The sequence below is a fragment of the Rattus rattus genome, chromosome 2, assembly GCF_011064425.1.
Source record: "Rattus rattus isolate New Zealand chromosome 2, Rrattus_CSIRO_v1, whole genome shotgun sequence".
In the NCBI taxonomy this organism is placed as follows: domain Eukaryota; kingdom Metazoa; phylum Chordata; class Mammalia; order Rodentia; family Muridae; genus Rattus; species Rattus rattus.
In genome coordinates, this window is record NC_046155.1 from 103,724,462 (window position 1) to 103,795,938 (window position 71,477).

The 71,477-nt window shown below is 37.8% G+C and overlaps 4 protein-coding genes and 1 pseudogene across 4 annotated transcripts; 2 read left to right on the plus strand and 3 right to left on the minus strand.

Annotated features, from left to right (window-relative positions):
• Window positions 1-12,740: 12,740 nt before the first annotated feature.
• LOC116894117 (olfactory receptor 52N4-like) lies at window positions 12,741-13,706 on the minus strand. Its single transcript, XM_032895835.1, has one exon. The coding sequence runs from the start codon at window positions 13,704-13,706 to the stop codon at window positions 12,741-12,743; it is 966 nt and encodes a 321-aa protein (XP_032751726.1).
• A 15,854-nt stretch (window positions 13,707-29,560) lies between these two features.
• On the minus strand, window positions 29,561-30,520 carry LOC116894118 (putative olfactory receptor 56B2). Its single transcript, XM_032895836.1, has one exon. It carries the CDS (start codon window positions 30,518-30,520, stop codon window positions 29,561-29,563), a length of 960 nt encoding a protein of 319 aa, XP_032751727.1.
• A 3,689-nt stretch (window positions 30,521-34,209) lies between these two features.
• On the plus strand, window positions 34,210-34,361 carry LOC116894825 (annotated as a pseudogene).
• A 9,455-nt stretch (window positions 34,362-43,816) lies between these two features.
• On the plus strand, window positions 43,817-44,725 carry LOC116894119 (olfactory receptor 52N4-like). Its single transcript, XM_032895837.1, has one exon. The coding sequence runs from the start codon at window positions 43,817-43,819 to the stop codon at window positions 44,723-44,725; it is 909 nt and encodes a 302-aa protein (XP_032751728.1).
• Window positions 44,726-55,335: 10,610 nt separating this feature from the next.
• Window positions 55,336-56,301, minus strand: LOC116894120 (olfactory receptor 52N1). Its single transcript, XM_032895838.1, has one exon. It carries the CDS (start codon window positions 56,299-56,301, stop codon window positions 55,336-55,338), a length of 966 nt encoding a protein of 321 aa, XP_032751729.1.
• Window positions 56,302-71,477: the final 15,176 nt, after the last annotated feature.

A 71,477-nucleotide genomic window follows, 5' to 3' on the forward strand; every position in this document is an offset into this window, starting at 1 on the left:
CATATCAAAACAATCATCCACTATGATCAAGTAGGTTTTATCCCAAGGCATGCAGGGATGCATCAGTTGAAAACCATCAACGTGATCCATTATATAAACAAACTGAAAGAACAAAACCATATGATCATTTCATTAGATGCTGAGAAAGCCTTTGACAAAATTCAACACCCCTTCATGATAAAAGTCCTGGAAAGAGTAGGAATTCAAGGCCCATACCTAAACATAGTAAAAGCCATATACAGCAAACCAGTTGCTAACATTAAACTAAATGGACTGAAACTTGAAGCAATCCCACTTAAATCAGGGACTAGACAAGGCTGCCCACTCTCTCCCTACTTATTCAATATAGTTCTTGAAGTTCTAGCCAGAGCAATCAGATCACAAAAGGAGGTCAAAGGGATACAGATTGGAAAAGAGGAAGTCAAAATATCACTATTTGCAGATGATATGATAGTATATTTAAGTGATCCCAAAAGTTCCACCAGAGAACTACTAAAGCTGATAAAAAAACTTCAGCAAAGTGGCTGGGTATAAAATTAACTCAAATAAATTAGTAGCCTTCCTCTACACAAAAGAGAAACAAGCCGAGAAAGAAATTAGGGAAACGACACCCTTCATAATAGACCCAAATAATATAAAATACCTCGGTGTGACTTTAACCAAGCAAGTAAAAGATCTGTACAATAAGAATTTCAAGACTCTGAAGAAAGAAATTGAAGAAGACCTCAGAAGATGGAAAGATCTCCCATGCTCATGGATTGGCAGGACTGATATAGTAAAAATGGCCATTTTACCAAAAGAGATCTACAGATTCAATGCAATCCCCATCAAAATACCAATCCGTTTCTTCAAAGAGTTAGACAGAACAATTTGCAAATTCATCTGGAATAACAAAAAACCCAGGATAGCTAAAACTATCCTCAACAATAAAAGGACTTCAGGGGGAATCACTATCCCTGAACTCAAGCAGTATTACAGAGCAATATTGATAAATACTGTATGGTATTGGTACAGAGACTGACAGATAGACCAATGGAACAGAATTGAAGACCCAGAAATGAACCCACACAGCTATGGGCACTTGATTTTTGACAAAGGAGCCAAAACCATCAAATGGAAAAAGATAGCATTTTCAGCAAATGGTGCTGGATCAACTGGAGGGCAACATGTAGAAGAATGCAGATCGATCCATGCTTATCACCCTGTACAAAGCTTAAGTCCAAGTGGATCAAGGACCTCCACATCAAACCAGATACACTCAAACTAACAGAAGAAAAACTAGGGCAGCATCTGGAACACATGGGCACTGGAATAAATTTCCTGAACAAAACACCAATGGCTTATGCTCTAAGATCAAGAATCGACAAATGGGATCTCATAAAACTGCAAAGCTTCTGTAAGGCAAAGGACACTGTGGTTAGGACAAACGGCAACCAACAGATTGGGAAAAGATCTTTACCAGTCCTACAACAGATAGAGGCCTTATATCCAAAATATACAAAGAACTCAAGAAGTTAGACCGCATGGAGACAAATAACTCTATTAAAAAATGGGGTTCAGAGCTAAACAAAGAATTCACAGCTGAGGAATGCCTAATGACTGAGAAACACCTAAAGAAATGTTCAACATCTTTAGTCATAAGGGAAATGCAAATCAAAACAACCCTGAGATTTCACCTCACACCTGTGAGAATGAGGAGAATCAAAAACTCAGGTGACAGCAAATGCTGGCGAGGATGTGGAGAAACACTCCTCCATTGTTGGTGGGATTGCAGAATGGTACAAACATTCTGGAAATCATTCTGAAGGTTCCTCAGAAAATTGGACATTGAACTGCCTGAGTATCCAGCTATACCTCTCTTGGGCATATACCCAAGAGATGCCCTAACATATATAAAAGACACGTGCTCCACTATTTTCATAGCAGCCTTATTTATAATAGCCAGAAGCTAGAAAGAACCCAGATGCCCTTCAACAGAGGAATGGATACAGAAAACGTGGTACATCTACACAATGGAATATCACTCAGCTATCAAAAACAATGACCTTATGAAATTCGTAAGCAAATGGTTGGAACTGGAAAATATCATCCTGAGTGAGGTAACCCAATCACAGAAAAACACACATGGCATGCACTCATTGAAAAGTGGCTATTAGCCCAAATGCTTGAATTACCCTAGATGCCTAGAACACATGAAACTCAAGACGGATGGTCAAAATATGAATGCTTCACTCCTTCTTTAAAAGGGAAACAAGAATACCCTTGGCAGGGAATAGAGAGGCAAAGATTAAATCAGAGACAGAAGGAACACCCATTCAGAGCCTGCCCCACATGTCGCCCATACATATACAGCCACCCAATTTGACAGGATGGATGAAGCAAAGAAGTGCAGGCAGACAGGAGCCGGATGTATATCTCTCCTGAGAGACACAGCCAGAATACCGCAAATACAGAGGCGAATGCCAGCACCAAACCACTGAACCGAGAACAGGACCCTCATTGAAGGAATCAGAGAAAGAACTGGAAAGCTTGAAGTGGCTGGAGACCCCATATGAACAACAATGCCAAGCAACCAGAGCTTCCAGGGACTAAGGCACTACCTAAAGACCATACATGGACTGACCCTGGACTCTGACCTCGTAGGTAGCATTGAATATCCTAGTAAGATCACCAGTGTAAGGGGAAGCCCTGGGTCCTGCTAAGACTGAACCCCCAGTGAACGTGATTGTTGGGGGAGGGCCACAATGGGGGGAGGATGGGGAGGGGAACACCCATAAAGAAGGGGAGGGGGAGGGGTTAGGGAGATGTTTGCCCGGAAACTGGGAAAGGGAATAACTCTCGAAATGTAAATAAGAAATACTCAAGTTAATAAAAAAAAATTGTAATGGCGTTGATAGCACACCCTCACAAAAGGAGGAAGACTCCGTTTGCTTACTCTCAACTCCCAGCCTCACCCTGCTGGCTCACGGATTTCTAAGGCTGAATCTGAACCATATTTACAGGATTGGTATTTCTAATTAATGTTTATATTTAGGTAAATAAAGCTTGTGAGGGGCTGGAGAGATGGCTTTGTGGTTAAGAGCACTAAGTACTGTTCGTATGTACTGTTCCTTTATAGGCCATTTAAGAACTCAAACTGGATTGCCTGAACCCTCCAGTAAGTGCAATGCCACAATAAATTTATTAACAGGCAGATTATAGGCCTTACATAGGAACAATTAGACAAACAATCTCATTTTTATATCATTAAAACAGTAATGCTGGAGACAATAATTTGGTGTACAAGTCAAATTATAAATACAAGTGCTCAGTGTCCTCAATTTCTTCCTGTATTACATAATGGTGTCAATTCTTGAGGACTTATCTTAATAAATAATACCTTAACAATATCTTAATAAGTAAAAAGGGGGAGTTATATCCCTTTAGGCTATACAATTATTTAATAATACTCTTTTTATTTCAATTTTAAAATTTGGATGCCAAGGAACACTCTGAGTGTTTATGGCACCCTACAACTAGGCATACTTCTGCCTAGGTGAAATAGAATGATCCACATATTGGCATGATCCTGTTCAGGTATTTTTATGGGGAAGAGGGCATGTTTGTGTTTTTCCCACAGGATGCTGCAGGAGTGTGCCAGCTGCCAGAGTGGCTGGTGAGACTTGCTGATCCTGGGAGCATGAAGATTCAGCTCTTGTGGCTCAGGTCCCTGGAATAATTCCTGTGCCCTTGGAGGAAGATGGAGGACTCCCCCTCATCTTTTGTACAATTGGGAATTCTCACTAAGAGCCCTCCACAGCTTCAAAGCTAACCAGCCTCTGGTTCCTAACAGCTGAAGCTTCCAGACTCATAGGCGAACAAGACGAGTTGCCCACCATATATTGAGAAAGGCTCAACTTCCACAATCTCCTAAAGTAAAGCCATCTGGCCCCTACCCTTTCGTCACTGGGCTCTTGGGAGGAATGGTAAGATGACCCAAGGTAGCCATCTCAATGATGGGCAACTTCCTCTAGCCCCTGACCAACCTAAGACATAGGGCCTTGAGGACGACAAGGTGACCTTACGATGGGTAAGGCTGGGGTTTGAGAGGTCGATTCTAAGACAGAGATGGCTACACCACTTTCGGTCATTTGCTCCTCTGCCCAGTTTCTCCCCGGAAATCTTAATGGTCTTCTATAAAAGAAAAAAGGGGGAGATGTAGGGAGTCATTCTGAGCTATACAGTCACAAAGGATGTGGGGAGTGGGTATGGCGACAGTCCCAAGATGGCGCCCAAGACTGCAGTTAAGTCTCATGACTAGCACCTGACTTCCTCACACACCTGAAACTAGCCACGTCCATTGTGAGAGCTGCGAAGGCGCACCATGACGATAGATCAAGCCATGTGACGTGGACCTCTGAACGGAGGTTATGCAGACTGGACGGTTGAGGCGGAGTTGAGGGAGGTTATAAGGGAGTGCGCTCGGGGGCTGGAGAGAGATTTGTTGCTGCTTGCATGTTAAAAGGTTCCTGAATAAACTGCTTTGAGAAGAAAGTCGTGGTGTCTCTCCTTTCCTGCTGGTCGGGGTTGGAAGCAACATGTTTTGATTTGCATTTCCCTGATGACTAAAGATGTTGAACATTTCTTTAGTTACTTCTCAGCCTTTTGATATTCCTCAGCTGAGAATTCTTTGTTTACCCCATTTTTTAATAGTGTTATTTGATTCCCTGGAGTTAACTTCTTGAGTTTTTTGCATCTTTGAAAAAGGAGCTAAAACCATCCAGTGGAAAAAAGATAGCATTTTTAACAAATGGTGCTGGTTCAACTAGATGTCACCATGTACAAGAATGGAAATTGATCCATTCTTATCACCCTGTACAAAGCTCAAGTCCAAGTGAATCAAGGACCTCCACATAAAACCAGATACACTCAAACTAATAGAAGAAAAAGTGGGGAAGATCCTTGAACACATGGGCTCTGGAGAAAATTTCCTGAGCAGAGCAACAACGGCTTATGCTCTAAGATCAAGACTCAACAGAGGGAATCTCATAAAATTGCAAAGCTTCTGTATGGCAAAGGACACTATCATTAGGACAAAATGGCAACCAATAGATTGGAATGAGATCTTTTCCTATCCTACGTCCAATAGAGGGCTAATATCCAATATATCATTCTCTTAAGAAGCTTTTACTGGAGTCTGGTATGACTGTCATCTGAGAATCTCTACCAGCAACTGACAGGCAAATAGAGATACTTGTAGCCAAGGTATTGCGGTCTGGAAACAATGTGGAACAGTTAGAGGAAGGACTAAAGGAACTGAAGGCAACCCCATAGGAAGAACAATAAGTTAACTAACCTGGACCCCTCAGAGCTCCCAGAGACTAAGCCAAAAATCAAAGAGCATACATGGATTGGTTCATGGCCCCAGGCACATATTGGCAGAGGATTGGCTTGTATGGCCTTATTGGAAGAGGATGCCCTTAAAATTGTGGAAACTTGATGCCCCAGGGAAGAGGGAGGCTGGTAGGAGTGAGGTGGGTGTGGGTGGGAGTGTAGAGGAGCACCTTCTCAAAGTCTAGGGAGGGAGATGAGGTGAACAACTCAGGGAGGTGAGACCAGGAAGGGGGCACCTTTTGGAATGTAAATAAATAAAATAATAAAAATATTAAAAAAGAAAAGCAATTACTTTATCAAATTTACAAAATACTTTACAAATAGTTATTAATTATAGCTTCCTACCCCTTACCTCCCTCATTTTTCTCTTCTCTCCCACTGTCCACTTGATCCCCTTGCTCGATCTAGTCTTCAATTTAGACATTCTAGGGAGAAATGTTCTCCCCTAGTCCCTTATAAACACCTAGTCTCTGTGGTTCTATGGATTTTAGGTTGGTTTTCATTGACTTACATAATATTCATAGGTGAGTATATACCATATTTGTCTTTTTTTTTAATACGGTTTACCACACTCAGGATGAATTTTTTCTAGTTCAATACACTTCCGTGAATGTCACAATTCCTCTTTTTCTTTTCTAATGGCTAAGTAGTGCTCTATTGTGTGACTGAATCACATTTTTAAAATCCATTTCAGGTGAAGGACATCTGTTTTTTTCCAATTTCCAGCTATTGTAAGTAGAGCAGCAAAAAACATGGTTGAACAAGGACCTATGTGGTTGGACTAAGTGTCCTTTAGGTTTTGCCCCAGAGTGGTATAGTTGAATCTTGAGGTAGATTGATTCCTATATTCCTTTAAAACCACCAAACTAATTTCTGCAGTGGATGTCCAAGTCTGTTTAGCCATCAGCAGTGAATAAGTGTTCCCTTTCCTCCATATCATTGCCAGCATAAGCTGTCACATGTATTTTTGATCTTTGCCATTCTGATAGGTGTAAGTTGAAATCTCAAAGTACTTTTGATGTGCGTTACTCCAATGACTAGGGGCGTTGAATATTTCTTTAAGTGCTTTAGCAGTTACTTGAGTTTCCTATATTGAGAATTTTCTGTTTAGAATTTTAGGTAATTTTTAAAATCATTATTGTTCTTTAATCTTTTTATAGTCCCATGTTATTCCCCTGTATGCAATTTTTTTTTAATTGAGTCATTTGTTTCTTGATATTTAGCTTTTAATACATTATATATTTCACATGTTAGTCCTGTATTGGAAGTTTACTTAGTTAAAAAAAATCCACTCTGTAGGCTGCTGCTTTGTCCAAATGACCCTTTGCCTTTGCCATGCAGGTTTTCCTTTTCATGAGGCCCAATTTATTAATGGATGATCTTAGTGCCTGTGTTAATGATGCTTGGTTCAGAACATCTTCTTCTGTGCTAGTGGACCTGTCTCTGGACCTTCTTTTCCTCGGTTCTTCTCCATTTCCATCCCTGCATTTCTTTTAGACAGGAAGAATTATGGGTCAGAGTTTTGACTGTGGGATAGCAATCCCATCCCACACTTGATGCCCTGTCTTTCTCCTAGAAGTGGGCTCTACAAGTTCCCTCTCCCTACTCCAGGATCTTTCATCTAGGGTCCCCCCCATCTTGAGTCTTGAGAGTCTCTCACTTCCTGGTCTCTGGTACATTCTGGAGTGTCTTCGCCACCTCCTTCCTCCTGAAGTCATCTCTATCCCTTCTTCATTCTTGCCCTAAGGACTTCAGTCCTTTTTCTCCACTCAATACCAGATCATGTGCCTCTGCCCCACCTCCCCCCTCATTCCCTTTCTCTCCCTTTCCCTCATCCCTCTCCCCTTGTGGTTGCTTTCTTCTTCCTCCCAAGTGAAACTGAGGCATCCTCACTTTGACCTTTCAGCTTCTTGACCTTTTTGAATTCTCTAGACTGTTTCTTGCGTACTCTGTACTTTTTTTTGGCTAATGTCCATTTATTAGTGAGAACATACCACATATGTCCTTTGGGGTCTGAGTTCCCTCACTGAGGACAGTATTTTCTAGTTCCACCCATTTGCATGCAAAACTCAAGATGTACTTGTTCTTAATAGCTGAGTAGTATTCCATTATGTATGACATTTTCTATATCCATCTCTTTGTCATGGCACATCTGGGTTGTTCCCAGCTTCTGGCTATCACAGATAAGGCCACTATAAGCAAAATAGAACATGTGCACCTGTGGCATTGTGGGGCAACATTTGGGTATATTCCCAAGAGTGGTATTTCTGGGTCTTTAGGTAGGTCTATTTCCAATTTTCTAAGGAACTTCCAAAGTGATTTCCAGAGTGGTTGTACAAGTTTGCAGTCCCACCAGCAATGGTATTTCTCTTTCTCCACATCCTTGCCAACCTGTATTGTATCCTGAGGTTTTGATCTTAGCCATTCTGACTGGTGTAAGGTAGAATCTCAGGGTCACTTTAATTTGCATTTCTCTGATCAATAAGAACTTTGAACATATGTTAGGTGCTTCTCAGCCATTTGAGTTTCCTCTGTTGTGAATTCTCGGTTTAGTTCTGTACCCCATGCTTTACTTGGTTTGGTTTTCTTTTGTTGTTGTTGTTTGTTTTGTTTTGTTTTTTGTGGTTAGCTTTTTGAGTTCTTTAAATATTTTGAATATTAGCCCTTATCAGATGTAGGGCTAGTAAAGACTTATTCCCAATCTGTAGTTTGCTAATTTGTGTTAATAAGGTCCTATTTATTAATTTTTAATCTTAGAGCCTGAGCCATTGGAGTTCTGTTTAGGAAATTGCCCCCTGTACCAATGAGTTCAAGGCTCTTTCCCAATTTCTCTTCTATTAGTTTCAGCGTATCTAGTTTTATGTTGAGGTCCTTGATCCTCTTGGATTTGAGCTTTTTGCATGGTGACAAATATGGGTCTATTTTCATTTTTCTATATGCAGATAGCCAGTTAGACCAGCACCATTATTAAAGATGCTTTCTTCTTTCCATTGTATAATTTTAGCTTCTTTGTCAAATATCAACTCTGCATAAGTGTGTGGTTTTATTTCTGAGTCTTCAACTTTATTCCATGAATCAACCTGTCTTTCTCTGTACCAATACTATGTATTATTTATCACTATTGCTCTATAGCAGAGTTGAGGTCAGGGATGGTGATTTCTGAGCTGTTCTTATATTATTAAGAGTTGTTTTCACTATTCTGGTTTTTTGACCTTTCCAGATGAATTTGAGAATTGTTCTTTCTATGATTTGAAGAACTGTGTTGGGATTTTGATGGGGATTGCATTGAATCTATAGATTGCCTTTGGTAGGATGGCCATTTTTACTATGTTAATTCTGCCAATCCATGAGCATAGGAGATCTCTTCATGTTCTGAGATCTTTGATTTCTTTCTAGAGTCTTAAAGTTATTATCATACAGAACTTTCACTTGTTTGGTTAGGGTTCGCCCAAGATATTTGATATTATTTGTGGCTATTGTGATGAGAGTTGTTTCCCTAATTTATTTCTCAGTCTGTATATCATTTGTATAAAGGAAGGCTACTGATATATTTGAGCTAATTTTATATCCACCTACAGCAATAGAGTCTTACCATCAAGTTCAATAGTAACAATGAACAAGGACAATAGCCTGCTTTGTTATTTTTCATAGTGTAATTGCAATATCTTATGTAATTGTTTCTGATTAGACTCACTATCATTTGGTTGTTTTGTTTCCATTTGATTCTGTAAGATTACCTCCTTATTTCTTTCTTTCCTTCCTTCCTTCCTTCTTTTCTTTTGTATTAGCATAAGAACTGATATAGCCCAGAATGATTTCAATTTCATTATTTAGCTAAGAATGACCTTAAACTCCTGTTCTTCCTCCCCTTTGTCTCCAAATGACTGTGATGACAGGTGTGCTCCTGCATGTCTGTCTGTATTTCACCTCTTAAGGAAAAGGTCTTAGGTCTTCCCACTGATGTTGTAACAGAGCCTTGGGATGCACTCTTTCTTGTCTTGCTTTTATTAATATATCATATTTATTTTAATATACAACAGGTAGAATACAGAGAACTTTCTATGTATTCAGAGACTGGATTCCCACTACCATCTTAACAATATTTTTTTAACCTGGCCAAAGCAACGGAGTAAATGACAGTAATGTATAGAGGAGGCTTCCTTATACATTAATGGCAAAATTTAACCCTCTATTTTATGTGAATATGGCAATAACTATTTAAACATATAATTTACTTTCCTCATTTTGTGATCAAATACCCAATAACAGCAACTTAATGAGAGCAGAGTTGTTTGCCTTAAAGTTTGAGGGCATAGATTCAATCTACAATGGCAGGGAAGGCATGGGCAGGCTGATGAGGCAATAGCCATATTTCATCTAAAGTTGGAAATCAGAGAAATTTGACAGCTTGTTTTGTTGTTTTTATTTATTCTGAAGTCCATGAAATAGAATGATGTCACCCATATTCATGATAGCTATTCTCAATCTAGAACCTCACTCATAGACAAGCCCAAAAGATTTGTCTGTCAGAAGATTCTAAGTCTTGTCATTTTGAAAAACTTGGGCATCACACTCATACAATATCTTTGCTTTGTAGGTTTAATTATTGTAGTTTCCAAGTTTATTTTATGACTTATTTCTTTATACCCTAGTTTTTATTAGATACTCCAAGTATCAGATGATTTGTTGTTTTTTTATAGTTAAGATTGTACTTTGATGATGACTATATGACCATTAGGCTTTAGAAATCTAGAAACTCCTTTGATAAATGAATGTCATAAATGGTGTGTTTTGATTGAGTTCTTCCATAAGGACCTTCCTTCACTGAAGACTCTCACTCTTTTTCCCTTTTTCAGATTAATTTTTACAGATCTTATTTAAAAAGCTTATATACCCATGCACCTAGGATATACACACATATAACTACTAGAAAAAAAGATTAAATTATTTCATGAATACTTGTGCAGTGTGTCCTAAAGTGTCACAGTTATTTCAAAATGAATCTCATTACTCGTTTCTTAATGTCCTTGACTAGCAGGACTCTATGTGGTGGCTGTACAGAAAACATAAATAGTAAAATTAGAGAAAGCACAGGGGTCCATGACCAACAAATTTCAAAAGCTCCTCAGCTTGTGCTGTGATTCTGTACCCATCTCCACTATCCATGCTGATATTTTGTCTGATTTAAGTTTACATAGGTCTTATCCACGCTGTCACAATTCACGTGAGTTCTTACGTTTATCTGTTCTATAGCATCTCTAACACAGTATTCTTGAAGTTATGCACCATTTCTCCCAATCTTTCTGCACAATTACCCATAAGACTTGAGACTTGTAAGTGAAACATATGCATGTATAGGTACTTTCCAAATATTGGAAATTAGGCTGAGCACTTCACAGTTTTGTCTTTCCTGTGTAGTGACCAGTTAAACACATACTGCAGTTGCCATCAACTGCAAGAAACTTCTTTGATAAGGGTTGAGCGATATGATGATCTATGGATGTAGCAATTAGACTAGGCTAGCTGGACAATAAGTCACAGGGATCTTCTTGCTTCCAGCCTCTGGAATCTGGGATTAAACGTTAATGCCACTACGACTAATAGCTATTTTACATTAGTTATAAGAATCATAGGGTTCTTATGACTGCATGACAAGCACTTTCCCAAACAAGCCATATCCTAACCACAGTTTTAACTACTTTTACTCTTTTAAGAAATTCATATATTACACTCTATTTACATCATTTCCATTCCTCCCCAAACCCTCTCATGCCTCATCCAATTTCAAGTTCACAAACTCTTCTTAAATAATTGCTTCATATAAATGCATATGTGTACATACATGCATACATACATACATACATACATACATACATACATTTATTTACCAAGTCCACTTATTGGTGCGGACTATGACTACTTGGTAGTGGATAACCTATTAGGGGGATATGAAACTTATTCTCCTCTCTCTGAGCCCATCGGTTAATATTAGATCTTCATCTGGAACATGGTCTTATGAAATTTCTCCCATTCACACTGGAATGTCATTGTCATGTCACTGTACTGTCATTATGAAGATCTTGTTTTAGGCAACAATACTGTTAAGGTTTCATAGGTTTGGCTTCCTTGTTGTATTTACAAAACACTATTTAGCAGCAGGTATCCTGGTCATCTGGTTCTTATAATCTTCCCACCCAACTTTCTATGATATTTCCTGAGCCTTATGTGCATAACTTTGAATTTAGTTGCATCACAGGGGTTGGAAACCCCATAGTCACATATCCAGTGCTTTTTGACCAGTTTTGGATCACCAAATAGTCTGTAGTACCTATTTTAAAGATGATGTCATCTCATTGTTATTAAATGTGATACAGTACAAAAGGTTTAAAAATGGATAAATGAAATGTAATGACTATAGTTCATCATATGATCTCTCAAATTATGATTTGAAAGAATGAATGTGTTTCCTTGCCTCCAGGACAAGGAAAAATGGGAATAAAAAAATTAGTTTACTCTGCATTCCTTACAAATAAGCTCAGCTAACAAAAAATTAAATATACAAATACTGTTTCTTTGAACTGTTTTTATTAATTTAATAGAATATTTAATATTAGAGAAATATTCAATTCTATTATACTCACAATTAAAGTTAAAAATAAAGTTTAATAGTTTCTGATATATTTTTCCTATGGAAAATATATGGATTTCCTTAAATGTGTTTCAGAGAAATAGCTCTAGTTCTGAACTGCTTGATCTTTAAGACTGTCATGAAGGAAATGGGACAGTGAGTTGTTCTGCTGTGAAATAATTATAACAGTGGCTTGGACAGAGAAGCTTCGCTAGACTAATAAGATTCTATTGAGCTCTCTAGTTAGTAACATGACTTTGTGAGAAACATCTCTTTCCTTTCAGGAAGAAAGAAGTATTTGAAAAGCAAGTACTTTATAATATATAATATACATAATATATATAATATATAATATATTTTTATGTGCCTATATACAAGATCTATACACACATTTACAATTGTATACATATAAACATGTATAACTTTATCAAAAGCAATAACTGACATATATCTTAAAAATTACAGTTGAAATATCAAATCAAGACGTATAATCCTCCAGTTTTACTCATTTTTCTTTGGCTTCTATCAGTGGAACCTGGTCTTTCCAGTAGATTATTATTCAAAAGAGAAGGGAGAGTCATGTGAGCTTGGTGAGCATTCCAAGACTTTTGAAGAATACATGTAACATGGTCTGGATTTTAGTGCCATGGTAAGATAGTACATCTACAAGGATTTTACCAACTTCCTCCTAAGAAAGCAATTAAATGTAATTATACTCTGTTACCCTGCCAAAGCTCATTTACATACTGTGAGCTTTGAAATCCTTCAACCCTGAAAGAATCCTTATGACGCAGTCTCGTATTTGCTTGGTTTTCACTCCATAGACAATAGGATTCATAGTGGGAGGTAAAAGCAGATAAATATTAGCCACAATGATGTGACAAGATGGAGGGATGGTGTGTCCCCCAAAGCGGTGAGAAAAAAAGGAAAAGAAGGCTGGGCTATAGGAGAAAACAATGGCACAGATGTGGGCAGTGCAGGTGCTGAAGGCTTTCTGCCTAGCATCTGCTGAGGATAAGCTGACCACTGTCCTCAGGATCATGGTGTAGGAGACCGTGATGCACAGAATGTCAATGCCCCCAATCAAGAGAGCAACCATCAGGCCATAAATGGCATTCACCTTGACATTGCCACAGGACAACTTGGCTACAGACATGTGGTCACAGTAGGTATGGTTTATTATATTGCCTCGGCAGTAGGGTAGGTGCTTGATAACAAATATAATTGGAATAATTAGCAGTGCCCCTCTTAGGTAGGTGGCAAACCCAATCTTGGCAATGATAGCATTGGTGAGAATGGTGGAGTAATGTAGAGGGTAGCAGATGGCTACGTAGCGGTCCAGAGCCATGAGCATGAGAACCCCAGACTCCATCAGCGTGAAGGTATGGGTAAAGAACATCTGTACAAGACAGTCATCAAATCCAATTTCTTTCAGATGAAACCAGAAGATGCAGAGGGCTTTAGGGATTGTACTGGAGCACATGACAAGGTCCGCTAGAGAAAGCATTGCTAAAAAGTAGTACATGGGTCTATGTAAGGAGTCCTCAAAGACGATGAGATAGAGCAGTCCACAGTTCCCCATCATAGCCACTGCATACATGGAACAGAATGGGAAGGAAATCCAGATGTGCATGTCTTCCAAGCCGGGGATCCCATTCAGAACAAAGGAAGCTGGAGTCAGATCTGTGTTATTCTGCGCTGACATGACCAGGCTGGTACCACCATGAAACTGCTTAAAATTATGTAGGTTTTTCTAAAGAAAAAACAAGAGAAAATACAAGTTGGGATTGCTGTGTATAACCCTGTTCTGCTTTTTAAAACCATACAATACATTTTATTATTCAATCAACCAAAGGAATAGTTATGTTTGTATTGTTCATTATTGTTAATTCATTGATTCACTTAGGAAATTGTTACTGATCAGATCCTGACTGTATTTTTGAAAGGTAGATTTTCATCTTTGTAGAGTAATAATCCACTGTGTTCTGTTATTTGTTAAAATGTGACTTTACTCAACTATTGATACACATTTTACTATAGATATGGTCTTAGAATATAGTTTGGTCTGGGCATGCTGGCTTCATGCCTATCATAACAGCTCTGGGAAGACTGAAGTTTCATAGATAGATGATAGACAGACAGACAGTCAAATGATTTCATCCTCTCAGCAACTATTAAACACTTAGGACTTAGACTATTAAAATTCTTATCAACAGTGGTTGAAGTTTATCTTTGTTACTGATGCTCTATTCAAAGGATTCTGAAAATAGTCTCATGATTTATTCCTCAGTAAATCTTAGGATCTCACAAGTCAGTGAAATTGTTCCCTCATTCTTCATGATTTCTCTTTACTGTATTTTAACATACTGAACTATGATCCTTTTTCTTCACAAAATGAATGTATGGTCATAGGTGAAGAGCAGCTTATGGTGCCTAGAATGGTGAGTTCCTTGGTTTATTTTTTCTACAAAATAAGCAATAACATCCTTTCATTTATTCTTTCAACAAATCCCCCTGATTTACCTTCCTTGTCCTCTGAGAGTTTCTGTTGCCTGTGTTAGATGTATCATACATATTTTATATTCATTTTCTACATTATACAAATACCATTAATATTACTAGTTCTTATTGAAGGCTATTAAGTCTTAGCCTCTATTATACTATTTCCCATTAAATATGCATTTTCTCAATGACATGCTGACATCTATGATACTGTTTTCTCATTTATACTCTCTGTTCTTTCGGATTCATGTTTTCATAATCATAAAAATAGAACCCATTTTAATTTGTTTTTGGGGGATTGAGGAGACACATAAAAGTTATATTTGGATAAAGCCTCCCAGGCTGCCCACATGAACTATCAGGCAGTTCCTGGTAAACCCCACCTGTATTCCCTCCTCCATCTGTAACCAAGGAACTGACTGCACCCATCCTGCCTTTCTTCTCTATCTCCATCATCCAATAGCAGGAGCTCAGCCTTCAGGAGCACTGACCACACTGAGCTCCAGTCTGGCCGCAGCAATGAGGACCCAGAGTCATGTTAGATTCATCCCATCCAAAAGGGCTGCAGGACCTGTGTATTTGAGCCCTTTTCTTTTCACCTTCCCAATTTTTCCACCCTGCTCTGTGACAATCCCCCTGCCCCCCAAACACACCCGTGGATCTACCGGAGATTACAGCTGCCAGAAGTGGACAGATGAGGCATTGGATCTGGAGGTTGACAGCTGTGTTTTTGCAGGATCTCTGTGGCCAATACCCAAGGCCCAAATGAGCACCTCACTTCCTGAGCCCTCTTGGTGATGCTGAATCCTGTCCCCAAACCTGCAGCCAGGCGCCAGGGATCCCCCAAAGCCCGAGGTCTTCTCACCTAACCCAAGAACATGCTAGAGCTGCTGGAGGTGAAAGCGAAGCTGACTAAGCACACCCTCAACTGCAAGGGCAACTCAGGACCCACAGCAAGAGCACAAGCACAGGAGTGACCTGCTCCTCCTGGCCACAGGGATGGTTCAGATTGGTCCAGTGCCACATGCACCACTGCGAGCACTGTGACTACTTGGCACTGCACATGTATCAGGACGCCCTTGCAGCCCTCATATGGCTGGTCCCGCACATCGGGCAGGTCTCATTTCCAAATTCTTAAGTGGTACTTATTGAACGCTGAGGAATGGGTTGGGCAGTGTGGCCGCTGAGGAACTTTCTCCATATTCACAAGAAATTTCTCCACCTCTCCAGCCCCCATGAGTGAATGTCCTAGGGGAAGAAGACAGGGGCCTCTTAGACAAGTTATGTTTGTAAATTAGTACAGTAATTGTGTCCTTACTCCCTCGAGTCCACTAGAGACTTGAGTATGGCTGCCTTGAGAGAGGCTGCCTTCTAGTGTACTGTCTGTGGTTTTCTAAATAAAATTCTGTATAAGAAACCTTGAAAAATATCGCTTTGCCACAGATAAAGGACAAGTGGGTGTTTTCATTGCCTCTCTTGTCTTTGTAAGAATTGCTTGTGGTGTTTGTTTGTTTGTTGTTGTGGTGGTGGTGGTCGTGGTGGTGGTGGTGGTTTTTAAGTTTTGCTTCTTTGTAGGAACAATGCTTGATATTTGGTATTTCTAATCTTATCTCATATTTGTTTTTCATACTAGAAGAAAGTTATCGAACCCCAAATTCTCTTTGCTTCCAAACTCTGTTTCTAACTTTAATAAGTGTTTGGAGTAGAGGAATGGGGGCCCCACATTTTCATTGTTTTGGGTTTGTTGGTTGTTTTTTTTCTGCCATGGTGAATCCACACAGGCCTACCCTGGAAGCTGAGAACTCCATGGAGAGAGGCGACAAATACCTCAGCAATTCTGGCAGAACTATAGTTCTGTGCCCAGGATCCCAAAGGAACACTGGACACTCTGTCTCTCTGTCTCATTGTCTCTCCTTATCTCTCTGTGTGTGCATATGTGTCTGTAGGATGTAAGTGTTTGAATATGTGTGTATATATATATATGCATGCATATGAAGTGTATATGTAGTGTGTGATATGTATATGTAGTGTGTGGTGTGTATGCATGTTGCGTTTGTGAATGTGTGAGTGTAAGGGAGAGAATGTGTGTGTGTGTGTGTGTGTGTGTGTGGTATGTGTATAATGTGTGAGTGTATGTGTGTGATTATAATGTATGAATATGGTATATGTGTATAGTATGTAAGTGTGTGTGTGTCAGCATCAACATGAACAAATTTTTACACACTCTCACAGTAAAATTCTATATAATACTGATAATAAAAAACCTGGATTGTCATACAATCTAAATAAATTTTATATACTGTGTTGATGTTAAAGACATAGAGCAGTGTATTTGCTTGGTGACCTCATTATAAAATAGAAAACTGAGTCAGTTTCGTGTGCACTGTCAGAAATAAGAAGTATCTGGGAGGCTGAGACCGAGGAAAGTTCAAGTTTGAGACTAACCAGGGCTACATAGTGAGGTTGTCTCAAAAAATATTCAATATAAGTGGAAATTGTTCTTATTGGGCAGAAAGAGTGACTAATAGAAGTATAAAGTGGAGGACTCTTGCAAGCTACTGACTGTGTGCTGTACAGATTTGGACAGGCGATGGTAGTGGGAGTGGGAGAGTTACTTCTTTTTGTAAATGTGGACACTGGTGGATTCCCTATACCCTGGTGGATGACCTCACACTCACATACATATGGGGAGATCTAACTGAACTCAATGGGTTAAAAATACATTATTAAACATAAATGGAGAAGAAGTTGAGAGGGAGATGAGATGAGGATCCTGAGGAGTCAGAGTGGGTACAGGACTGGGTATGATCAAGAAACATTGCACTCCTGTATGAAATGTTTAAAGAATAACTAAAGTAAATGCATCCCTTTTATATATTAGGGTGGCCTCTATATGATGACAGTAATGTGTGCCAGCTGCAAGCAGGCTATCACCTGTGAGTTGGCTCAGCAGTTAAGAACACCTGCTGCTCAATCATGAGAACCAGAGATTATATTCCAGCACCCAAGTCAGGCAGCTCACAAACATTTGTAACTCCAAGGAGCCAGTGCCCTCTGCAGATTTCTGTCAAAGCACACACACACACACACACACACACACACACACACACACACACACACAGAGGCATACACACACACACACACACACACACCTGCCTGTGTTCAGACTCACCAGGACACACACACACACACCCCACACACACATCTGCCTGTGTTCAGACTCACATGGACACATACGCACACATAGATTAGTCTTACTTTATATTAGCAATCATGATGTTTTGTGATGGGAGTCTGTGATTCTCAATATGGACTTGATGCTATTATATGATCACATTAACGAGATTATGAACTGCTTGAAGGGTGAATATTGTAATGAGCTGATGATATGTTAATTGGTTTGATTGTGGTGGTCATTTCACAAAACATAAGCATGTGAAAACAGCATGCAGCATACCTTGAAAATGCATACTTTTGCCCATTTCACCATAAAGTTGAAATAATATGAGGAAATGTCTCTTTAAGACATAAAAATATCAAATGGCATTTTTAATCTTGTATTTTCTCAAAGCATTTTGACAAAGATAATATAAACAATGGTTCATTTATATTAAATTAAAATATTAATATGATCTTTTTAATTTTCTTGATGCTTTTATGATTATAAACATCATGCCTTAACTGAGACAAGATGACTCCTGCTCTGAGCCACCACCAGTCTGGTACTGCAAGGCCTGGGCAGGAAGCTTATCTATAGACAACCCCGCCTAGTGCCAGGAACTGTGTGGGGAGAAAGCCTAAATCGTCACCAGTCCCACACGGTGAAGGTACGCTTATGCAGATCATACCAGGGACAACTCCTGACCAATGCCACAGAACATGGGTAGAACATAGCACTCTTGAGACAACCCCAGACACCTAAACACCCCAAGGCACCACTAAGATGAGCAAGTAAGTGGTGGAGAAATGGAAGAGAAAGAGAATAGGAAGAGCGTTTGCACAATGAAGAGAGGCAAAACTGGAGAGTCCAGGGTAGTGAGGAACAGCCTGATGTGAGTAGCCAGTGATGCCACCTATGTCCATGGGGAGGTCCTGGCCTGTAATGACACTGAGAGCATATATGAGGGAGATTAGTGGAATTGGGTTGTATGATGTGAAATTCACAAAGGGCCAAAACCAAGTCTAAAATGTGCCTTCAGTTTTGAAAATACACAGTCAGGTGTTTAAAACAAAAGTTCTTTGTTTTAGATCGTTCAAAAACATAATATACATACATGTACACACGCACATAACACACAGGGCATATGAAAAGAAGATACCTCCTAACTTGGGTGTAATATAAATATTTGATAAATCTCTATAAATAGTGCATACAATTTCTATTCTTGTTTTGTACATTCCTTTATTTGAGAGGGAGTCTCATTGTGTAGCACTGGCTGAACTAGAACTTGCTATATAGATCAAGCTAGCCTTGAATTTACAGAGACCTAACTGCCTCTACCTCCCTGGTGCTGGTGTTACGGGCAAGCACCACCGTGTACAGCAAAACATTTCTTGTTCTAGTTTTGAAGCATTGTTGTAAACCTGGATTTACATCATAATAAGAACTTAACATTTTGTAGCTATGTAGCATAAGGCATATTGTTTTAAATATCTTTTCCAAATAAAATGCTATTTCCTTTTCAGGATTCTGTTCTATCTGTGGGTGGGCGGTTTCTAAAATTGTGTGTTCTTCATTCCATGTGAATAATTATTTTGATATTTTAAGGAAAGGCCCTATATCTAAACATGAATGCATGCACAGAGGCAGAGAATACTGTTTTATAGGGGGGAAGATGAGGCAGTTTCCCCTCTTCCAAGCCTTCTCTTACACATGCAAGTACACAGATCCACAGAAACACACACGAGAGAAAGAGACCATGTAGCTTAACAAACAGCATATATTTCTTACTAATAACAGAAATTTTTATTATTTTCTTTGTCTCAATAGGAAAGTAAGTGAAAAAAAAGTCACTGGATAACATATGTTCTATAGCAGTGGACCACGAGACATCCTGTTGGAAATGATATTGAGGGAGACTGTAAGTGGGAGAATCAGTAAGAATGGATTGATTTGCGTTCTTCTATATGTTGACCTCCAGTTGAACCAGCACCATTTGTGGAAAATGCTGTCTTTTTTCCACTAGATGGTTTTAGCTCTTTGTCAAAGATCAACAGTCCATAGATGTGTGGTTTCTTTTCTGGGTCTTCAATTCTATTCTTTGATTTACCTGCCTGTCTCCGTATCAATACCATACAGTTTTTGTCCCGATTGCTCTGTAATACAGCTTGAGGATAGGGATGGTGATTCCCCAAGAAGTTCTTTTATTGTTGAGAATAGTTTTTGATATCCTGGGATTTTTCTCATTCCAAATAAATTTGCAAATTGCTTTTTCTAACTCTGTGAAGAATTGAGTTGGAATTTTGATGGGGATTGCATTGAATCTGTAGATTGCTTTTGGCTTTTGGCAAAATGGCCATTTTTACAATATTAATCATGCCAATTGGTGATCATGGGAGGTCTTTCCATCTTCTGAGATCTTCTTCAATTTCTTTCTTCAGAGACTTGAAGTCCTTGTCATACAGATCTTTCAATTGGTTACAGTCACACCAAGGTATTTTATATTATTTGCGACTATTGTGAAGAGTGTCCTTTCCCTAATTTCTTTCTCAGCCTGTTTATCCTTTGAGTAGAGGAAGGCTACTGATTTGTTTGAGTTAATTTTATATCCAGCCACTTTGCTGAAGTTGTTTATCAGCTGTTGGAGTTCTCCGGGGGAACTTTGGGGTAAATTAACTATACTATCATGTCATCTTCAAATAGTGATATTTTGGTTTCTTCTTTTCCAATTTGGATCCCGTTGACCTCTTTTTTTTTTTTTAATTGCCCTGGCTAGGCCTTCAAGCGCCATATTGACAGCATCTGCTGTCACCTGAGATTTTGATCTTAGCCATTTTGACTGTTTAGCTGTGTTTTGATTTGCATTACCCTGATGAATAAGGATGTTGAACATTTCTTCAGGTGCTTCTCAGCCATTCAGTATTTCTCAGTTTCTTATTTAGCATTGTACTCCATTTTTAAAATAGGGTTATTTGGTTTTCTGAGTCTAACTTTTTGAGTTCTTTGTGTATATTGGATATTAATCCTCTGTCAGATGTTGGATTGGTAAAAATCTTTTCCCAATCTGTTGGTTGCTGTTTTGTCCTACTGATAGCATCCTTTGCCTTGCAGAAAGCTTTGCAAACAAAATGAAAGCAGAACATATCTCTAGAACAAACACTTTTATTCTTTGATTCTTTTTCTTGTTTTTGTTGTTTCTATTTGATTGATTTCAGGTATGAATTTGATCATTTCTTGTCATCTACTTCCTTTGAATGTAATAACCTTTATTTTTTTAATTTTAAAACTTTCAGGTGTGCTGTTCAGTTACAAGTATGAGATGTTGTCAGTGTTTTTGTCTATGCAATTAGTCATATGAACTTTCAGTTTAGAACCACTTACTTGGTGTCCCATTATATTGGGTTTGTTGGATATTCCTTTTCATTCAATTATAAAACGTCTTTAATTCCTTTCTTAATTTCTATCTTGAAACACTTTTTTTCATTCAATAGTGAGTTTTAAGTTTCCATGAGTTTGTAAGCTTTCTGTTGTTTCTCCTGTTGTTAGTATCCAGCTTTAATCTATGGTGGTCAGGATGCAGGGAGTTATTTCAATTTTCTTATATTTGTTAAAAATTGCTTTGTGCCCAAGTGTGTGTTCAATTTTGAACAACATTCTGTAAGGCGTTGAGGAAAAGGTATATTCTTTTGTGTTTGTGTAAACTATAAATATCTATTAGGTCCATTTGGTTTATAACATCAGTAAGCTGAAGAATTTGTGTGTTTAGTTTCTGTCTATTGGTGAGAGTGGCATACTAAAGTCTGTTCCTATTTTTCTGTAATGTCCATTATTTAACGTGAGCTGTAATAGGTTTTTTGTTATGAACTTGGGTGTCCTTGTGTTTAGCGCATAGATGTTTAGAATTGCGATGTCCTCTTAGTGAAATTTTTCCTTTGATAAGTATCTTTTTAAAAATTTGTTCCATCTTTATTAACTTGGGTATTTCTTATTTACATTTCGATTGATATTCCAGGGCCAACATCCCTCTAACCCCTCCCCCTCTCTATGGGTGTTCCACTCCCCATCCTCCCCCCATTACCACCCTCCCCCCAACAATCACATTCACTGGGGGTTCAGTCTTGGCAGGACCAAGGGCTTCCCCTTCCACTGGTGCCTTACTAGGGTATTCATTGCTACCTATGCAGTTGGAGTCCAGGGTCAGTCCATGTATAGCCTTTGGGTAGTGGCTTAGTTCCTGGAAGCTCTGGTTGGTTGGCATTGTTCATATGGGGTCTCAAGCCCCTTCAAGCTCTTTTAGTCCGTTCTAAGATTCCTTCAACGGGGGTTCCGTTCTCAGTTCAGTAGTTTGCTGCTGGCATTTGCCTATGTATTTGCTGTATTCTGGCTGTGTCTCTCAGGAGAGATCTACATCCGGTTCCTGTCAGCCTGCACTTCTTTGCTTCATCCATCTTATCTAATTGGGTGGCTGTATATGTATGGGCCACATGTGGGGCAGGCTCTGAATGGGTGTTCCTTCTGCCTCTGATTTAATCTTTGCCTCCCTATTCCCTGCCAAGGGTATTCTTGTTCCCCTTTTAAAGAAGGAGTGAAGCATTCACATTTTGATCATCCGTCTTGAGTTTCATGTGCATCTAGGGTAATTCAAGCATTTGGGCTAATAGCCACTTATCAATGAGTGCATACCATGTGTGTTTTTCTGTGATTGGGTTACCTCACTCAGGATGATATTTTCCAGTTCAACCATTTGCCTATGAATTTCATAAAGTCATTGTTTTTGATAGCTGAGTAATATTCCATTGTGTAGATGTACCACATTTTCTGTATCCATTCCTCTGTTGAAGGGCATCTGGGTTCTTTCCAGCTTCTGGCTATTATAAATAAGGCTGCTATGAACATAGTGGAGCATGTTTCTTTTTTATATGTCGGGGCATCTTTTGGGTATATGCCCAAGAGAGGTATAGCTGGGTCCTCAGGTAGTTCAATATCGAATTTTTGAGGAACCTCCAGACTGATTTCCAGAATGGTTGTACCAGTCTGCAATCCAACCAACAGTGGAGGAGTGTTCCTCTTTCTCCACATCCTTGCGAGCATCTGCTGTCACTGGAGATTTTGATTTTAGTGATTCTGACTGGTGTAAGGTGGAATCTCAGGGTTGTATTGATTTGCATTTCCCTGATGACTAAAGATGTTGAACAATCCTTTAGGTGTTTCTTAGCCATTCGGCATTCCTCAGCTGTGAATTCTTTGTTTAGCTCTGAACCCCGTTTTTTAATAGGGTTATTTGTCACCCTGCGGTCTAACTTCTTGAGTTCTTTGTATATTTTGGATAAAAGCCCTCTATCAGTTGTAGGATTGGTAAAGATCTTTTCTGAATCTGTTGGTTGCCATTTTGTCCTAACAACAGTGTCCTTTGCCTTACAGAAGCTTTGCAGTTTTATGAGATCCCATTTGTCGATTCTTGATCTTAGAGCATAAGCCATTAGTGCTTTGTTCAGGAAATTTTCTCCAGTGCCCATTTGTTCGAGATGCTTCCTCACTTTTTCTTCTATTACTTTGAGGGTATCTGATTTAATGTGGAGGTCCTTGATCCACTTGGACTTAAGTTTGGTACTGGGTGATAAGCATGGATTGATCTGCATTCTTCTACATGCTGACCTCCAGTTGAACCAGCACCATTTGCTGAAAATGCTATCTTTTTTCCATTGGATGGTTTTGGCTCCTTTGTCAAAAATCAAGTGACCATAGGTGGGTGGGTTCATTTCTGAGTCTTCAATTCTATTCCACTTGTCTATCTGTCTGTCTCTGTACCAATACCATGCAGTTTCCATCACTATTGCTCTGTAATACTGCTTGAGTTCAGGGATAGTGATTGCCCCGGAAGTCCTTTTATTGTTGAGGATAGTTTTAGCTATCCTGGTTTTTTTGTTATTCCAGCTGAATTTGTAAACTGTTCTAACTCTCTGAAGAATTAGGTTGGTATTTTGATGGGGATTGCATTGAATCTGAAGATTGCTTTTGGTAATTTTGGTGATTGCCAAGCCCATGTTTACTATAGTCTGGATGTCCATGAAATGGTTCAGGGCTGGTGTAGTGACACTTCCTGGCAGATTATGGTAATGATAAGTATGTTGGCTGTAAGAGCCAAGACAGAGTAGAGACAGTGGCAAAGAAAGCCACTGCTGCCATCTGTGGATACCTGAAAATCCCATCAGAATGAACTCAGACACTTGAAATCTAGAGCTTTTGGAATTTGTCACATCCTGGAACATCTTTTGGTAGAGGAAAGGGTTAATCTTGTTAGTTTAGATCAGCAATATGATTGTCAGGAAGGAGCTTACCTCAGATCATTATATTTAGGATGATTTTGCCTCTTCATTATTGTTATCCTGCCTCTTGTACTAGGGAAACATGATGAAATAAGATCATCTATGGTAGGTGGCACATTCTACTTGCTAACTCAACAAGTCATTTGTTGAATTCCATAATAAAGAATGTATTTATGCTATAGCAATATAGGCACATGGGATATTAAGGACAATCAGAACCCTGCTCACTATCATCCTTGTAGAGACCATACAGGCAATAAAAATAACAGGAATATGATATTCCATCTCACATTTTAAATATGGTTTTGCTAATGTGCTATTTGCTTCCTTATGCTAATGTGTTTAAAGATAAATTTTTTGATACATGGAGACTTGTTGCATATGAAATTACATTATTAAATACATACATTTATGCATGTTTCATTTATATAATCAATTTAGAACAATCAGATGATATATATTTTTAAATTCAAATTCATTAAATTGTGCTGAGACAGTGGATTAGACCTATCTATCCTAATAAAACTGATTTAAAAAAATAATGTCCTCTTCAATTCTAGTCATACATTTAAAAAGTAGTACAGCTTAAAGGCCTGTGATGTCTAAGTTCTGTTGACTGTGTTTGTGAGTAACTTACCTTATCTATGACAATTATTTTGGTTCTTGGATCAGTTCATGAAAACATACTATAACTCCTGGGACAAACCTGAAGAATACATATACGAAAATGTCATTGTTTCAGAAAAGATATGCATACTTTAGGAATGTTTGTATAGCTGAGCAGTCCTGGTGTAACAGAATCTAATGGGAATCTCACACTGAATCACCAATATTAAATTCAACTCCATCCCTTAGGAAGACTCACTTTATTCTGTGTGTGGTCTAATGTGGATGTGCCTGTGGCATCTGTTAAAAATCCTTCTTAGACTAAACTGCCAGACATAGAAGAGGTTCCTTGATGTGTAGGGTGGTGGGAAAATCTCATATATCACATTGTTCTCTATTCACTTTTCCTATCACTTCCTCATTTTTCTTTGGAGTAATTAGATGCTGCTCTAGGCAATTTTTCTGCAAAAAGAAAAAGAATACAAGACAAGCATGTTTTTAAGGATGATCTTTGAGACTTCTTCCTGAGTCATGATAAAATCTTAAAGCAAAATAGGATCACATAGAAATGTCAAGTGCCTCAAACTTTGGAGAAAATGATGGTTGCTTTCACAGAGGAAAAGACGTGTGGCCTTATTCCTGAGCCATGGATGGTCTTCGATAGTTCGACATTCTCTTATATTGCTTATTTCTAGCTTGCTATTTTACAGTTTATGTCCCAGCAACCCTCTGATCTCTGAGGTGCCCTCTCCTCTCCCATCTCACCAAATCCACCGACAAATTTGCCTTCCTCAGTAAGACTCATCTCTTTGCTTTGACACAATATACAACTATCCTTATCAGTTGTTACAAGTTGGAATTAGAAAAATAACAATCTTGAAGTAATAATATATTTATTATGAAAATTGACCTACTTTTGCATTTAGCACCCACCACCTGACTTTTAATATACATATTTAATTCATACTTACAGTTTCAGTGTTAAACAAGATATAGTCCTGATGTCAATGAATGTTTACAAAGCAATTATTAATGGATTGAAAAACTAATAAATAGAAGAAATATAATAAATATTTAAAGACTAATCATTGAAAGCATGAAGATCCCTACAAGGAAAGATAAAAATTTTAAGGTTACTTCATAAATAAGAATGAAATATATTTTATTAATAATATTGTTTTAAAAGCATAAGGAACACCTTATAAGAGTAAAAAAAGAAAGAACCTAGAAGAACTTTTTTTTTGGCTTGAGCCATCTCATCAGTTATGTAAAATCTAGTAGAAGGACTTGTGAGATGACACCTGTACAGAAGTCTGACAACCTGAGATTGATCCCTGGGACTCCCATGGTTGAAGGAGATTCCTAACTCTTTCAAGTGGTCCCCTAACCTCCATACCATTGCCATGGAAAGTGTGTGTCTAAACACGCACATGCACACACACACATACACACACACACACACACACACATGTATACATGATGAACATACACAGGCACAGAATATATAAATTTAATACATTTTTAAAGTTAGAGAGTTCAGGCAAATGGGTATATTCCAATTTGTACTATTTAAAATACAGATATGTAAGGAAGGCATAAATAAAAATCCCTGTGCACAATATATCTGAGAATACTTTGGAAAATACCAACCGTACAAATTATTAAAAATATACTGTAAATGTTAATGTGTAAATATCAGTAACAGCCAAATATTAGGAAGCAAAAAAAAAAAAAACCCAAAACAATTCCATGGTGCTCACTTTTAAGAATAATAGAATAAATGCTTGATGTAAAGCAATTAGAAAAAAAGAAAGAAAAAAAGAGTATAGACATCTATCACTTATCTGTCCTATAGCTAAGGAAGAGTATAGAATAATTAGAACTGGTCCTGTCAAACAAAGTTACCTCTATATTTTACACAGATTTCTACAATAAAAATAGTAAGACATCCTGAAAATGTTTTCTTCCATCTATCAGCACACAGTGTAAAATAAAACAGAGAGCCCAATTAATGCAATGTGTGGCTGATTCGGAGTCCCTGCTCATTTCTACTTTGCTAATAATACACAGTCTTTACAATGTCCTATAATTTATACTTCAGACAAATAAACTAGGCTGATATTTGACACAAAAATTCTTTGAAGTCAACCATGACACAAAAATTGTCATCAAGTTCTTTCTTTCAGACTTAGAGATTTTTTTTACTTCATAAATGTACCATTCCAGATGCATTTGCTCTCACTGGTTTGTATTCAACACTACATTTAATTTTTTAAACAAAATATTAATTGAGAAAACTATGAACTCAGAGCTAGAGAGATTGCTCACTGGTTAACAGCACAGCTCTTCAGAAAAATCCTGGGTTTGATCCCCAGGATCCGCAAGACTCACAACCATATGAAACTCCAGTTCTAGGAGATGTAATGTCCTCTTCTGGCCTCCTCAGGGACTGCATACACATAGTGCATTACATTTATGCAGGAATTCAGACACAAAACAAAATAATAAACTATCAAAAGTTTCAAAAAGAAAATTAAGAATTTATATCTCTACACATACACATACATTTATACTTGATTTACTATAATATAACGTAATATGTAAAATTTAAAATAATGGAATATACAAAGCATTCATATTAAAATTAGTTCATTATCAGAAGTAATACACTTGTGTAGCCGAGAAATAGAATCAACTTTTGTAATATTAGCTGCCCACCATTTTCTCCTTCCATTATCCACAACATAACAGAACAAGAACATTGGCAGCCATCATTGCTGGAGAGATGGCTCAGGTCCTACAGAGAACTCTGGGTTGGCTTACAGCCATCTATAATTCCAGTTCTAGGGAATGCAGTCACATATTAATACACAGACACATATGCAGGCATAACATTCGTACGCTAAAACTAAAATAGGCATCTAAAAATTAATTGTCACAAAGAAATGAATTTTCACATTTTCCTCCTTCCCAAAATATAAACAAATAGACTTCTATGTTTTTATAAAACAGCAGCAAGGAATGTTGCCAGGAATGTTTTACTCCTAAGCTAGGAAGGGGAATTCTATACTGGAGAGGCAATGTGCTATTTTCTGAAATAATCATTTCTTAAAATATAAGGTAAGCATGCTATTTATTTCTATTATATTTTCCTTATAGTTACAAACATAGTAAGTAGTATGGAGTTTGTTGTTATATAAGTAATTTCTGTCTCTTCAATATGGTTTCAAATCTCTCAAATAAAGCATAACAAATAGAGTGTTAACTACGAATAATTTACACATTTTCAACCAAAATATAAAAGGCTTACAATAGTAAAAAAACCTTACTTTTCTGAAAGAAAATGTCATTAGTCCATCACTAAGAAGGTCTATTGATATAATAGCTTAATTATAAATATCATTGTTTATAAAAGACGTCATGAGAAACATTTACTGTTTAACATTATCCCAAGCTCTTTAGAGTCAGAATACTAGCCCTGAAAATTGAAACACATCTTCTTTCGATATGATAGTGAGAGTTCATATATTCTACTAAGATATCTAGGGGTTGGGGATTTAGCTCAGTGGTAGAGCGCTTGCCTAGGAAGCGCAAGGCCCTGGGTTCGATCCCCAGCTCCGAAAAAAAAAAAAAAAGATATCTAAAGGTTTAATGTTGTTTCTAATGTGATATCTACACCTTTTGGACCAGAAGTCCTTCTCTTTCTAAAGGGCATTGAGGACAAGCAACAATGTTCAAAATAAGGAGCTTTCCTCCAGGTACTTCTCATTCTGTAATAATGTAAGCTTACTGCTGTCATTTCCAGTGATTCCATTTAGTCAGGGGGAAACATCAATATTCAATTCCATGTGAAAGGCTTTACTGAATTTCCATCTAGGAAATTACTAAGTAAACATTTTACCAAAAAAAAAAAAACCCACAAAATTTATGTCTTCATTCTGAATGATTGAAATAAAGATTATAGTTCTAAGAATGCTCTTATTCATTATCATACCCTCAAAGCCACTGTCCCTTTAACTAAACCTCTCCAATTAATCTCCTCCTAACAACAAAAGCATGGCGACACTATCTGCTCTCCCTCCTCACCCTATGAAATGGCTTCTTTCTAAATATCAAAACAGTGAGCTGGATGCAGTGATGTCCAAGAAGACAGTCTAGGTTAAAAACCATTGATGCTGCTATAGAAATGCGCCCATCCCTTAACATCTCAGTCCCTTGACAGCTACACATTTGAACTGATATTGCCCCAGAAAGGACAATTGCCTGTATGATGATCAGCACACCTTGCATAGGAGGAGTAACAGTAAGGATTTCATTCTTACCACCTCTCTGATGTTCATAAACAACCAAATAATTTCACATTCATATATCAATCGGTACACATGTATGTGTGTGACTGTGTGTATACACATAGAACAGGCAAAGTATCTGAATTAAAAGCCAAACTAACATCATATCACAGCTGTTCTTTCTGCCAAGGGGACACAAATTTAAGGAATTTACATTAAAAATGTCTCACACTCAAGACAATTAATTTTTTTATTCATAATAGATTACATGTATACATTTGAATGAATTGTATTATCCTATAAGTGTTTAGTAACATTCAGGCCAGGCTAGTGACTTTGAAAAAAAACATTAGATTATCTTGATTTTCAGTTTTTCAAGATAGTGATTATCATTGAATGTGATACCCATGCCTTCAATTCCTACACTCACGAAACAGAGGCAAGTGGCTCTCTCAAAAATCAAGGCCAGTCTGGTCTACATAGCAAGTTCTAGACCACCTATGACTACAAAATTGATACCGTGTTTTAAAAATAATTACATTAAGTGATATTGATGATAAATATATAAAACATTACACAGATTTATTAAGGATGTTTTATTTTATGCCTATAAGATTAATAAGTATAATCAGATATCCTATTGTTGAAATAGAAAAAATGTTTTTTTTTCTCCTTTTTAGCCTCCTTTGACATCCAGCCTAAGCACCTTGTACAAGCCTTGTTTGAGCTCTTTGTTCTTAAGGGCATACACCATGGGGTTCAGAGCAGGGGGAACAACATTGTGCAGCACATTCAGCAGAACCGGGATGACGGGAACTGACATTTTTGCACTGTGGGTGATGGACATTACAATGATAACAGTGTAGAAGAAAAATATTAGGATGAGGTGAGAAGTACAGGTACTTAAGGCTTTAGATGCAGCTTCTGCAGAGTTCAACCTCAGCACAGACCGAAGAATCAAAGCATAGGAAACCATAATTAAACCAAGGTCACTTCCCATGACTGCCCAAGCCAGGAATAACTGGTTGATGCTGTTAATTTTCCTGTCATCACAGGCAAGGCTAGTGACCCCCAGATTAGTACAAAAACAGTGGTTGATTTGATTCCGGGAACAGTAATTTCTCTGAGCAGCCAATACAGGTACTGACATGGGAGCCACACAATTTCTGAAGGCCATAAACACAGTTGCTTTGACCACAAAAGATTCAGTAACTATTGAAGAGTATCGGAGTGGTCTGCAAATTGCCACATACCTATCTAAAGCCATGCAGACAAAGATACCTGACTCCATGGCAACAAAAAAATGTATGGCATACATCTGAACAAAGCACTCATTGAAACTGATAGCCTTAGCATTGAACCAAAAGATGGCTAAAATCTTGGGCATGATAGTAGTTGCCAGACCCATGTCCACAATAGCAAGGATGCCCAGGAAATGGTACATAGGCTGGTGTAGTGATGCCTCTTGGTAAATGATGCTCACGATAACTGTGTTGGCAATGAGAGCCAGGACATAGAGCAGAGCCAGGGGCAGGGAGAGCCAGTGCTGCCAGCTGTGGATACCTGGAAATCCCATCAGAATGAACTCAGACACCTGGAACCTAGAGCTGTTAGAATCCCTGAGGATCTGGAACATCTCTTGCTAATAATAAAATAATGCCTGCTTACTAGTCCTGAGCTTCTGTGTGATCGTGTTGGATACAGACTTGCCCAGGGTATGATACTGAGGGATGAGTTTGCATCTTCATCTTTCCATACTGCTACTGACACTTGTTATCCTTATGAGCAGGAACCCTCGTAGGTAGCATGATATATTTTAATTCATCAAATCACACAGAATTCCTTGGTGCAGACCATGTTTTCTGCTATCACCTAATTCAGAAATAGAACATTAGAGAAAATCAGATTATGTAAATGATCTCCCGTGTAGTAGGTCATTGAATCTGTGCATGATGTAAATAACCGGATATTTTTGTATAATGGGTATATTTGATTTGGTGAAGGGTTGCTTTGGAGAAATATAATATAAACCCCAGTGGAGATGGCTATGTACAAATTTTTCTTTGGTACAATATTAAATTGTCATATATTTTAGAACAGAAATCTTTCTACTTACATTTGTGAGAAACTTTTATTAATAGTATGTATATGTAAGCATATGTTTAATCAAATGCATATTTATCTTATAATGGGAAAGAAGCTAGTGTTTGGGATGTGGATATAATAGTTAAATTTTGTATGTTTTTATTTTGTGTTTGCTGTGAGTTAAATTCTGGTCCTCGAAGATGCTAAGGATACTATCCCTGATTTATGTCAAAAAGTTAATCATTAAAATTTTTATTGTTATGTGACAAACATTAACAAACTCCCATGGGTAAATTTATGTGAAACTAGATGCATTTTAAGAAGTTGAATGAGTTGAGCAAAAGCTTCACCAGCTTTCCACCTCACTCATTGATGTTCAATTTTCTTTTTCATCCTTGGTAAGGGTAGCCAAGGTCTTAAATGCAAATACTGTAATTCACGTTCCCTTTTTATACAAAAACCATTAAAAAGTCCACAAATATATTAAACTGAATTATATACTTACCTTTTCACAGATTTTTCAAGGTCATAACTATTATTCCCTCAATAACAGTCAATTTTTTTGAGATAGGATTTCACTATTTAACCTCACTATTGTGGATCTAACTAGGTAGGCTAAGGAGGCCATGAACTCACAGCTCTGTCCACCTGAGTGCTAGATTTAAGGGCATGTGCCACCACACCCAGTAACACTGAACTCTCAGTGCATGTGTAAGCAAGTAGGAAGATCAGGGAACCCATTAACATATTTTTCAGTTAAGAATATGAAATATGTCTCCAAGATGGCTTCTTGTATCCTTACGATTATTTTCCACATATGAGATAAACTTTCTGTTTATATTACCCATATTTCCTTTACTGGTATTATTATAATCATTACTGTTGGTTTAATTGTTGCACTTTCAATATATTTTTAAACTTCTTTGTCAAAGATTTAATATAATTTCCAAGAAAATACTTAGTATAAATTATATTTTCCAATAAAAATTAAAATGCTTTAAATATTGCACAGCCTTATTTTTGCAGACTTCTATTAGGCTAAAGATCTGTAGAGATAACAACTTGAAACATGAGTATCTCAATATATCAAGAACAATATTGAGAGCATCCAATTCCATCTTCCTTTCCAACCCTGAAGACAATGTTTCCAACCCTCATTTTATCATCCTCTGTCTTTACAGTGCATGTTTTCCCCTTAACATGGCAGTAGACTCACCAGTTCAGCTTTGCTGTCTAAGATAGGTTCTTTCCATCTTAGTCTAAGTATGTCTTGAAAGAAGAAAGTAAAAGATGTTGCTTCTGAAGAACAAGGGAGAACGGGTGACAAACAAGTGTCCAGACTGTGATCAGTATCTCTTCTGCAGCTTCTTATTTGGTTATGATTCTCACCTGAATCTCATCATTTCCAGTGATGCCTGTTTGTTTAGGGGAAGAGAGATTTTTCACCATCATCATAAACATCACCCTGGAAATCTATACAGAAATGAAGTCTGAAGATTCTGGGGAATATCTTCTCCAACGAACAAGCAATAACCTTCATGACAGACTGATCTAGGTGAATGGAATCAAAGCAGCCTTTCTAAGGAGTTAATCAATTTGACAATCAACTGGAACATACAAAAATGCCAAAAACCCTCTAACAAAGCTTCCAGGCAGTGGATATACTACCATTCACAAAGAAACCCTGTGTCTGTGCAGCCTGTCACGTGTCCTCTCATACCTAGTTTCTAGTCAGCAAAAAAAAGAAGAGAAAAATAAAGAGATGAAAATAACCTGGTTCAGATGTTCAGTGTGGTGATCCCAAAACTCCAGAATCCTATTATATGTGCTGTATTTATATCCATGTGCATGGCCCTTCATGTCTAAATCCCTTGAGGTCTGAAATGCTGACCTGAGACTCTTGACTCTTTATTATGTTTAGGGATCACTGAGAACTCTACAGCAAGCAGGAGTGGAAAATTCAAAATGATCCCTACCTAGATAACATTGATTCTGACTTTCATAAAGACTGCTTATTTACAAATGGGATTAACAATAAACGTCATCACATTGAGAAGTTCAGTCAAAGGTTAGTATCTTAGATCTGGTTGGACATGCAATGTTTGAGGTATGGTAATCACAGGAAAAAAACAATAAATGACTCCAATTTTCTACGTGTTTAAATTGGTAACAAATTAATACTTATAGTATATTTTCATTATCTATAAACTTTAAAATAATTAAAATATATTTGAGAAAAGACATAATACCTAGTAAATATTTCTTAACCTATAATTATTAATTTTGAGAAAGATGTATAGAAAGATTATAGAAAGAATTTAATAAATTGTTAAACCAAATTTTTGTCATTTGTAATAGCATTTTGTATTAATCAGGCTATTAAAATAGAATTATTGCTCTACAGAAGAAGTAGCTAGGAGTGGCAGCATGAAATCTGGTACAACCTATGTGAGATCTGCAGTGTGAGGCAGCTGGTCACCTCAGGATACTTAACATTAATATTAATACTTAATATTAATCATCTCTGGAAAGATCACTGAAGCAGCGAGTCTCTGAAGCCATCTGTGTGGGACTGTTTAGACAAAGTTAACTGAGTGGAAAGATACATCATAGTGTCCATGGTAACACACCCTGGGTTAGTATACTGAGTCTTATTAAAGGAGAAAATACACTGGAGATGAGTATTTTTTTCTTCAAGCTCTGCTATTCTGTCTTGTGTCAACCTATAATATTTGAAAGGGTTTCCATCAAACATTTTACTGGCTTATTTTTCAAGCATTTCTGTTTATTGAATTCCACGTCTACATGCTGTACTGACTTCCTTATTTCATTTAGCTGCTTGTGTCTGCTCTCTTTGAATTCAACCAAGGGTTCATTAATCTTCTGTATGATCTGTTTTCCTACCTACCTACCTACCCACCTACCTACCCACCCACCCACCTACCCACCTACCCACCCACCCACCCACCCACCTACCTACCTACCTCTACCTCCCCACCCACCCACCTACCCACCCACCCACCCACCACCCACCCACCCACCCACCCACCCACCCACCCACCCACCCACCCACCCACCCACCCACCTACCCCTACCCTCCCACCTACCCTCCCCCCACCCACCCTCCCATCTACCTACCTTCCTACCCACCTTCCTACCCACCCACCATCTACCACCCATCTACCTACCTACCTATCCTCTATTTATCTATATAGGATTACTAGAAAATAGTACATATTCATCTCTTCACTGTGGCAATATCGTAGCCAATGAAGTTTATCCGAGGCATGATTATTGCTAACTGGAAAGAATAGTGCATCTTCATATATCTGCAGGGATCTGCTCAAAAGGGTGGGCGAATACCTAGCAATTGTCACAGATATTTAATAATGACAGGAAAAGCATATTGATAGCAAGAATCTTTCCTAAAATGATTTTCTCTTAAGCCTTGTATATAGAAGTAAATCTGTCATGGGTTACTTCAATCCAATGCAGACCATCTCAGGAAGATTATTAGCTCGTTGAATCCTGACACATGGACACCTAATTTTTTAAAAAGAATTCAGATGCCTAGAACAAATGAAACTCAAGACGGATGATCAAAATGTGAATGCTTCACTCCTTCTTTAAAAGGGGAACAAGAATACCCTTGGCAGGGAAGAGAGAGGCAAAGATTAAAACAGAGACTGAAGGACACCCATTCAGAGCCTGCCCCACATGTGGCCCATATATATACAGCCACCCAATTAGACAAGATGGATGAAGCAAAGAAGTGCAGAAGTGTAGATCGCTCCTGAGAGACACAGCCAGAATACAGCAAATACAGAGGCGAATGCCAGCAGCAAACCACTGAACTGAGAATAGGACCCCTGTTGAAGGAATCAGAGAAAGAACTGGAAGAGCTTGAAGGGGCTCGAGACCCCATATGTACAACAATGCCAAGCAACCAGAGCTTCCAGGGACTAAGCCACTACCTAAAGACTATACATGGACTGACCCTGGACTCTGACCTCATAGGTAGCAATGAATATCCTAGTAAGAGCACCAGTGGAAGGGAAGCCCTGGGTCCTGCTAAGACTGAACCCCCAGTGAACTAGACTGTTGGGGGAGGGCGGCAATGGGGGAGGGGGGAGGGGAACACCCATAAGGAAGGGGAGGGGAGGGGATGTTTGCCCGAAACGGGAAAGGGAATAACACCGAAATGTATATAAGAAATATTCAAGTTAATAAAAAAAAAAGAATTCAGAAATACACACTTGATAAAAGAATGTATCTTCAAACAAATGCTGCTGGTCAAACTCAATGTCTTTATGTAGAAAATTGAAAATGCATCTGTATTTATCACCCCTCACAAAACTCATTGCTGGTAGGAGTGTAAACTTCTATAGCCATTATGGAATTCAATATGGCAGTTCCTCAGAAAACTGGAAATTTATCCACCTCAAGATCCAGCTATCCCACCCTTTGGGTATATACCCAATGGTCACTCCATCCTACTATAGGGATACTTGATAAATTACGTTTTTTGAGGATTTATTCATAATAGCCAAAAACTGGAAACAACTTGGATGTCCCTGCACCAAAGGATAAAGAAAATATGATACATTTACACCATGAAGTATTATTCAGCTAAAACAATGACATCATGAAATTTGCTGACAAATGGATGGAACTAGAAAAAATAATCTTCGGTGAGGTGAACTGTCAGCTATGCCTGCATAGCTAACCTGTTACCCCGAGTCAGCGAGGGCCTGCGGATTAAAAAGAAAACACGTACATGGGTCACCCATTTGCAGCGAGTGCCACCACGGCTTTACTGAGATCTCCTTATATATCCGAGGTAAAAGCCATGGAAAACAACAAGGCAGGTGAAAATCCCCAACCAGGAAAGCAGGAAAAGTCTGTGTGGTGGAAAGTTTCAGGCCCAATCAGGGACATAAACAACTTCTTAACAACCACAAGCTGGAAGGCTCGGTGGGGAAGAAGGGTGCCATGGAAAATCCCAGCCCCAAATCAGGAGCTAAGAGCAGCTGCCAAGGGTATAAACAACCTCTTGATATAGTAGGCTAAAAGCTCAGTGAGGGGGAAGGGAAACACCAAGGTAGGGCCCAACATTTTCCCCTCTTTTATTATTATTTTTTTAAAGTAGCACTTGTCTTAGGATCAATCTGGGGTCCAAAACTCTTTCCCGTCTCTGAAAATCCTGCCAGCTTCAGGATTTCTTTCTTAGGCAAATATGGTCCCAGAAGGTTACCCATTTTTGGCTAACTACTTGTCGTACAAACTGAGCCTAATTTGGGCCGATGGATTATTCCCGGCCAATGAAAACCAAACCTGTTGGTTTCAGCCTGAGACTGGATCTGTTGGTACTTTAAAATAGCCCAAGGGCAGCTGCTAAGAGTGAGCATTCAAGATAAGCATTCATCCCCAACAGCCTTGCTGCTATTAAGGACCTTAACAGCAGTTACACACATAGAATGATAAAAGTTAAAACAAGATATAACATGGGTTTCCCAGAGGAAATCCATTTGAGAGCAGTTTGTTGGTTGAGATCAAGAATGACCAACTGAATCTGAATATTAATGCTATTCTGCACAGTCAATGATGTGGCGACTTCTCCAGAACGTATCCATAGTCCCACAGTCCCAACTTTAGCTGCCAATTGAGATATGGCCATACTGGCCACTGTAGCAGCAGTGGCTGAAATGGTGATGGCAGCAATGACTGTCGCAGTAATGCCAAAGTCTCTTTTATACCTGTAGAGTACCACTGGGAATCAGCCTTCATCCAGAGGTATGGGGATCACACCAGGAACTCGAACAATCCATGTAGAATCTTCCTGTTCCCAGCAACTAGTTGGTAGGATAGGACCTGGAAGAACAATTGAGAATCTCCTCCCTTGAGAATCTGCCTTAGTCCCATTCTGAACCAAAAAGGAAAATGGGTGCCAACATGCATGGCACAGATTTCAGAAAAAATGTTCTCTTCTTAATTGACTAATGTCTCAAATATTGAAAAGAAATATTGAATCTCTTCTGGAGCACCAGCTACTCCCAAAAATTTAAAGCACGTTGTAAGAGTAAAAGCTTGTAGTAAAATTTAAATGTCTATATAATGAATAATATACCCTTAAAGATTCAAAGTCTTAGCTTCTTGTATTGAAGCAGTGACAAAATTTTTTTTACATAATGTAGGGCCAAGAGTGATTCTTCGAGGCAAAACTTCCCGATAGTATCACTTCATGGGCTCTCCAAAATTATAAGCAAGCTCACTAAATGAAAATCTTTCACAATCGCCAGGATGTAAAGAAAGAGCATACAAACAATCTTTTAAATCTATAATAATTGTGTATTTCTTGAAATAGCAGTTGGAGTGAGCAAACAGGCTGTAATGCTCTTATAAGTTCCATAGCCTCATCAACCTTTCGTAAATCCTGTAACAATCTCCACCTGTTTGATTTTTTTTTCTTAATTACAAATCTGTCTGTGGTCAAACTGTAAACTATAGCCAATTCCATGCGAATTATGAGGTTTAAGCCAACTTTGTATGTTACCAATGTTACAAATTTTTAACCGTAACCAATAACTTAAAAGTCAGTAAAATATAACCAAGACATAGAGTATATTATACATTCAAAACTAATCAGAAGCAAAAATGAAGTGACTACGCATATCTTTAATATTTAGATTAAATACCATTTTTATCTTTTCTAACCGATTTTAAGAGAAGCACCTTGTCACCTGTTGAATCCAATTAATCACAAAGATTTTTCTAAGAGAAATAGCCATCAGTTCCATTACCATAGAAGCTGTGAAGCTCCTGGTGCCTTTAGGATCTGCTTGTGTAAACATTTAGTCAGCCCCGTAGGGGGCTTCCCCAGCTGACTTAGGCTCCTAGCTACAGATGCAGGGCTCAAAAGGTAATTGAAACTGCTTTTTATTTGTTCCTTTCTAGCAAGGAGTTAAAACTACTACTAGTTGATTCAAGGGGTGAGTCAACCAGCATTTAAAGTTTTAACCATTTTTTTAAACATGAAATACAAAATATTCAAGCAACGAGAAGCAAAACCTAGACATAAATTGACATACATGGACAGCTTGGTGCACCAAGGACAGACAATAGACATAGAGGAAAAGAACTAGATGGCGTCCCACCAAAGAGACCCACATATCCTACCTAAAGGACCCAGAATCAGAAAATAAGAACTTCTCCAATAGGAGCCAGCAAGGATGCAAGACGTCTCCCACCTCCTGTCCCCAGGAGAGCTCCAAAAAAGCTTAAGCTCATTTCCGTCTTTTGCCAAAGCATCTATGGAGAGTTCCAGGAGGACTGTTTTTCTTAACACCATTCTCTCTCTTGTCTAGGGTGTAAACTGTCTCTAGTCAGGGTCCAAAGACTAAAAGCATCTATGAGAATTGACTTTGCTTCTCTAGATTTTAGCATAACTGTAAAAGAACATATACACAAAAACATTTTACCATTATTACCTTGTCCCTTTTAACCTGTTTCCAATCCAGAATATTCAAACTGCTATTAGCTACTTTCGGTTTGCTTGATCAATTCACTCCTTTTCTTTGGCGCGCCTAGGAGCGGTCCGTCAGTTTCTCCCTTCTTTCCAATCTCGGTGGGACCTCCACTTGTCAACTACGCCTGCATAGCTAACCTGCTACCCCGAGTCAGCGAGGGCCAGCGGATTAAAAAGAAAACACGTACATGGGTCACCCATTTGCAGCGAGTGCCACCACGGCTTTACTGAGATCTCCTTATATATCCGAGGTAAAAGCCATGGAAAACAACAAGGCAGGTGAAAATCTCCAACCAGGAAAACAGGAAAAGTCTGTATGGTGGAAAGTTCCAGGCCCAATCAGGGACATAAACAACTTCTTAACAACAAGCTAGAAGGCTTGGTGGGGAAGAAGGGTGCCATGGAAAATCCCAGCCCCAAATTAGGGGCTAAGAGCAGCTGCCAAGGGTGTAAACAACTTGCTATAGCAGGCTAAAAGGCTCAGTGAGGGGGAAGGGAAACACCAAGGTAAGGTCAAACATCTGTGACTCAATTGCTGTTCACTACAAAAAAAAACCTTTCTAAGTAAGGATTGGGAGCCGCACTAATCTATGGGTCTCCAAATAAGTACATGGAAGGCAGTTTAATATTGTATCAGTTTCATAAAGGGAAACAGTAGTAAAATTTCCACCACTAGTGCCTAGGATGTACTCACTTGTAAGCTCATGACCACTTTTACAGTACCAAGTGTAACTGATATATCCCATGGAATTAACCCTAAATCCAGTAAAAAAAAAAATCATTGATTATCCGCATAACATCCAAGATGCCAAATGGAAGTATTTTGCCAAGTCAGTCTTGACTGTGCTGGCAGATTCACAGCTGGGTTAGAGTATTGATGACTCTTCTCCCCTAACAACCTGAGCAGCACATTCTGGTAGTGGAGAAGTTCCAGATCACTACCAGCATTATTTCTCCATGTTTTACAGCCCAGATGTGAGGTGGCTTCAGCAATAGAGTCCTACCATCAAGTTCATTGGTAACAGTGAACAAGGACAATAGCTTGTTTTGTTATTTTTCATGGTGTAATTGCTATATCTTATGTAATTTTCCTAATTAGACTCACTACCATTTGGTTATTTTGTTTCCTTTCAATTTCGTGAGATTCCTTGCTTCCTTCCTTCCTTCCTTCCTTCCTTCCTTCCTTCCTTCCTTCCTTTCTTTTGTATTAGCATAAGAACTGATGTAGCCCAGAATGATTTCAATTTCATTATAGAGCTAAGAATGACCTTAAACTCCTGTTCTTCCTGCCCTTTGTCTCCAAATGACTGGAATAACAGGTGTGCTCCAGCATGTCTGTCTGCATTTTATCTCTTAAGGAAAAGGTCTGAGGTCTTCCCACTGATGATGCAACAGATGCTTGGGATGCATTCTTTCTTTTTTTGGTTTTTATTAATACATCATATTTAAGTTACAATATAGCAGGTATAGTACTGAGAACTTTCTATGTATTCACAGAGTTGATTCCCATTACCATCTTAGCAATATTTTTGTAGCCTGGCCATTGCAATGGAGTAAATGGCAGTAATGTATAGAGGAAGCCTCCTTAAACATTAATGGCAAAATTTAACCCTCTGTTTCATGTGAATATGGCAATAACTATTTAAACATATAATTTACTTTTCTCATTTTGTGATCAAATACCCAATAAAAGCAACATAAGGAGAGCAGAGTTGTTTGCCTTACAGTTTGAGGGCATAGATTCAATCTACAATGGCAGAGAAGGCATGGGCAGGCTGATAAGGCAATAGTCACATTGTACCTGCAGTCCGAAATCAGAGAAAGGTGACTTTGAGTGTTCTGCTTGGTTTCTTGTTTTTATTTATTCTGAAGCCCATGAAATAGAATGATGTCACTTGTGTTCAGGATAGGTATTGTCCATCTAGAACCTCACTCACAAACATGCCCAAAAGATTTGTCTGTCAAAAGATTCTTTATTAACTTGAGTATTTCTTATTTACATTTAGATTCTTATTCCCCTTCCCAGTTTCTGGGCCAACATCCCCTTAACCCATCCCCCTCCCTTCTACATGGGCTTCCCCTTCCCATGCGGGAGTGCAATGTTTCTTGATCATACCCAGTCCCATATCCACTCTGACTCCTAAAATACACTGCTCTATGTTTTTAACATCAACACAGTATACAAATTTTATTTAGATTGTATGAAAATCCAGGTTTTATCATCACTATTATATAGAATTTTACTGTAAGAGTGTATAAAAATTTGTTCATATTGATGCTGACACACACACACTTACATACTATACATACACATCACACACTATCCACATACATTATACACACACATACACTCGCACATTATACACATACTACACACACACACACACACACACACACACACATACTCCCTTACACATACACACACCAAACCATACACACACACACTCTCTCCCTTACATACACACAACACATACATCACATGCATACACACTGCATACCACATATAGACTTCATACACACACATACACACACACATTCACACACATACATCATACAGACACATGTGCACACACAGAAAGATACAGAGAGACAATGAGAAAGAGAGACAGAGTGTCCAGTGTTCCTTTGGGATCCTTAGCACTGGACTCTAGTTCTGCAAGAGTTGCTCAGCTATTTGTAGCCTCTCACCACAGAGTTCTGAGCTTCCAGGGTAGGCCTGTGTGGATTCACATTGTTCCATAGCAGAAAACAAAACAAACAAACAAAAAACCACAACAAACAAAGACAATTTCTCCCATTTCTCTACTCCAAACACTTAAGTTAGAAACAGAGTTTGGAAGCAAAGAGAATTTGGGATTCAATAATACTCTTCTAGTATGAGAAACAAATATGAGATAAGATTAGAACTGCCCAAGATCAAGCATTTCTCCTACAAAGAAGCAAAACTTAAAAACCACCACCACCACAAACAACAACAAACAGGCAAGCAGTTCTTTTAAAGAAAAAGAGGCAATGAAAACATGCATTTTTCCTTTATCTGTGGCAAAGCAATATTTTTCAAGGTTTCTTACACAGAATTTTATTCAAAACACCACAGACAGTACACTAGAAGGCAGCTTCTCCCAAGGCAGCCATACTCAAGTCTCTAGTGGACTCGAGGGTGTAAGGACCCAATTACTGTACTAATTTACAAACAAAACTTGTCTAAGAGGCTCCTGTCTACTTCCCCTAGGACCTTCACTCATGGGGGCTGGAGAGGTGGAGTCCTTGTCTTTTGAATATGGAGAAAGCTCCTCAGTGGCCACACTGCCCAGCCCAGTCCTCAGTGTTCAATAAGTACCACTTTAGAGTTTGGAAATGAGACCTGCCCGGTGCATGGAACCAGCCACACGAGGGTGGCAAGGGCGTCCTGATACATGTGCAGTGCCAGATAGCCACAGCGCTCGCAGTGGTGCAGGTGGCACTGGATCGATCTGAGCCATCCCTGTGGCCAGGTGGAGCAGGTCACTCCTGTGCTTGTGCTCTTGCTGTGGGTCCTGAGTTGCCCTTGCAGTTAAGGGTGTGCTTAGTCAGCTTCGCTTTCACCTCCAGCAGCTCTAGCATATTCTTGGGTTAGGTGAGAAGACCTCGGGCTTTGGGGGATCCCTGGCGCCTGGCTGCAGGGTTGAGTACAAGATGCAGCATCACCAAGAGGGCTCAGGAAGTGAGGTGCTCATTTGGACCTTGGGTATTGGCCACAGAGATCCTGCAAAAACACAGCTGTCAACCTCCAGATCCAATGCCTCATCTGTCCACTTCTGGCAGCTGTAATCTCAGGTAGATCCACGGGTGTGTTTGGGGCGCAGAGGGGTGGTCACAGAGCAGGGTGGAAAAATTGGGATGGTGAAAAGAAAAGGGCTCAAATACACAGGTCCTGCAGCCCTTTTGGATGGGATGAGTCTAACATGACTCTGGGTCCTCATTGTTGCGGCCAGACTGGAGCTCAGTGTGGTCAGTGCTCCTGGAGGCTGAGCTCCTGCTATTGGATGGTGGAGATAGAGAAGAAAGTCAGGATGGGTGCAGTCAGTTCCTTGGTTACAGATGGAGGAGGGAATGCAGTGGAGTTCACCAGGAACTGCCTGGTAGTTCTTGTGGGCAGCCTGGGAGGCTTTATCCAAATATAACTTTTATTTATGTGACTACTCATCCCCAAAAGACAAATTAAAATGGGTTCCATTTTTATGACTATGAAAACATGAATCCAAAAGATCAGAGAGTATAAATGAGCAAACAATATCATAGATGTTAGCATGTTATCGAGAAAATACATATTAAATGGAGAGATAGTATAATAGAGGCAAAGACTTAATAGCCTTCAATAAGAAATAGTAATATTAATGGCATTTGTATAATGTAGAAAATGTGTATAAACTATGTATGATATATCTAACACAGGCAATGGAAACTCTCAGAGGACAAGAAGGTAAATCAGGGGGATTTGTTGAAAGAATAAATGAAAGGATGTTACTGCTTATTTTGTAGAAAAAGTAAACCAAGGAACTCACCATTCTAGGCACCACAAGCTGCTCTTGACCTGTGACCATACATTCATCTTGTGGAGAAAAATTATCATAGTTCAGCATGTTAAAATATAGTAATGAGAAATCATGAAGAATGAGGGAACAATATCACTGACTTGTGAGATCCTGAGATTTACTGAGGAATAAATCATGAGACTATTTTCAGAATCGTTTGATTAGAGCATCAGTAACAAAGATAAACTTCAACCACTGTTGATAAGAATTTTAAAAGTCTAAGTCCTAAGTGTTTAATAGTTGCTGAGAGGATGAAATCATTTTTCTGTGTGTCTGTCTATCATCTATCTATGAGACGTGCAATATATTACAAACTGAACTCACTCCAGCTCTCATGCCTGTCTCCCCAGAGCAGGTATGATAGGCATGCAGCCAACATTCCCAGACCAAACTACATTCTAAGACCATATCTATAGTAAAATATGTATCAACAGTTGAATAAAGCCACATTTTAACAAATCGTAACAGAATAGAGTGGATTATTATTCTATAAAGGTGAAAATTTGTCTTTCAAATATTCAGTCATGATCTGATCAGTTACAATTTCCTAAGTGAATCAATGAATTAACAATAAATAACAATACAGACATAGCTATTCCTTTGGTCGATTGAATATTAAAATGTATTGTATGGTTTTTAAAAGTAGAGCAGAGTTATAAATAGCAATCCCAACCTATAGTTTCTCTTGTCATTTCTTTAGAAAAACCTACATAATTTTAAGCAGTTTCATGGTGGTACCAGCCTGGTCATGTCAGCGCAGAATAACACAGATCTAACTCCAGCTTCCTTTGTTCTGAATGGGATCCCCGGTTTGGAAGACATGCACATCTGGATTTCCTTCCCATTCTGTTCCATGTATGCAGTGGCTATGATGGGGAACTGTGGACTGCTCTATCTCATCGTCTTTGAGGACTCCTTACATAGACCCATGTACTACTTTTTAGCAATGCTTTCTCTGACAGATCTTGTCATATGCTCCAGTACAATCCCTAAAGCCCTCTGCATCTTCTGGTTTCATCAAAAAGAAATTGGATTTGATGACTGTCTTGTACAGATGTTCTTTACCCATACCTTTACGGGGATGGAGTCTGGGGTGCTCATGCTCATGGCTCTGGACCGCTACGTAGCTATCTGCTACCCTCTGCGTTACTCCACCATTCTCACCAATGCTATCATTGCCAAGATTGGGATTGCCACCTACCTAAGAGGAGCGCTGCTGATTATTCCAATTATATTTGTCATCAAGTACCTACCCTACTGCCAAGGCAATATAATAAACCATACCTATGGTGACCACATGTCCGTAGCCAAGTTGTCCTGTGGCAATGTCAAGGTGAATGCCATTTATGGCCTGATGGTTGCTCTCTTGATTGGGGGCTTTGACATTTTGTGCATCACAGTCTCCTACACCATGATCCTGAGGGCAGTGGTCAGCTTATCCTCAGCAGATGCTAGGCAGAAAGCCTTCAGCACCTGCACTGCCCACATCTGTGCCATTGTTTTCTCCTATAGCCCAGCCTTGTTTTCTTTGTTTTCCCACCGCTTTGGGGGGCACACCATCCCTCCATCTTGTCACATCATTGTGGCTAATATTTATCTGCTTTTGCCTCCCACTATGAGTCCTATTGTCTATGGAGTGAAAACCAAGCAAATATGAGAGTGTATCATAAGGATTCTTTCAGGGTCGAAGGATTTCAAAGCTCACAGTATATAAATGAGCTTTGGCAGGGTAAGAGAGTATAATTACATTTAATTGTTTTCTTAGGTGGAAGTTGGTAAAATCCTTGTAGATGTACTATCTTACCATAGCACTAAAAACCAGACCATGTTACATGTATTCTTCAAAAGTCCTAGAACGCTCACCAATCTCCCATGACTATACATACCTTCCCTTTTGAATAATAATCTACTGGAAGAACCAAGTTTCATTGATAGAAGCCAAAGAAAAATGAGTAAAGAAGGAGGATTTTAAGTCTTGTTTAGATATATCAACTGTAATTTTTAGGATATATCAGTTATTGGTTTTGATAGAGTATATATGTTTATATGTATACAATTGTAAATGTGTGTATACATCTTATACATAGGCATATATATTACATATATATTATATATATTTTATATATATTACAAAGTACTTGCTTTTCAAATACTTCTTTCTTCCTGAAAGGAAAGAGATGTTTCTCACAAAGTCATATTACTATCTTTGGAGCTCAATAGAATCTTATTAGTCTAGCTAAGCTTCTCTGTCCAAGCCATTGTTATAATTATTTCACAGCAGAACAACTCACTGTCCCATTTCCTTCATGACAGTCTTAAAGATCAAGCAGTTCAGAACTAGAGCTATTTCTCTGAAACACATTTAAGGAAATCCATGTATTTTCCATAGGAAAAATATATAAGAAACTATTAAATTCTATTTTTAATTTTAATTGAGTATAATGGAATTGAATATTTCTCTAATATTTAAATATTCTATTGTATTAATAAAAACAGTTCAAAGAAACGGTATTTGTATATTTAATTTTTTGTTAGCTGAGTTTATTTGTAAGGAATGCAGAGTAAACTAATTTTTTTATTCCCATTTTTCCTTGTCCAGGAGGCAAGAAAACACATTCTTTCAAATCATAATTTGAGAGATCATAATGATGAATGAACTATAGTCATTACATTTCATTCATCCATTTTTAAACTTTTTGTACTGTATCACATTTAATAACAATGAAATGACATCATCTTTAAAATAGGTGCTACAGACTATTTGGTGATCCAAAACTGGTCAAAAGGCACTGGATATGTGACTATAGGGTGTCCAATCCCTGTGATGCAACTAAATTTAAAGTCATGCACATAAGGCTCAGGAAAATCATAGAAAGTTGGGTGGGAAGATTATGAGAACCAGATGACCAGGATACCTGCTCCTAAATAGTGTTTTGTAAATACAACAAGGAAGCCAAACCTATGAAACCTTAACAGTATTGTTGCCTAAAACAAGGTCTTCATAATGAGAGTACAGTGACATGACAATGACATTCCAGTGTGAATAGGAGAAATTTCATAAGACCATGTTCCAGATGAAGATCTAATAGTATCCGGTGGTCTCAGAGAGAAGAGAATAAATTTCATATCCCCCTAGTAGGTTATCCACTACCAAGTGGTCATAGTCAGCACCACTAAGTGGACTTGGTAAATAAATGTATGTATGTATGCATGTATGTACACATATGTATTCATATGAAGCAATTATTTAGGAAGAGTTTGGAACTTGAGATTGGATGAGGCATGGGAGGGTTTGGGGAGGAACAGAAATGATGTAAATAGAAGTGTAATATATGAATTTCTTAAAAGACTAAAAGTAGTTAAAACTGTGGTTAGGATATGGCTTATTTGGGAAAGTGTTTGTCATGCAGTCATAAGAACCCTATGATTCTTATAACTAATGTAAAATAGCCAATAGTCGTGGTGGTATGAACGTTTAATCCCAGATTCCAGAGGCTGGAAGCAAGAAGATCCCTGTGACTTACTGTCCAGCTAGCCTAGTCTAATTGCTACATCCATAGATCATCACATCGCTCAACCCTTATCAAAGAAGTCTCTTGCAGGTAATGGCAACTGCGGTAAGTGTTTAACTGGTCACTACACAGGAAAGACAAAACTGTGAAGTGCTCAGCCTAATTTCCAAAACTTGGAAAGTATCTATACACGCTTATATTTCACTCACAAGGCTCAAGGATTTTTTTTTGGGGGGGGGTGATTGTACCAAAAGATTGGGAGAAATGGTAGATAACTTCAAGAATACTGTGTTAGACATGCTACAGGGCAGATAAACATAAGAACTCATGGGAATTGTGACAGCATGGATAAGACCTATGTAAACTTAAATCAGAAAAATACCAGCATGGATAGGGGAGATGGGTAGAGAATCACAGCACAAGCTGAGGAGCTTTTGAAATTTGTTGGTCACGGACCCCTATGCTTTCTCTAATTTTACTATTTATGTTTTTTGTACAGACACTACATAGAGTCCTGCTAGTCAAGGACATTAAGAAACAATGAGTGATGAGATTAATTTTTGAAATGACTGTGACACTTTAGGACACACTACAAAAGTATTCAAGAAATAAATTTAATCTTTCTTTCTGGTAGTCAGTTATATGTGTGTATAACCTAGGTGCATGGGTATATAAGTTTTTAAAGTAAGAGCTGTAAAAGTAATCTGAAAAATGTAATATATGCAAAGTGTATAGCACATATTTACAAGCCTGACAAAAGAGTGTATGGGCATTTTAGTATTCATGGAAGCACAAATTTTTTATAGGCTGATATTGTTCTTTTGATAAAAATGCAACGTCAAAACTCTTTTAGCCTTCTTGGCATTTGTTGAAAATCAATTATTATTTGGAAAAATATATCTCAGATGCACCAAGGACCTGATTTGGTGATTAAAATAACAGCCCCATTTAGAAATCTATGGGTTGTCCCAATTAGGCAGACTATTATTAAGAAACTTGACCAAAATTAGAGATAAATAAAAGTAGTGTATCACGTGGCATTGTGCTCCACTAACCCCTTTCTCTTCTTTAGAGGGGGCATTTTCATTATTTCATTTTATTTTATTTTATTTTAATACATTCACATTGACTCACAATTTAAGTATAATTTTAATTATTATGCACCTCTTTTTATTGTTTTTTAAAACTCACTGAATTATGATGTTCCTGGTACTAGTCAAATTATTTATTTTTAAAAGAAACATTTGAATTGCATTAAATCATTTTCTTTTTATCTTGTGATGAATTTTTCTTTTTTTTTGTCTAGTTATGAGCTTTGGGAAAATTAATGTTCTTGCTTACATATGAGGCAGAAATTATGTTTTTAGGGTGGTTCCTTTTCTATTTCCCACATAGCATTATTAGATTGCAGCTAAATAATGTTTCAAGTCAGTTTAAATTTTATTAATCTGTCTATCCATTCAAAAATACTTTGATGGATAATAGGTGTTATTTAACTTGTTATATGCTGCAAGTAAAAACTTAAAATAATATTTGTTACAATATTAAGACATTTAAATGTGTAAGTGATACAAAAATATAAGAACATTTTATACAATCATGGTGTTAATATTACAACATAAGATTGACCAACCTGACACATTGCTAGCTACCTCACCCAGCCTTGATATCAGGGTTTATCCTAAACTTATTGTATCCTAAACTTATTGTGTTTGGCTGGACTCCCTGGAGGCTTACTCTTTTCTGAAGGGAAACAGAAGAGAAGTTGATCTGAGGGAAGGAGTAAAGTTGGGAAAAATTAAGGGAGTAGAAATTGTTATTGAGATGTATTACATGAGAGGAGAATAAATGATAGACAGACAGATAGAAAGATAGATAGCAGATAGGGGGTTGTGTATTGCCCAAGAAAGAGGTAGATATTTCTAAGGTAGATGAAGTTTCAAAAAATTTTGATATTGGTAATAGGAAAATTGGAAATTAAATGGAAATTATGTGCCATGTATCTGAGTGATATGAATAGTCAAAATGAAATTATTAGGAAGGAATTCTTTGCCCCTGTCCATCAGGCAGGATTATAACCATATTTCAGCTCCAAGAAAAAGAAACTTGTCTCTCTAGGTCCCAAAGTCTTCTTTAGATTTATAATATTCCAAGAACATATATTGTAAAGAAGAGAAGACTATTATGAACGTGTATATAACACAGCAGTGACTCTTGCAATAACTAGTCTGGTAGCATTCAATGCAAACCCATAGAAGCAAACAGGGGAGAGAGGGAGAAAGAGTGAGATGTCTTCAATGAAGGAAGGTCCTTATGTAAGAACTCAATCAAACCATACCATTTATGACATTCATTTACCAAAGGAGTTTCTAGATTTCTAAAGCCTAACAGTTATATAGTCATCACCAAAGTACATTCTTGGAATAAAAAAAAAAAAAACAACAAACCATCTGATACTTGGGGTATCTAAATTAAAAAAAACCTAGGGTATAAAGAAATAAGTCATAAAATAAACTTGTAAACTACAATAATAAAACCTACAAAGCAAAGATATTATATCAGAGTGTGATGCCCAATTGTTTCAAATTGACAAGACTTAGAATCTTCTGACAGACAAATCTTTTGGGCTTGTCTGTGAGCGAGGTTCTAGATTGACAATAGCTATAATGAACATGGGTGACGTCTTTCCATTTCATGGACTTCAGAATAAATAAAAGCAAGAAAACAAGCAGTCAGCTTTTTCTGATTTCCAACTGCCGATGAAATGTGACTATTGCCTCATCAGCCTGCCCATGCCTCCCTGCCATTGTAGATTGAATCTATGCCCTCAAACTGTAAGGCAAACAACTCTGCTCTCAATAAGTTGTTTTTATTGGATATTTGATCACAAAATGAGAAAAGTAAACTATATGTTTAAATAGTTATTGCCATATTGACATGAAACAGAGGGTTAAATTTTGCCATTAATGTATAAGGAAGCCTTCTCTATACATTACTGCTATTTGCTCCACTGCTTTGGCCAGGTTACAAAAATATTGTTAAGATGGTAGTGGGAATCCAGTCTCTGAATACATAGAAAGTTCTCCATATTGTACCTGCTATATAGTAAAATAAATATGATGTATAAATAAAAACAAGACAAGAAAGAGTGCATGCCAAGCCTCTGTTACATCATTGGTGAGAAGACCTAAGATGTTTTCCTTAAGAGATAAAATGCAGATAGACTTTTGGAGCACACCTGTTATCCCAATCATTTGGAAACAAAGGGCAGGAAGAACAGGAGTTTAAGGTCATTCTCAGCTTCATAATGAAATTAAATCATCCTGGGCTACATCAGTTCGTATGCTAATACAAAAGAAAGGAAGGAAGGAAGGAAGGAAGGAAAGAAGGAAGGAAGGAAAGAGAGAAGGAAGGGAGGTATCTCACACAATCAAAAGGAAACAAAATAACCAAATGATAGTGAGTCTAATTAGAAACAATTACATAAGATATTGCAATTACACTATGAAAAATAACAAAGCAGGCTATTGTCCTTGTTCACTGTTACTACTGACCTTGATGGTAAGACTTTATTGCAGTGGGTGGATGTACAATTAACTCAAATAAATCAGTATTCTTCCTTTATACAAATGATAAACAGACTGAGAAATAAATTAGGGAAACAACTCTCATCACAATAGCTACAAATAATATCAAATATTTTGGGTTAACCCTAACCAAACAAGTGACAGCTCTGTATAACTTTAAGTCTCTCAGGAATAAAATCAAAGAATCTCAGGAAATGGAGAGATCTCCTATGCTCATGGATTGGCAGAATTAACATAGTAAAAATGGCCATCCTACCAAAGGCAATCTACAGATTCAATGCAATCCCCATCAAAATCCCAACACAATTCTATAAATCATGGAAAGAGCAATTCTCAAATTCATTCGGAAAGGCCAAAAAACCAGAATAGTGAAAAACAATTCTTAACAATATAAGAACAGCTGGGGGAATCACCATCCCTGACCTCAACACTGCTATAGAGCAATAGTGATAAAAACTACATGGTATTGGTACAGAGAAAGACAGGTTGATTCATGGAATAAAGTTGAAGACTCAGAAGTAAAACGACACACTTTTGCAGAGTTGATCTTTGACAAAGAAGCTAAAAATATACAATGGAAAGAAGAAAGCATCTTCAATATATGGTGCTGGTCTAACTGGCTGTCTGCATATAGAAAAATGAAAATAGACCCATATATGTCAACATGCACAAAGCTCAAGTCCAAGAGTATCAAGGTCCTCAACATAAAACCAGATACACTGTATCTAATAGAAGAGAAAGTGGGAAAGAGGCTTGAACTCATTGGTACAGGGGGCAATTTCCTAAACAGAACTCCAATGGCTCAGGCTCAAGATTAATAATTAATAAATGGGAACTCATTAAACTGGAAAGCTTCTGTACGACAAAGGACATAGTCAATAACACAAATTAGCAACCTACAGATTGGGAATAAGTCTTTACTAACCCTATATCTGATAGAGAGCTAATATCCAAAGTATTTAAAGAACTAAAGAAGCTAACCACAAAAAGCAAAACAAAACAAAAACAAACCAACAACAACAAAAGAAAACCAAAGCAATCAAAACATGGGGTATAGAACTAAACTGAGAATTCACAACAGAGGAATCTCAAACGTCTGAGAAGCACCTAAAAAAAATATTCAAATTCCTCATTGATCACAGAAATGCAAATTAAAATGAACCTGAGATTCTACCTTACACCAGTCAGAATGGCTAAGATCAAAACCTCAGGAGACCGTACATGTTGGCATGGATGTGGAGAAAGAGGAACACCATTGCTGGTGGGACTGCAAACTGGTATAGCCACTCTGGAAATCATTTTGGAGGTTCTTCAGAAAATTGGAAATAGACCTACCTAAAGACCCAGAAATACCACCCTTGGGAATATACCACCAAAAGTTGCCCCACCATTCCACAGGGGCACATGTTCCATTTTGTTTATAGTGGCCTTATTTGTGGTAGCCAGAAGCTGGGAACAACCCAGATGTCCCACGACAGAAGAATGTATATAGAAAATGTCGTTCATTTACACAATGGAATATTAATCACACATTAAGAATAAGTACATTTTGAGTTTTGCATGCAAATGGGTGGAACTGGAAAATACTGTCCTCAATGACCCCAAAGGACATATGTAGTATGATTTCACTAATAAGTGGATATTAACCAAAAAACCCAAACAAACAAACAAACAAACAAACAAAAACAGAGTACCCAAGAAACAGTCTAGAGAATTCAAAAAGGTCAAGAATGTGATGGGCCCAAGTGAGGATGCCTCAGTTTCAGTTGGGAGGAAGAAGAAAGCAACCACAAGGGGAGAGGGATGAGGAACAAGGAGAAAGGGAAAGAGGTGGGAGGTGGGGCAAAGGAACATGATCTGGTATTGGGTGGAGGAAAAGGACTGAAGCCCTGAAAGCAAGCATGAAGAAGGGAAAGAGGTGACTTCAGGAGGAAGGAGGTGGGGAACCCTCCAGAATGTACCAGAGACCTGGGAAGGGAGAGACTCTCAAGACTCAAGGAGAAGGGACAAACAAATATAATTATGTTTTAGTTTCAAAACTAAAAAATGTCCATGCTATGAAAATGAATGTTTAATTTGCTATCCCAATGCTACTCATGATTAAGCGTAATGAAGTTCAAATTTTCTTGTGTTTGTGCATCTGTTTCATTAAACAATATCCTCTAATAAGGCAATTTATGTAAGATTTGTGGACTAACAAAAAGTGAATCAATTCATCTCTTCATATGATCCAATGTTTGGTTTCTTGTGTGTTAATTTTCCCTAGGGGAAGATAGAATGTTATGTCTTTGAAGATTCTGCCATATCTACAATGTTCCCTTTATAATTTCTTAATTTCCCCCTTGCCCAGAACTCCAAGCATACTCTAGGGCGAATTTAAAGAATATTTTTTTATTTTTCATTGTGAGTGAAGGGAACTGACTTTAAAAACACTATACAGACATGCCTAGAGCACCTTCTGCCCTCAGCATTTTTGTTTTTATTGGAATAAACTGAAAAAGAAGAATTTAGGACTTTATTAAAAGTTTAATAGTGAAAATAAAACATACCATCCTAACATATGACAGACCCTGGAGAGAAATTGAACCAATCTAGTCGTTCATCAATTGGCAAATGAATCAGTAAAATATAATGTATACATGCAATGAATGTGATTTATCCACTACCAAGGAATGGCTTGCTGTGACAACATAAATGGTCTTGGAAGATATGTCCTGTATGAAGTATACCAGTGAGAAAAAAGACAAGTATTGTGTAATTTCAACTAAATGTGGAATCTAAAAAGTTGAACTAATAGATGTTTGAGACCAGAATAACGTTTACCAGAAACGGGGGCATTTTGAGCAGAAAGTTAACAAACATACAATTCCATCTGTACAAGAATAGTATCTGTAGTTCTACTGAAGAGTTGGGAGATGGTAGGATTTTGAGCACTATTTTGAGAAATAAATGACATGCAAGGTGACAAATAACGTCACCAATCCTATTTGATCATTTAACTATATGTGAATTATGACATTACAAATATGTCAGCTGTTATTTATCATTCAAATCTAAATTTGTATTGAAAAAAGAAAAGATTTTATGATATTTTACACAGATTTTTTCTTGTTACACAGATCTTCTCTTGCTTCTCTTAAGGACAACTCTTAAAGGCAGATACTTTCTCCCTAGACACAGTATTGATACATGTTTTGAATTATTCTCTTTGTCTGATCTTTAAGCCAGCTCTCACTGTGTGTTTATGATGGCTTAGATCTCATGATTCTCTTACTTCAGTATACTGAGCAGTTGATTATGGGTGTGCATCTTGGGACAGGCTTGCTTTGAGTTTTTATTGCTGTGGGGTGTTTTCTTCCTTTCCACAATACATTTGCACTTTTACTATCTTCTCCTGAGGATTTTTAATTATCACTTTTTCTTATACATGATGTAATTTCTTAATATTTTAAATTGTCTCCTTGATCCTATTCCATAAAAATGTCTCCACTGTTTAACTAGCAAAATATATTCTCAAACATCTCTGAAAAATGTGGATCTTGGAAACATACTACAGAAAAGATAGGGTAATGTGGCTGGCTGTACCAATAACAAAGGAAGCAAAATTTTGCATTGGTTGTAAACTGATCAGAGTTCATACTCCACACTCATTAATATTCATATGATGATACCAATTCAAGAATTTTTAGTTTTTAGTTATTAACCCACTGAAAATGTGAACAAATTCGAGTCCCAGAATCATGGCAAACAAAACTTTCTCAAGATCAGAAAAGCCAAAGATATGGACTTTTGACAGTGATGTTGGGGTAACAGTGATCTGCTCACACATAATGTGTATACAGCACATCTGTTGGTACACAACACATGTGTACCAGAGAGTACATATATAGACAATCTAGAGATTCTCTATATATACACACATAGATTGTCTAGAGAGTAGAGTAGGTACAAGTGTAATGGTTGGGTTAAATTCCCATTGACTGATTAATAATCTATTTAAAATTCAAATACCTTGGAGAAGAATCATCAGAAAAACAAAGTAAACACATACATGAGAACACAACCTCTTTAAAAGAACATGCTGGGTAAAAATTAGATGAAGGAGAATTTGAACAGAGGGATATTTTCACTGTAATCTTGCCTACAATATTTTGTTATAATTTGTACAAATATGCAAATATAATATATACTAATTTTCACACTCTTCTGAAAGGAAAGAAATATATATATGTATATATGTGTATATATATGTGTATATATATATGTGTATATATATATATAATTTGTAAACCATGCATAGCTAGCATGAGAGGTAAAAAGAAATCTTTCAAAGATTAGATAGTTGGAGTATTGCTCAGTTGATGTTATCAAAAGCAAAAATTAGATGGTATGAAGAAAAAGTTCACATCTTAAATAAAAGAATATAATTATCCACCTGTCATCATATTAAAAATATCTCAGTTACACCCTTCTTTACTTAGTGTCATACTTTAGAAAGCAAAAAATATTCTAATGTCTAACAACATAGGTGAGTTTGCATGCTTCTGAATTTTAAGCAAATGAAAACATATATTTTTTTCATTTATTATTATATTTGACTAATCCCATACTATTTACTCAATTGGTTTGATATTGATGAATACTGATACAACTATCTCTACAGAATATAAGTATTCCATCATTCACATCTCTTTAAAGTTCTTTCAGTTAGCATGTGCATGAATTACCAAGGAAATACATAGCTAGAAATTTAAGATTAGAAATCAGATAACATAGGAAATAACAACAAACTCCAATTGATTTTAGAACAGCAAAATGAAGAAAATAAGCACAAATATTCCTGAAGATAGGCCATCCATTGACAGTTATCAGTATTTCTGAACCAGTCAACTGCAGCCCTAGTGACACAATTACTATACTGAAATGTTTGGAAAATTATAACTCAGGAGCAAATGTGTCCATGAAGATTGAAAGCAGTGAACTTAGAGAGCTCAAGGGAAGAGATTTTGAGTTCATACTTTCTGTTTACCTGAACATGATTTCACTTGTTCAAAATAGGTAGAAGCATCTGAGCCACATGGATGTACTTCTTACAGTCAGACACAGGATTTAAAGTTTTCTCTGAGGTAAAGCTGACCAATGGAACTATGGCTTCTTAGAAGCATCCATTAAATTTTATGAGAAGAATTTTCTCTCCCTTTAAACAAGAACCTAATGACACTCTCTCGTATCTGCTTGGTTTTCACCCCATACACAATAGGGTTCATGGTGGGAGGCATGAGTAGATAGAGATTAGCCATAATGATATGTATGTGGGGAGGGATGGTATGCCTCCCAAAGCGGTGTGTAAAGAAGGTGAAAAAGGCTGGGACGTAGGTGATGACAATGGCACATATGTGAGCAGTGCAGGTGCTGAAAGCTTTCTGTCGCGCATCTGCCGATGACAGACTCACAACGGCCCTTAGGATCATGGTGTAGGAAACTGTGATGCACAGGATGTCAAAGCCCCCAATCAGGAGGGCAACCATTAAACCATAGATGGCATTGATCTGAACATTGCCACAGGATATTTTAGCAACAGACATGTGGTCACAGTAGGTGTGGGGGATGACATTGCCCATGCAGTACGGCAAGCGCTTGGTGAGGAATATGAAGGGAATGACGAGAGCCACGCCCCGAAGAAAAGTAAGCATCCCTGCCTTGGCGATGACCACATTAGTGAGGATAGTGGCATAGCGCAGAGGGTAACAGATGGCTACATAGCGGTCCAGGGCCATAAGCATAAGCACCCCGGACTCCATTCCTGTGAAAGTGTGCACAAAGAACATCTGAGCCAGGCAGGCCTTAAAGTCAATCTCCTTGAAATTGAACCACAATATGCAGAGAGTGTTGGGAACGGTGCTGGTGCACATGAGCACATCTGTGAAGGAAAGAAGGGCTAAGAAGATGTACATAGGTCTGTGTAAGACCTCTTCAGAATAGATAAGATATATAAGTCCAAAGTTCCCTGTAAGGGCAATGCTATACATGGTAAATAGTGGGAAAGAAATCCATAAATGAACCTCTTCCAGACCAGGGATGCCATTGAGGATGAATGAAGCTGGAGTCAGGCTGCTGACATTTAGAAGTAACATAATGAGTGTTGGAAACTCATGGTAGAGTTGTCTCTGTGAAAAGAAAAATACACCTAAAGTTCACACACTACATGACCAACATAATTTTATTCCCTATATTGGCTACAGTCTTTCTTGAGGGTCCATCTCTGTCTGATTACATGTGCTCCACCAAGGTTTTTTTTGCGTTGTACACACAGTTGGCATCCATCCCTTTAGTACTAGATGTTCAAAACATAAAGCCTGGTCTCTGTGTCTGAGATGCTGTCATGTCATACATTCCACAGACTGCAGATGGCCTCTAATGGGGCAGCCAGGTTGACAAAACATTTGCTCTGCTCCACATATTCCTTATTCACCTCAGGATGCCCAGTCTGTACTGAATTATTAGCAACAGTAATGGTTCTTATGTATTTCACTTTCAAAGACATTACTTTGTAGGCCTTCTGGAAATGATTTCACATACCTTCTAGCTCAAACTACTCCATTATAACTCATAGAAAAATTAAATAGCCCAAAATATATAAATCACTAACATAATCAATATACTCTCTCAAAAATAAAAATGTACCACTATAAATAATAAATACTTGCCTAACCCCCATCAGAAATCATCTACTTGCTGAATAGAAAGGTAGACAGAGGATAATGAGTCACTAGAAATACAGTTGAAAGGCCAAAGTTTTCCTCACAAAAGCATCTACTTTAGTAGACTCTAGAGTCTATTGGATGGGAATAAAGATAAATCACATCATAAACAAAGCAACTGACTTTCCCATAACAACATGCTGTTTGATTTTCTGTCTGAGTCACAAATTCACAGAATCATAGATTCAGATTTCTTTCAGGTCATGTAATCAAGCTAAGCTTTTACATGTAAGATAGATAATGTGTTTTTCTATTCAGTGACAGTACAGACTAGATATTAGCACCAATGTTAACAAAATAATTATACATAGAAAGAGAGGAGAATTCTGCATGTAATAGTATGTTTTGATGGAATAAAAAATGTCATAAAACAGTTTCAAGTAGGCCACACAGGTATGGTGAAGTAGCCCCATTGACCAAGACGTGGGGAGTGAAAGAAGTAAGAAAGGAACAATTATAATTATTGGAATGGTTATGGTTCCATGAAGAAAGCCGCTGGAGGAAAAAATAAAAGAGTTTTAATTCAAAATTATTAATTTTAAATTTAGAGTATCTTTTGGATAGTTTCAAAAGACACACACAAAACCCAATAGATGTCTATACTGTAATTTGAGGTTTATAAAATTTATTTGTCTTTTCTCATAACCTTTATTTAGTTTATATATATTTTTTCAAAAATAAAGATCATATAGATGAAGTCTAGGAACACTTTGAGTTGAAATGCAATGCATATATCATAACTACAGGAGAGAAACAGTTTCCAAAGAAGAAAGTATACGAAATGAAAAGTTGTGTAATAAGATGATAGCCTTCTTTCTTCCTTATAGTTGCCATACGATACATATTTTTTGTCATGATTTGTTGTTGGTTCTTGTGTGCAGTTTTGCCAAGAGCTTCTTTTTAAAACACTCCTTGTTGGAGTTATATTTTAGACGTCAATAACTGAATTCTTAATTCAAAGTGAAAAGTGAGCATTGAGCCTCTTCAAATATTAAGAGATAACTCTATTTGAAACTCATTACTCACCCACGTTCCTTATTATAACCTGTATTTATTTTTCCCAATAAGAATACAATCCCAATATAGAAATCTGATATACTTACCCTAAAAATTAATTGTGTTCCTCAGGAAACCTGATATCCAAAGGCTAAGTTTCATTCACATCTTTTTCATTCAGGAAAATAAGACCAATGCTGAGGTCATGGGAGGCAAACAACAGATGGAGCATACTAGTCTCTTATTCTTTCTCCTGCTCTCTTCCCTCTTTTCCTCTACATGCATGTGTGTTTGTAAGTGTGAGTGTGTGTGTGTGTGTGTGTGTGTGTGTGAGAGAGAGAGAGAGAGAGAGAGAGAGAGAGAGAGAGAGAGAGAGAGCCCTCTGAGTGGTAAGGAAAATTAAAACTCAATTGGTTCTTTTTCTTTTTTACTATAACCTCCAAGGAAAAGTGATTTCTAAGTATGGGTGTATGTGGCCTAAGAGTTAGCTATATCTGGAAGCTAAGGACACTAGCATCTGCTGGGAATTGAACTACTGGGAATTGTCTTATGATAAACTATTTTTAGCTTTTCTTATAGTCTAGAAATCCTGAAGGAGTAATCTTTACTAAGTACAGCAAAGACTAGAACTTTCTTTGCAATTTTTAGATAACATTGTAACACAAACAGTATTGATAATAAAACATTTTTAAGACTATACAAATCCAAAATACAACTGAATGAGATATATGATGTACTTTGTGTCCTTGATTAATTTGCTTATCAATAATAAATTTTTGTGGGTTATTTGGGATTTTCTGGATGTATAGCATAATGGTGTCTGTGAAAAGAAAAAATGTTTTGTTTTGTTTTTTTCCATATATTAGTGCCCCCTTTTTACCTTCTGAAGTCTAGCATCTCTCTGTGGGATATTCACTAGAAGTAGCAATAGTAGATGTCTTTGTTATTGGAAACTGGGTGTGATGGTTTGGATAAGAAAAGTACCATTAGTCTTAGGTATTGAACACTTTGTCCCCATGGTAGCACTGTTTAAGGAGGCTTTGGATGGAGTATATCATTGAGAGCATGCTTTAAGAATAAAGTCTGCTTCAGTTGTCTCTTTCTGCTTTGTGATTGGAATAAAGGATGGGAATCCTCAGCTTCCTGTTCTTGCTTTCATATCTGCTGCTTGTTTCTCTGCCGACCTTCCACTCCTCTGATAACATTATTCAAAACAAATGCTTCCTTCTATACATTGCTTCTAGAAATGTTATTTTAATATGGTGATAGAAAAATAACTATCCATTTAAGTATAATGAAGCCTCCTGGAAGCCTCCTGGAAACAGGTTCCAATGGTCATATGATGAATTGTGCCACCAGGTATTAAAATTATAATCATCTTATAAGGTCTGCTTCATCCTTTATGAGCTCCATTTTACAGTCCACACCTCTACCTGCAATTGACAATCTGCACTCTACTCCCCAGCTCACATCTCTGCCTGCCTTGCCAGAGGCCTGCTGCCACCCAGCACAACCAGTCTCAGAGGCCTGCTACTCCTAGGGACTACCATGCCAGCCAAAAGCAGAGACAATCAGATTTCTAAAGGGAAGTACAAGAACAGAATACAGAACCATCAGAACCCAACTCTTACAACACAGCAAGCCCAGGATAGCCTAACACACTTGAAATGCAAGCCTATCTATATCTCATTTTATGAAGATGAATGAAGATGATAGAGGCCTTTAAAGAGGAAATAAATGAATCCATTAAAGAAATGGAGAAAAATACAATTAAACAGGTTGAGTTCTTTAAAGAAGAAATAAATAAATCCCTTAGAAGTACAAGGAAATTCTGTCAAGCAGGTGAAGAAAATAAAACTCTTCATGACCTGAAAAGACATAAATCCATGAAGAAAACACAAATGAATGCAACTTCACAGATAGAAAATCTAGGGAACAGAACAGGAATTGCAGAAACAAGCATCACCAACAAAATACAAGAAATAGAAGAGAGAATCTCAGGCATAGAAGACCCAATAGAAAGAATTGACAAAACAGTCACAGAAAATGCCAAATCCAAAAAAAGGAGCATGCGGGATGAGGCACCCTCTCAGAGATGGAGAGGAGGGGGGCAGGAGGTAAAGAACTCTGGGAGGGGGGACTTGGAAGGGGACAACATCTGAGATATAAAGAAAATTATCAATCAATAATAAATAAAATAAGATAAAATGGTTATTACACATAAAAGGTTTCTATCACAAAACATCCAGAAAATTTGGGACACTAGGAAAAAAACAAACCTACAAATAATTGGAATAGAAGAAGGAGAGATTCCCAGTTCAAAGTCTCAGAAAATATCTTCAATAAAACCATAAAAAGAATCTCGCTGATCAACGCCAACAGCTCACTGCTCCCAAACCCCGTGTGAGAGAGAGCTCACCGCCCAGACAGGTGGGAACTCCTGAGACTGCAGAGCTGAAGAGACCATGAATACTGACCACCCCTGCCCACATCCCTGGCCCAAGAGGAAACTGTATATGTCCTCTGGGAACTGGAAGATGGGGCACTGGAGTTGCAGGTCCCCTGCGCTCAAGACACTGCCAGGACCTGAAGGGACTGGATCAACAGTTCTCTGCACCCAAATCCCATGGGAGGGAGACCTAAACATTCAGAGGGGCAGACACGACTGGGAAGCCAGAAGAGACTACACTCTGCTCACATTTCTGACTCCAGAGGAAAACACCAAATGCCATCTGGCACCCCGGTGCACAGGGGCACCTGGAAAAGGTGGCACAGGGGCTCCTGGAAAAGGCAGTGCAGGCCCTCCTGGTTGCCACCCTTACGGAGAGATCAAAAGCAACACCCCACAAGCAAACTTGAGCCGCAGGAACACAAGGAAGACCAACTTTTCTGCTCTAAGCGACCTGCCTGGTGGACTCAGGACACAGGCCCAGAGGAACAGCTGAAGACCAGTAGACAGGAAAAACTACATGCCCGAAAGCAAAACACTCTGTTCCCATAACTGGCAGAAAGAGCACAGCAAAACAGGTCTACAGCACTCCTGACACATAGGCCTGTAGGACAGTCAAGCCACTGTCCGAAATAGCAGAACAAAGTAACACCAGAGATAATCTGATGGTGAGAGGCAAATGCAGGAACCCAAGCAACAGGAACAAAGACTACATGGCATCATTGGAGCCCAATTCTCCCAACAAAGCAAACAGTGAATATTCAATCACACCAGAAAAGCAAGATATAGATTTAAAATCATATTTGATCATGATGCTGGAGGACTTCAAGAAAGACATGAAGAACTCCCTTACAGAAATGTAGGAAAACATAAATAAACAAGTAGAAGTCTATAGAGAGGAATCACAAAAATCCCTGAAAGAATTCCAGGAAAACACAATCAAACAGTTGAAGGAATTAAAAATGGAAATAGAAGCAATCAAGAAAGAACACAGGGAAACAGCCCTGAATATAGAAAACCAAAGGAAGAGACAAGGAGCCCTAGACACAAGCATCACCAACAGAATATGAAAGATAAAAGAGAGAATCTCAGAGGCAGAAGATTCCATAGAAATCATCGACACAACTGTCAAAGATAATGTAAAATGGAAAAAGCTACTGACCCAAAACATACAGGAAATCCAGGACTCAATGAGAATATCAAACCTAAGGATAATAGGTATAGAAGAGAGTGAAGAGACCCAGCTCAAAGGACCAGTAAATATCTTCAACAAAATCATACAAGGAAACTTCCCTAACCTAAACAAAGAGATGCTCATAAGCATACAAGAAGCCTACAGAACTCCAAATAGGTTGGACCAGAAAAGAAACTCATCCAGTCACATAATAGTCAAAACACCAAATGCACAAAATAAAGAAAGAATATTAAAAGCAGTTAGGGAAAAAGGTCAAGTAACATATATAAAGGCACACCTATCAGAATCACACCATACTTCTCACCAGAGATTATGAAAGCCAGAAGATCCAGGACAGATGTCATATAGACCCTCAGAGAACACAAATGCCAGCCCAGGTTACTGTATTCTGAAAAAATCTCAATTAACATAGATGGAGAAATCAAGATATTCCATGACAAAACCAAATTTATGCAATATCTTTCAACAAATCCGGCCCTACAAAGGATAATAAATGGTAAAGCCCAACATGAGGAGGCAAGCTACACCTGAGAAAAAGCAAGAAACTAATCGTCTTGGCAACAAGACAAAGACAAGAAAAGCACACAAACATAACCTCACATCCAAATATGAATATAACAGGAAGCAATAATCACTATTCCTTAATATCTCTCAACATCAATGGTCTAAAGTCCCCAATAAAAAGACATAGATTAACAAACTGGATACACAATGAGGACCCTGCATTCTGATGCCTACAAGAAACACATCTCAGAGACAAAGACAGACACTACCTCAGAGTGAAAGGCTGGAAAACAACTTTCTAAGAAAATGGTCTGAAGAAGCAAGCTGGAGTAGCCATTCTCATATCGAATAAAATCAATTTTCAACTAAAAGTAATCAAAAAAGATAAGGAAGGACATTTCATATTCATCAAAGAAAAAATCCACCAAGATGAACTCTCAATCCTAAATATCTATGCTCCAAGTATAAGGGCTCCTACATATATAAAAGAAACCTTAGTAAAGCTCAAAGCACACATTGCACCTCACACAATAATAGTAGGAGATTTCAACACCCCACTCTCATCAGTGGACAGATCATGGAAACAGAAATTAAACAGAGACGTAGACAGACTAAGAGAAGTCATGAGCCAAATGGACTTAACAGATATTTATAGAGCATTCTATCCTAAAGCAAAAGGATATACATTCTTTTCAGCACCTCATGGTACTTTCTCCAAAATTGACCATATAATTGGTCCTAAAACAGGCCTCAACAGATACAGAAAGATAGAAATAATCCCAAGCGTCCTATCAGACCACCACCAGCTAAAACTGGTCTTCAATAACAATAAGGAAAGAACCCCACATATACATGGAAGTTGAACAATGCTCTACTCAATGATAACCTGGTCAAGGAAGAAATAAAGAAAGAAATTAAAGACTTCTTAGAATTTAATGAAAATGAAGGCACAACATACCCAAACTTATGGGACACAATGAAAGCTCTGCTAAGAGGAGAACTCATAGCTCTGAGTGCCTGCAGAAAGAAACAGGAAAGAGCATATGTCACCAGCTTGACAGCACACCTAAAAGCTCTACAACAAAAAGAAGCAAATACACCCAGGAGGAGTAGAAGGCAGGAAATAATCAAACTCAGAGCTGAAATCAACCAAGTAGAAACAAAAAATACCATAGAAAGAATCAATAGAACCAAAAGTTGGTTCTTTGAGAAAATCAACAAGATAGATAAACCCTTAGCCAGACTAACCAGAGGGCACAGAGAGTGTATCCAAATTAACAAAATCAGAAATGAAAAGGGAGACATAACTACAGAATCAGAGGAAATTCAAAAAATCATCAGATCTTACTACAAAGCCTATATTCAACAAAACTTGAAAATCAGCAGGAAATGGACAATTTTCTAGACAGATACCAGGTACCGAAGTTAAATCAGGAACATATAAACCATTTAAACAACCCCATAACTCCTAACGAAATAGAAGCAGTCATTAAAGTTATCCCAACCAAAAAGAGCCAGGTCCAGACGGGTTTAGTTCAGAATTCTATCAGACCTTCATAGAAGATCATACCAATACTATCCAAACTATTGCACAAAATTGAAACAGATGGAGCACTACGGAATTCCTTCTATGAAGCCACAATTACTCTTATACATAAACCACACAAAGACCCAACAAAGAAAGAAAATTTCAGACCAATTTCCCTTATGAATATCGACAAAAAAATACTCAATAAAGTTCTGGCAGACCGAATCCAAGAGCACATCAAAACAATCATCCACCATGACCAAGTAGGCTTCATCCCAGGCATGCAGGGTTGGTTTAATATACGGAAAACCATCAACGTGATCCATTTTATAAACAAACTGAAAGACCAAAACCACATGATCATTTCAGTAGATGCTGAGAAAGCATTTGACAAAATTCAACACACCTTCATGATAAAAGTCCTGGAAAGAATAGGCCCGGAAACTAGGAAAGGGAATATCAATCGAAATGTAAATAATAAGTACTCAAGTTAATAAAGAAAAAAAAATAAAACCATAAAGGAAAACTTCCAAAATGTAAAGAAAGAGATGACTATAAGTGCAGAATAAGCTTACAGAATACCAAATAGATTGGGTCAGACTAGAAAAATATCCTGTCACAAAATATTCAAACACTAAGTGTAACAAACAAAAAAAAGTACTAAAAGTTGCACAGGTAAAAGGCCAAGTAACATATAAATGCAGAACGATCAAAATTACAACTAAGTTCTCAACAGAGACTCTAAAGCCAGAAGATCCTGGATAGATATCTTGCAATTTCTAAGAGAACACAGATATCACCCAGACTACTCTATCCAGCAAAACTTTTAATCACTGTAGATGGAGAAACAAAAACATTCTATGACAAAATGAAATTGAAACAATATCTTTCTACTAATCCATCCCTACACAAGCTACTAGAAGGAAAAGTCCAACACAAAGAGGGGAACTACACAGAAGAAAACCCAATAAATTAATTATCTCAAAGCAAATCCAAAAAAGAGAATCTCACACACACACACACACACACACACACACACACACACACACACACACACACTACCAATACCAACATAAAAATCACAGGGACTAACAAACATTGGTCATTAATATCTCTCAACATGTTAAGACTAAATTCACCAGTAAAAAGGTCACAGAGTGAATGGATAAACAGGGTCCATCATTCTGCTGCATATAAGAAACACACCTCAGTAACAAAGATAGTCACTATCTCAGAATATAGGACTGGAAAAAGTATTTTCAAACAAATGGACCCAAGAAAGAAATTGGAATAGCCATTCTAATATCTAAGGAAGTAGATTTTGAACCAACAGCAATAAAAAGAAATGGGGAATGACATTTTATACTCATGAAAGAAAAAAATCCACCAAGATGACATCTCAATTCTGAACATCTATGCCCAAAAAGTAAGGGCTCCCACATTTGTAAAAGAGATATTTCTAAAGTTGAAATCACACATTGAACTCCAGACAATAATAGTGGAGAACTTCAATACCCTACATTCACCTACTGACAGGACATCCAGAAAAAAACAAAGCTGAAAAATAATGAAATTAACTGTTATTACAAATCAAATGGACCCAACAGATATCTACAGAATCTATCACCCAAACACAAAAGAATAGATCTTCTGCTCAGCACCTCATGGATTCGTCTCCAAAATTGACCATATACTTGGTCCCAAAACAAGCCTCAACAGATAAAAGAAGATTGAAATAACCTCCTGCAATTTGCTAGATTACCGTTGGATTTCAATAACAACAAAAACAGAAAACCCATATCCTCATGTAAACTGAAAAACTTTCTATCCAATGATCATGGAGGAAATAAAAATAGAAATTAAAGACTATTTAGAAGAAAATGAAAAATATTGAACAACATACCCAAACTGATGGGGAAAACTGAAAACATTGCTAAGAAGAAAGTTCATACTACTAAGTGCCTCTATGAAGAAATTTCAGGGTCTACGCTCAGAACTGAACTGAACTGGTCATACAACTCCCTGGACCCAAATCCCTTGGGGGAGAGAGCTGGACCTTCAAAAGTGTAGACACTCCTGAGAAATCAGAGGAGACTATACTCTCTGCCCACATTCTGACACAAGAGGAAATCGCCTAGTGCCATCTGTGCCCCCTGGGCACAGGGACCTAGGAGCAGTCAGGGACTGTGCTCTTCAGCTTCTGCCTGAACCAAGAGCTGAAAACCAGTCTCCAAAAGTGCCTACACCCTGGAGAGCAGAACTCTCTGTTCCCAGAACCAGCTGAAAGAAAAAAGGAAAATAGATCAACAGGAGTGCTAACATACTGGCGTACAGGAGAGTCCAGCCACTGTCAGAAACAGCAAGACAAGTTAACACTAGAGACAACTTGATGGCAAGAGGCTCAGTGCAGGAACTTAAGCAACAGAAATCAAAACTGGTTGGCATCATTGGAGCCCAGTTCTCCTACCAAAGCAAATACTGGCTATCCAAATGCACTGGAAAAGCAAGACTTAGATTTAAAAATCACATTTGATGATGATGATGATGACGACAACGATGATGGACCAGTACTTTAGGAAGGATATAAATAACTCCCTTAAAGAAATACAGGATAACACAAGTAAATAAGTAGAATCACTTAAAGAGGAAACACAAAAATCCCTTAAAGAATTACAGGAAAACACTACCAAACAGTTTAAGGAATTGAACAAGTCCATCCAGGATTTAAAAATGGAAATAGAAACAATAAAGAAAGCAGAAAAAAGACAACTATGGACATAGAAAACCTAGGGAAGAGATCAGGAGTCATAGATGCAAGCATCACTAACAGATTACAAGAGATAGAAGAGAAAATCTCAGGAGCAGAAGATACCATAGAATACATTGACACAACCTTCAAAGATAATGTAAAGCGTAAAAAGCTCCTAGCCCAAAACATACAGGAAATTCAGGACACGATGAGAAGATCAAACTTAAGGATAATGGGTATAGAAGAGAGTGAAGACTCCCAAATTAAAGGGCCAGTAAATATCTTCAACAAAATTATAGAGGAACACTTCCAAAACCTAAAGAAAGAGATGCCCATAAACATACAAGAAGACTACAGAACACCAAATAGATTGGACCAGAAGAGAAATTCATTTCGTCCTATAAGAGTTAAAATAACAAATGCTCAAAACAAATAAAGATTATTAAAAGCAGTAAGGGAAAATGGTCAAGTAGCATGTGAAGGCAGACCTGTAAGAATTACACCAGAATTCTCACCAGAGATTATGAAATTCAGAACATCCTGGGCAGATGTCATACAGACCCTAAGAAAACACACATGCCAGTCCAGGCTACTATATTCAGCAAAACTCTCAATTAACATAGATGAAGAAACCAATATATTCCATGACAAAACCAAATTTACACAACCTTTCTACAAATCCAGTCCTACAAAAGGTAATATAAGGAAAACTCCAACACAAGCAGGGAAACTACACTGTAGAAAAAGTAAGAAAGTAATCTCCTTGCAAAGAAACCAAAAGAAGAGAGACATACAAACATAATTCCACCTCTAAATAAAACAAGTAACAGGAAGGAACAATCACTATTCCTTAATATCTTACAATTCCCATAAAAATTCCTACTCAATTCTTTATAGAGATAGAAAAGGCAGTTTGCAAATTCATTTAGAACAACAAAAAACCCAGGATAATGTAACCTATACTCAACAATAAAAGAACTTCTAGGGGAATCACCATCCCTGAATACAAGCAATATTACAGAGCAGTAGTCATAAAAACTGTATGGTATTGGTACAAAGACAGCAGATAGATAGGTGGTACAGAACTGAAGACCCAGAAATGAGCCCACACACCTAGGGTCACTTAATCTTTGACAAAGGAGCTAAAACCATCTGATAGAAGAAAGATAACATATTAAACAAATGGTGATGGTTCAACTGGAGGTCAGCATATAGAAGAATGTAAATCTATCCATTCTTATCAAACTGTACAAAGCTTAAGTCGATGTTGATCAAGGACCTTTCCGTCAAACCAGATACACTCAAACTAAAAGAAGAAAAAGTGGGGAAGAATCTTGAACACATGAGCACAGGAGTTAATATCCGTAGGAGGGGATATGGAAGCAAAGTTTAGAGCAGCAACTGAAGGAACAGCCATTAAGAGCCTGCCCCATATGTGGCCAATATATATATATATATATACAGCCACCAAAACTAGATTAGATTGATTAAGCTAAAAAATGCATGCTGAAAGTGACTGGATATAGATCACTTCTGAGAGACACATCCAGATCATGGCCAATTTAGAGGTCAACGCTAGCAGCAAATCAACAAACTGAGAACAGGACCTCCTTGGGGGAAATTAGAGGAAGTCTTGAAAGAGGTGAAGGAGCTTACAACCCCATAAAAACAACAATGTTACCAACCAGAGCTTCCAGGAACTAAACCACTATCAAAAGACTATTCATGGACTGACCCAGGGCTCCAACTGCATATGTAGCAAAGAATAGACTTGTTGGGGCACCAGTAGAAAAGGAAGTCCTTGTTCCTCCAAGATTGGAACCCCAGTGCAGGGGAATAAGTGATGGACAGTAAGGGAGATGTATGGATGGAATTCCTGTATGGGGGAGGGGGAGTGAAGGAGGTAGGGGGTTATGGACAGGAAACTGGGAAAGGGACAAACATTTGAAATGTAAGTAAGGAAATATATCTAATAAAAAATTTTAAAAAATAGATCATTACCAATCCTACATATGAAAGAGGGCTAATATCCAAAATATACAGGGAACTCAAGAACTTAGACTCCAGAGAGTCAAATAACCCTATTAAAATTCCGGTACAGAGCTAAACAAAAATTTCTTAGCTAAGAATTATCAAATGGCTCAGAACTACCTCAAGAAATGCTCAACATCCGTAGTTATCAGGGAAATACAAATCAAAACAACCCTGAGATTCCACCTCATACTGGTCAGATTGGCTACAGTCAAAAAATCAGGTGACAGCAGATGCTGGCAAGGATGTGAAGAAAGAGGAACACTTCTCCTTTCTTGGTGGGATTGCATACTTGTACAACCACTCTGGAAATCAGTCTGGAGATTACTAAGAAAATTGGATATTCCACTACCTCAGAACCCAGTTATACATCTCCTGGGCATATATCCAAAGGATGGTCCAACCTACAGCAAAGACACATGCTCTACTCTGTTTATCACAGCCTTTTTTAAAATAGCCAGAAGCTGGAAACAACCCCGATACAGAAAATGTGGTACATCTGCACAATGGAGTGCTACTCAGCTATCAAAAACAATTACTTCAAGAACTTCATTGGAAAATGGATTGAACTAGAAAATATCTTCCTGAGCAAGGTAACCCAATCACAGAAAAATACACATTGTATGTATTCACTGATAAGTGGATATTAGCCCAAAAGTTCAAATTACTCAAGATGCTATCCACAGACTACATGAAGCTCAAGAAACAGAATGACCAAAATGTCATTCCTTAAAAGGGGGAACAAAAATATTCATAGGAGGGCATATGGAGGCAAAGTTTGGAGCAAAGACTGAAGGAACTGACATTCAGAGCCTGGTCAATATGTGGCATATATATGCAGCCACCAAAACTAAATAAGATTGATGAAGCTAAGAAGTGCGTGGTGACAGGAACCAGATAGAGATTTTTCCTGAGAGACACAGCCAGATTATGTCAAATACAGCGGAGCATGCTAGCATTAAACCACTGAACTTATAACAGAACCCACATTGTAGAAATTAGAGAAAGAATTGAAAGAGCTGAAGGGGTTTGCAACCCCATAAGAAAAACAATGCCAACCAACCAGAGTTCCTAGGGACTAAACCACTACCCAAAGGCTGTACATGAACTGACCCATGGCTTCAACTGCATATGTAGCAGAGGATGGCCTTGGTGGGGACCAATGGAAGGAGAAGCCCTTAATCCTGTCAAGGTAGGACCCCCAGTGTAAGGGAATGCTACAGTGGGGAACAGGAATGGGGAATGGAAGAGGAGGGAAACACCCTTTCAGAAGAATGGGATGGTGAGGGGATAGGGGGCATATGAACAGGAAAGTAGGAAACATTTAAAATATATATATATAGAAATATCTAATAAAAATAACCATACAAAAAGAATCTATTGAATATATTTTATAAGAAAAAACAAAACTCTCTACTCTCTGCCTTTTGCAAATAAAAAGAAATTCGCAGATTTCTGCAAAAAAAAAAAAAAAAAAGAAAGAAAGAAGGAAAAAAATTACAGAGATCTCATACTAGCAACTTAACAACACACCTGAAGGCTCTAGATGAAAAGGCAACAAACATACCCAAGGGAGTAGACTTTGGGAAATATTTGAATATTTGAACGTGGAGCTAAAATCAATCAATTAGAAACAAAGAGTTCAGGGTTGGGGATTTAGCTCAGTGGTAGAGCGCCTGCCCAGCAACCAAAAGGCCCTGGGTTCAGTCCCCAGCTCTGAAAAAAAAAGAAAAAAGAAACAAAGAGTTCAATCCAAAGATTCAACAAAACCCAGAGCTTGCTCTTTGAGAAATTCAACAAAATAGAAAAGCCTGTTGGCCAAACTAACTAAAAGGCAGAAACACAGTATTCAAATTAACAAAATCAGAAAAGTAAAAAGGGATTCAAAATGGAGACTGGGAAAATTTTAAAAAAAAAATATGATTTCAAAAGTCTGTTCTCTACAAACTTGGAAAATATAAATGAAATGAAAGATTTGTCTGAACAGATAATATTTACCAAAGTTAAATCAATATCAGGTAAACTACTTAAATAGTCCTATAACCCTTAAGGAAATAGAAGCAGTCATTAAAATCTCCCAACCAAGAAAAAGTATAGTGACAGAGAATTTTAGTGCACTAGTCTTTCAGACATTCAAAGATGACCTAATACCAATACTCCTCATACTAGTCTAGAAAGGAGAAACAGAAATAGCTACGCAAAACTCATTTTATGAGGCCATAGTCCCTCTGATATATAAACAACACAAAGTTTCAAAAAGAAAGAAAATTTCAGACCAATTTATCTTATGAACAAACTATTCACGAGCCAAATCCAAGGAAACATAAAAGATCATTCACCATAATCAAGGAGACTTCATCCAGGGATGTAAGGATGGTTCAGTATTCAAAAATCAATCTACATAATCATATAAAAATTGAAAGGAAAAAAATCACAAGTTCATTACATTAGATGCTGAAAAGACCTTTGAAAAAATCCAACCCGCCTTCATGTTAAAAGTCTTGGAGAGATCAGGGATACAAGGCACATTCCTAAGTATAATCAAAGCAATATACGTGAAGGCAATAGGCAACATCAAATTAAATGGAGAGAAACTGAAAGCAATTCTACTAAAATCAGGGATAAGGCTGTGCACTCTCTCCCTATGTCTTTAACATAAAACTTGAATTTCTAGCTACAACAATAAGAAAGTAAAGGAGAACAAGGAGATACAAATTAGAAAAAAAAGAAGTCAAAGTATCTCTACTTGTGAATGATATGACACCATGCATAAGCAACCCCAAAAATTCTTCCAGGGGACTCCTACAGCTGACAAACAACTTTATCAAAGTAGTTGGATGCAAAATTAGCTCAAAGAAATCAGTAGCGCTCCTATATACAAACACTAACCTGGCCAAGAAAGGATCTAGAGAAACAACACCTTTCATAATAGCCATGAATAATCTAAAATATCGTGGTGTAACTCTAACCAAGAAAATAAGACCAATATGACAAGTATTTCAAGTGTGACTGAAGAAGGAAATTGAAGAAGCCATCAGAAGATGGAATGATTTCCTATACTCATAGATCTGTAGGATTAACAGAGTAAAACTGACCA

Bases quoted from the DNA above. Each gene is read 5' to 3' on its own strand.
- LOC116894117 (XM_032895835.1), bottom strand. From the start codon at position 13,706: ATGTCAGCGCAGAATAACACAGATCTGACTCCAGCTTCCTTTGTTCTG.
- LOC116894118 (XM_032895836.1), bottom strand. From the start codon at position 30,520: ATGTTCCAGATCCTCAGGGATTCTAACAGCTCTAGGTTCCAGGTGTCT.
- LOC116894119 (XM_032895837.1), top strand. From the start codon at position 43,817: ATGTCAGCGCAGAATAACACAGATCTAACTCCAGCTTCCTTTGTTCTG.
- LOC116894120 (XM_032895838.1), bottom strand. From the start codon at position 56,301: ATGTTACTTCTAAATGTCAGCAGCCTGACTCCAGCTTCATTCATCCTC.